The following is a 72,089-nucleotide window of genomic DNA, read 5'->3' on the forward strand; positions in this document are numbered from 1 at the left end:
GCATTAAGCTTTCAGAAGTCAAGATCAAGAAGTTTTGTGATTGTTATTGCTACATAACAATCAATGTAAGATCTAAACCCTAATTACATGTTAATTTCGATTATAGTATGCTAGATCTATGGGCTTTGGATGATTATTGCATGTACAACTAGATAAACTAGATCCAAAGCTTTAGGGTTTGCATGTGCACCATAGGATTGATGTAATGCTCAAAACCCATCATTAAGATTGGGAATCTTGCCTTCAGTACACCATCAACACGTTCAATAATATTTCTAATTTGTGCATGGGCATAATTGAACCTTTCTTCTCTAGTTAAAGGTCTGTCTCTTCGAAAATCGGCTAACTAATACCTAGTATTGTGGTATGGATTCATAAACCCACGAGTGTTTGTATATGCGGCATCACAAAGGTAATATTCATCTGCAAATGAGTGTGGCACATATTATATAAAGATCTTGAACCACGTACTATACCCTCCCATACAGCCCAAACAAAGGTGAATATCATATCAAAATCACAAACTCCTATTACATTTTGAAAACATTCTCCTTTTCCTCTTCCCCTATAACGAGTTTGTTGATCAACGGGTACAACTACATGTACAAGAGTTCCATCTAATGCGCCTATTGCTCTGTAAAAGATATTTTTTTAACCGTCTATGTCGTTCTGAGTTATGTCTTGTTGGATTAGGAGGTGTTGGTTGTAACATCATGTTTCATATTGTCCGTGGTTAGTGTTGGTGGGCAACGAGTCGGGCGCGAGAGGGTTTCGGGTTGAGGCGAGTTGCTAGAAACGTAAGGGATCGCATTATTGTGGAATCAAAGTTTTATCTTTGAAGCTATGAAACTTTGGAGGGTTAATAAGTTAAGTCCTTAAAGTCAAGAAGTTGGCAGCGAAGTACGTTGGGTGTACGTATGCGTACGCTTAGCGTACAGATGCGCGTGTTTCTTAAGCAAGAGCCACCTAGTACGCTGGGCGTACTAGGGGGTACGCTGGGCGTACTAGGCACAGAAGAAAACCCTAATTAAGTGAAGTGTCCCTATAAAAAGAAATAGATGGTCTCATTTCTGGCCACCTTCTTCAGTTATTAAACCCTCTTAAACACTAATATCCGTTATTGAAGCTTGTGGTGGCCATGATGAGCTTGTTTGTGTTCTTGTGGACTTTTGAGAGTTAAGAAGGAGCATGGAAGGGAGTGAAGTCGAAGAGCAAGTTGTGGATCTGAGCTTCCTTGGGGCTAGAGCACCATTTGAAGGTATAAAGCTCCAAGCTTTCCCTCTCTTTTTGTTTTGTGCATGTTGGATAAGGTGTCTAAGTCCATAACTATTTCTGGTCAGTACTTGACCCGACCCGGCATGGTCCATTTAGGTTGCATGGCACCGTGCAATTGGATAGACTAAATGAGAGAAATAACACTTGGAGATTATTAATATATTATAAGTTCTAATATATTAATAATATTATTTGATTAGTTTGATCAAAGAATTAATTTAGAATTAATTAAGTGATCAAAAGATAACTAATTAAATATATGGGTTGATTTCGTAAATCATTTATATCTTGTATAGTGGGCTAAGAGGCTCCATGGATTATCAAGTTGGGTTCCACCCATAGGATGCTCCATGGATGCTCCATGGGAGTTACAAACCCATGGGTCATGGAAATGAAGAGTCATGACACATTAGGGTTTACATGGTGTAACCCTAGATGTGTCAACACTATATAAGAGTCCCATTCTCCACCAAAATTGCCTACACATATGAAACAAGAGGGCTAGGCCAATTTCAAGAAGTGTGTGTTATCTCAAAAGTCTTTCCAAGAGCATTTGGTGTTTGTGTGAAGCATTTGAGGCATCAAACTTGGGGTGCTAGGCTCACAAGGTTTCAAGGAACACAAGCAACAACAAGGTAAGTTATTCTATCTTTCATTCAAGTAAAAAATTGTTCCCCATGTATGCTAGATAGGAATATAACCTTGGAATTCAACTTTGCATGATAATTAGACAAACATAGATCCAAGGTTATTAGGGTTGCATGTACACTTAGGAAGTGTTAGAATGCTCAAAACCCATCAGTGGTATCAGAGCCTAGGCTTGTTTGTTTGTTATTTGTGCTTAAAAGTTGAAAAAAGTCGAAAAACTTGTTGTCTGCCTGATGAACTCGCCGAGTCCATGGGGGGACTCGCCGAGTTCACTTGTATCTTCAACCTACTCGCCGAGTAGGTTCATGCACTCGGCGAGTAGGAGCCACAGAGTGCAGATTTTCAACTTTAGTTGCTGGAAATGGACTAGAAACATTACCCTAAACTGTTTTGGTACTTGAAAACTTGTTTTTAGATGGTGTAATGTCTTTGCTAATCCATTTACAACAACTAGTTATCAAAATTACAAAGTTTTAAGTGTAATTTTGATTCATGAAAGTGTTCATATTCATGTTCTTGATCTTATGATGTTTAGATGATCATAGGAATTATTTGTAACCTATGTGGTAGTTTAATTCTTGATCATAATGTGTTTTAATGGAGTCCATAACTTGTCCTCAAGTTATGGAAAACCAAAAGTCTCTTGAGTTAAAACCATTAAAAGAACACAAGAGTTAGAAAAATGAAGAGTCTTCATTTTTATTACTCTAATAAACTCATAAGTTACAAGAAATGAAAAGTTTTGAAAGTTTACAAAACTTTCCCTCAAGTTTTGGAACAAGTAAAGTCATGTTAAAAACTTTAGTTCCAACCCTTAGAATTTTAAAAGTTAAAATTCTACCCTTATACTTATAATATTATAAGTTAATAATAATTTATATATATATATATATATATATATATATATATATATATATATATATATATAAGATTAAAGTCGTCTTACCACTAGTACGCCTCATTCACGAAGCCGGTCTATAAGGTGGGTATAAGGTTGTTGCCTATAAAATGGCAACTTAATGGGTGTGCACTCTCACCCACCGCTTGCTTGACCGGTGGAGGGTCGTTAGCCGAACGGGTAAGACAAGGACTTATAAATTCTCATTAAAAGTATGATGAATATTATAAAGTAACTAAATGTTTTATTAAATTCCCAATCTTAGTTACTTTAGGAAAAAAATGTGAATAAGGTGCTAATCCATGAAATTACACTTTACACTTTGTTTAAGTCGTTGGTGGAGCGTGTGTGGTTAACCGGCACACTAACTTGGACTTAACAAGGTAGATAAAGGGTGACTTAAGGTTTATTATAGTATCGGTGGAGCGTGTGTGGTTTACCGGCACATCGATTGAGTGATAAACTTTAAGGGTACCAAGTGATTTGCATGGTTACTTCACACCTCGTTTTGTGATCCTCGGTATCCCAGTCACAAAACTTGGAGGGCACACTCGAGATTGAAACATGCCTTTGAAAAGTTCATTGAATCTCAAAGAATCTAGGAATTTTTAAGAACCAATCAAAAACCTAATATTTAATATTTCGGTTTTCATGGTGGAAATTGGTGAATCGTCATTCACCTACCTTTCAAATATGTTATAGCTTGGATTACGGCATACCTCTTCTAAGTTATAATATATTGTGATTGGGTCCTAGCCTTAATATTACATTTGGGTGTTGTATTAAGGACTCTCTTAATATCTAAACTAGTCTTGTCCTTTTCTTTCAGATGTCTTCAAACAATGCTGCTTCTGGCTCTAATCCTAATGGCTCCTTTACCCTTATGAACTTGTGTGGGAAAGTCACTTTTGATGGATCCAACTTCAATGAGTGGATCAGAAACATCAGGATGATTACCCACTACGAGGACAAAGAATATGTCCTTGACAAGGAGCTTAAGGAGATTAATGAGACCACTGCAACTCCCCAGGAGATCGCTGACTTTCAGGCACATGAAAGGGATGCTACGAAAGTGGCATGCATCATGATGGCCACGATGACAGCGGAACTCCAAAAGTCTTATGAGGATTTCTACCCTTATGAAATGCACCAAGATCTGATGGAAAGATACCATCAAAGTGCACGACAAGAGAGGTATGAAATCATCTGCTCCATGATAACAACCATGATGAAGGACGGGGAATCCGTCACGAGCCACATGCAAAAAATGCAAAGGTATGTGGATCGATTGCTGAAGCTTAATGTGAACTTCCCTGAGGAGCTTGCAATAGATATCATTTTGCACTCCTTACCATCGTGCTATGATCAATTCCGCATGACATATCACATGAATAAGGAAGAGGTCACACTTAGCAAACTTTAGGGACTTCTCAAGACCGCAGAAACAGGTCTTAAGGGGAAGTCGGTTGTTAACACTCCTACTCCAAACTCTACTCCGGTTTTGGCAATCGGGAAAAGTCGAGGGAAGAAGAGAAAGAGCTCTTCAAAGGGTACCAAGGCTCGGACCCTTGATGGCTCTTCTTCAAGTGGAACCAAGAAAGGTTTCGTTACTCCTTCTGACCCAAAAGAGGCTGAATGCTTCTATTGCCATGAAAAATCACATTGGAAGCGGAACTGCCCAAAATACCAGCAGGATGTGAAGGATGGGAAAGTTAAACCCAACCATGCAGGTATTTACACTATCATTTCTAATAACTCACCCCATTCTAAATCTTGGGTCCTAGATACCAGTTGTGGTATTCACATTTGTTGTGACTTGCAGGGACTAAGAAGAAGTGAGAATGTGGAGCAAGGAAGAATAAACCTAATCATGTGGAATAGGAAAGCTTTACCTGTCACCAAGATTGGAGTTTATACTTTATCGCTAAGTAGTGGGTTTAGTTTAGATTTGAATAAGTGTTGTTATTCGCCAGAAATGGCAAGAAATATTATTTCCTTTCATGCATTGTATAAACAAGGTTTCACTTTTCATTTGATAATGAAGTTGGTTCGATTAATGCTTTCTTTAATAATGTTCTTTATTTTAAAGCATTACCTTGTGATGGCGTGTATGAAACAGTATATGTGGTTGATAACTTAGGAAATAATGTATTGTGTATTGATTATGTTAATAATAACTTGGATAAAGCATCATTATGGCATTGTCGTCTTGGACATATAAGCAAGAAACGCATAGGCCAATTCCAAAAGGATGGAGTCTTGGAGTCATTTGACCTAAATTCAGATGATAGTTGCGAATCATGCTTACATGGAAAAATGACAAAGTCACCCTTCACAGGCTCGTGTGAGAGGGGTGAAGGTTTGTTGGACCTTGTAGACACGGATGTGTGTGGACCATTCAAACATGCTACAAGGGATGCTAATCGTTATTATTTGACTTTTACTGATGATTACAGTAGATATGGATATGTCTACTTAATCAAGCATAAGTCAGAGACTTTCGAAAGGTTTAAGGAATTTAAACAGGAAGTCGAGAATCAATTGGGCAGGAACATTAAGATGCTTCGATCCGATCGTGGTGGTGAGTATCTTAGTTCAGAGTTCCTTGACTATCTAAGGGAATGTGGGATAGTCTCACAATTGATACCTCCCAGGACACCACAGTTGAATGGTATGGATGAGAGGCGTAATCGAACCTTGTTGGACATGGTTCGTTCCATGATGAGTCGAGCTTCGCTACCAATCTCATTCTGGGGGTATGCCTTAGAGACTGCCGCCCATATCCTTAATCTAGTCCCTACAAAGAAAGTTGCCAAAACTCCTCACTGGATGTGGACTGGTAAAGTACCCAAACTAGACCACATCAAGATTTGGGGTTGCGAGGCTTTCGTGAGACGCGAGACTCATGATAATCTCGAACCTCGAAGCGAGAGGTGTATTTTCATCGGCTACCCACAGCAATCCTTTGGTTACCTCTTCTACAGACCTAGTGAAAATGTGGTCTTTGTAGCTAGGAGGGCTTTCTTTAGAGGGAGAGAGTTTATAAGCCAAGGAAACAGTGGGAGGCAAGTTGATCTTGAAGAAATTCAAGAGTCAAGCGGTGAAGGAACTTCAAACCCTAGCACTCAACTTGAGGAGGAAACTCCTGTTGAGCCAATTGACAAGTCTGTACCTCTGAGGCGGTCCACGAGGGTTAGGAATGCTCCTAAGCATTACTATGGATTCCACATTACTGCAGAAGGTGATACACTTATCAGTGATGAGACACTGATAGGTCTGGATGAACCTAACAGTTACGCGGAAGCCATGGCAGGCCCTGAGTCAGCCAAGTGGAAAGAGGCAATGGACAGCGAAATACAGTCCATGTATGACAACCAAGTTTGGAACTTGGTTGAGAATGTATCAGGTCGTAAGACAGTAGGGTGCAAATGGATCTTCAAGAAGAAGACCGACATGGATGGTAAAGTACACACTTATAAGGCTAGACTGGTTGCAAAGGGCTTCTCTCAAATTCCTGGAGTGGACTATGATGAGACCTTTTCTCCAGTAGCCAAGATTAAGTCTATTAGGGTTCTGTTAGCCATAGCTGCATTTCATGACTATGAAATATGGCAAATGGATGTCAAAACCACTTTCCTTAATGGAAAGTTGGCTGAAGATGTTTACATGAGTCAGCCAGAGGGTTTTGTCAGCAACGAGTACCCTAATAAAGTGTGTAAGCTTGAGAAATCCATATATGGATTGAAGCAAGCACCTCGCAGATGGAATCTTTGCTTTGATGAAAAGGTCAGGGAATTTGGCTTTTCTAGGAGTGAAGATGAGTCTTGCGTGTATGTCAAGGCTAGTGGGAGTATAGTTAGCTTTTTGGTATTGTATGTGGATGACATACTACTCATAGGAAATGACATCCCAACTCTGCAAGAAGTTAAGTCCTGGCTTGGGAAGTGTTTCTCTATGAAGGACCTAGGAAAAGCTGCTTATATTCTAGGGATAAGGATCTTGAGAGATCGGAGTAAAAGATTAATTGGACTTAGTCAGAGTACCTACTTGGATAAGGTGTTGAAGAGATTAAGCATGCAGGACTCCAAGAAAGGAGAGTTACCCATCCAGAGTAACGCCAGATTGAGTAAGATACAAAGCCCTAGCACTGAGGTTGAGATTGCAGAAATGAGTCGAATACCTTATGCTTAGGCTGTAGGATCGATCATGTATGCAATGACGTGTACTCGACCTGATGTAGCCTTTGCACTGAGCATGGTTAGCAGGTACCAGGGGAACCCTGGCAAGGCACACTGGACTGCGGTAAAGAATATCCTCAAGTACCTACGGAGGAATAAGGACTGGGTCCTTACCCTCGGTGGGAGTGATGACTTGAGAGTTGTAGGGTATAGTGATGCTAGCTTCCGGACTGATAGGGATAATTTCTGCTCTCAGTCGGGCTGCGTCTTTACCCTAAACGGAGGAGCAATTTCTTGGAAGAGTTCCAAGCAAGAGACAGTGGCTGATTCAACTTGTGAATCAGAGTATATTGCAGATAGCGAGGCGGCAAAGGAGGCGATATGGTTGAAGAACTTCATTGGAGACCTTGGAGTTGTACCAGCTATTAAAGAGCCAATGGAAATTTTCTGTGATAGTGAAAGTGTTGTTGCCTTAGCCAAGGAACCAAGGGATCATGGGAGATCCAGACACATCGACAGAAAATACCATTTTATCAGACATCGAATAGAAGAAGGACTCCTCGTGGCAAAGAGGGTATCATCGAATGAGAACCCAGCAGATCCCCCACGAAGGGACTGACTCGGGTTAAGCATCTCCAACATGCTCGGAGCATAGGGCTGAAGGATGATATTAGATTTAGTAGTTAGATAACCTCGAAATTTGTAAAGTGTAATTGACATTACATGATGAATAAAAGGTGTTTTATTTATGAGTAAAGTGTTGCTATCTCTTGTCGATCGTTTACTATATTTCTTTTGCATGTTTTGACTTCCAGAATAATTTTGTTTGGTATAACATATTATTCAAACCTCCACAGTCGGTCATATGTCAGAAGTAGGTATGAATCAAGACTGTCATGATTGGTTGCAGAGGTCTAAGGTGTTGGACAAGGCTACAACAATCATGAGTGCTCATAAGTTCTGAGCATTGGACTCAACCGACGCTCACTGGAATCACTTCATGGAATTTATCTCGAGTGATCGTGAGACGGTAATATCATATAATTCTTCAAACCTAGAGATATGATTTGTTACTTACAAGTTGGTTATGCATTGATTGTACGAAAACGCATTGGTAACTCGATGTTATAAAACATGCTTTTGTGTATAATTCAATGAGTGGTAGAACAAACATATGTCGAAGTTTATCTGTTCCTTCTTGGATTAGAAGCTGATATCTGGGCCCCTCGATGATTTTGTTTTGACCTATGTATCGGGCCCGGTCAGAACTAAGTTGATGTGTTCAATTAAGTTCTTTGTCAAAAAATCGGAAATCGAGAAACAAACTGATGGACAATAAGTAAGACATTGTTCCATGTATTTGTCCGGCTGATATCTAGAACAGAGGATTATATGATCACTTATCTTCAATGGCGTATCAACATCTTCTCAGTTCCGAGAGACCTTGAAAGAGCTACGATTGTCGGTCAGTTCCTGAAGTACTGGAGTTATAGTTATTAGACTTATCCAAGTCGGAGACCGTTGGATAAGGTGTCTAAGTCCATAACTATTTCTGGTCAGTACTTGACCCGACCCGGCATGGTCCATTTGGGTTGCATGGCGCCATGCAATTGGATAGACTAAATGAGAGAAATAACACTTGGAGATTATTAATATATTATAAGTTCTAATACATTAATAATATTATTTGATTAGTTTGATCAAAGAATTAATTTAGAATTAATTAAGTGATCAAAAGATAACTAATTAAATATATGGGTTGATTTTGTAAATCATTTATATCTTGTATAGTGGGCTAAGAGGCTCCATGGATTATCAAGTTGGGTTCCACCCATAGGATGCTCCATGGATGCTCCATGGGAGTTACAAACCCATGGGTCATGGAAATGAAGAGTCATGACACATTAGGGTTTACATGGTGTAACCCTAGATGTGTCAACACTATATAAGAGTCCCATTCTCCACCAAAATCGGCTACACATATGAAACAAGAGGGCTAGGCCAATTTCAAGAAGTGTGTGTTATCTCAAAAGTCTTTCCAAGAGCATTTGGTGTTTGTGTGAAGCATTTGAGGCATCACACTTGGGGTGCTAGGCTCACAAGGTTTCAAGGAACACAAGCAACAACAAGGTAAGTTATTCTATCTTTCATTCAAGTAAAAAATTGTTCCCCATGTATGCTAGATAGGAATATAACCTTAGAATTCAACTTTGCATGATAATTAGACAAACATATATCCAAGGTTATTAGGGTTGCATGTACACTTAGGAAGTGTTAGAATGCTCAAAACCCATCACATTTTAGGGTCCATTTTAGGGTTTTTGGTCCCAAGCTTGAGACTTTATGAGTTGATGCACTCCAAAGCTTAATAATCTGTCCTTTTAAGTGTATCTAGTGATGAAGAACCATAAAAATGAGATCTTGATCGTGTGAATCTACCCATGCATGAGTTATGAGCATTTTGGGTTAAGAAAGTAAGAGTTTTTATGTGTTGTGACCTCATCAGCCATGCAAAGGCTTAAAGTCGATAACTTTATGGAGTAAGAGATGTTAGGAAGTCCAAATCCAAGAGATAAGTTAAGGTCTTAACGGGTTAAGAACCAGAAATTGATTTAAGCAAAATTGAGAGTACGCCCAGCGTAATCCTAGTACACCCCGCGTGCTGGGCTGAGGTCCCCGATCAGATTTGTGCATGCTTGAGTAAGCTGAGCGTACCAAGAGAGGTACGCCCCGCGTAACCCCTCTGTGGGCTTTTGGGCTAGGTGATCTTTTGGGCTTTAAGTGTTGGGTCGGAATCCTTGGGCCTACTTAGTGGAGCCTGTGAACAGAGAATTAAATTGATGTCTTGGGCCTCATGTTGGGCTTGTCTTGTAGGGTGAGGTTGGGCCTTGGGGAAAGCCCATTTATTATTGGACCTTGGTGGGCCCAATGGGTTAGGACCGTAATGGACTGGTAGATGGTCTATCTTTAGACCTGGTAATTGAGAAATTGGACTTAGTTCCTGATTGGGTTAATTGTGGGATTTGACATAGATTTAGAGGTCGGTGTTTGGCAAGCAGCATGATTGGAGGTTGATTCTTCGTGCCAGGTGAGTCTTCTCACTATACGTTACCTTGAGTGGTATAATGAGTTGACTAGAGGTTCTTATGTGCTATGTACAAGATTACGTGCTATATATGAGATTACGTGCTATGTGTTATATGTATGATGTATGATTGTGTAGACCGGACCAGAGGGTCCAACGATATAGACCGGACCGGAAGGTCTAACGATTCAGACCGGGCCAGAGGGCCCAATGAGCTATGACTGGACCGGAGCGTCCGACGAGCTACGGGACTGGAGGGTCCCGCTGAGACATTTTGACTAGAGGGTCGAGTTTAGCCTTGAGTGGCGTATTTGTGGTATGTGGTATTTTGGGGAACTCACTAAGCATTTATACTTACAGTTGTTGTGTTGATGTCTCAGGTACTAGCGAGGACCGCAGGAAGGCGACGGCGTGACACGTACACACACCGATGGAGTTTATTATGTGTAGAGATCTTGGGATTTGTTTTGAAAACACTATTGATTATGGATTTGAAATTGTGATGTGATACATTATGTGTTTTTGAAAACGAAAAATTATTTTGAAATTTTACGGTGTTACATTGGTACTATAATTTCTTTTGCAAAACACATCATTACAATTAGGACCTCGTGAAAACATTGATGAATTGTTTGTGTAGAGTGATGAAATTTTCCCTTAACACTGTGAAAACGTTCATTATGTCCTATAACATGTAAGAACATAGCCATATTTTCTTCAGTGCTTATTGTCCTACTAGCTTGCAACCAAATTTTTTGGGTAAAATGGTTGCATAATAATGAAAATGCCTCTTGTGTAAGACACATCATATCGAACAATTGTGTAGGGTCTCTGTACATCAAATCTTGTGTATATGCATACCTACTTGAATCGTTATCTCTAATTCTATGGATTCTGATTAGTCTGTGCCGGTTTGACTTAACTAGTAAAACACAAGTAAAAAAGAAAAGCTACAACTTCACCATAAGAAACCATACTTGACCTGTTACAAACAATTAGGTAACATGTTAAAGTAAAAAAAATCATGCACCAAAAAAATTAGTAAACATCATCCAAAGTAACAAAATTCATATTCAATATCCAATAACATATCATCCAAAGTAATAAAAGTCATATAATAATAAACTAGTAAACATCATCCAAAAAGTCATCAAACATAGGATGCAAAAGTCATGCAAATAACAAAAAGTCATGCAATAAAAAAAAAAAAAACTAGTAACCAAACTTTTTTACCCGCACCCATCAAAGGTAACCATACTTCATGCCCGCACCCATCACCCACGACTCACAACTAGTATGCGAAAGTCGTAACCAAACTTTTCGAACATCAACACTTTCACCAAATAGCAAAAGAGTTGTATTGTGTCTTTCATCTTCTTCTCCCCATCCATTTTGTTCAATTTCTCCATACACGCATCAACATCCTTGTCCATTTCACATTTTTCAATTCTTTCATTTTTTCCACTAAAGACCTTGCAAGCTTGAGAATCTCCTCTTCAACTTCTAATGCCCTTGCATCTCTTTTTTTTCCCACCAACTTCTGTATTTTTTGAACGCCCTCGAAGATTCTTCCCATACGCTTCGGGTATAGGATCCATTGCATATGCTGTAATATTCGACCGTTCTAAAATTTTCCAAATGCCTAGGGCATTAAGAGGGTAAAAGGGACTAGAACCATATTTGGCTAAAATAATTAAACAACTGTCAAGGACAATCTAAGGTTCGCCAAAGATTAGTCGTTTGTGGACAGTTGAAAGTATAGTCATGGATGGACCATATTGACATTATTATGAATATATAAGATTCTATTTATAATGATTTGTCATATGGCAAATATGGAAATGTTTCCATATTGGGAGTTGGATGTTAAGAATTTATGTCTAGATTAGAAATTCTTATGCAAGAAAGATGTTCAAAGGAATGTACTTTGAAGGTGAGACTTCACATATATGGGATTGTCTTATAACAATCTCCAATAGAGTATTGTGTAATTTCATTGGCAAAGTCTTGGTGACTTTGACGTTGTGACATCACGAAAGGACCGTTGCTTAAAATGTTGGAATCTAACATATTCTAGTAGTGGCGAGAATTTTGTACTCTTACACAAATGATTAGGATTAGGAATTGTGAAATGAGCATCATTGGAAATGTTTTCATTTGATCTATTTCACAAAGTAAGGACCATAGGTAAACATAGTGTGCATGCTTGGTGCATGGGACAACTGTTGTTATAATTCAAGTAAGAAGTTGATTACCCGAAACAACAAATAATGAGTAATCGATATGGTGATAAAATAAAAATGTTTTATTTATACTCAAAGGTTTGGGGCCATATAGGATTAGTATTATTCTTATGTTTCACTTTGCATGTTTTGACTTCCCGAATAATAAGATTATTCAAACCCTCCACAGGCGCTCATATTTTGGAAGTAGGTATGAAAGAAGACTGTCATGAATCCGTCTGTAGATTGTCTAAAGTGTTTAGACATAGCACAAGTTTGTTGCAGAGTTCATGAGTGCTGCTATAAGATTAGAGTATTGGATTAAACCCACACTCACTTGGATCGCTTCATGGATTTTATCACGAGTGATTGGTGAGACGATTTATATTCTTGAAACGAAGATGTGTGAGTTGTATTATGCAAGTCGGTTGCACACTGATAATATGTAAACGCACCAGTAACTTGGTGTTATAATACATATTGTTGTGTGTGATTCGGTAAGTGAGTACAAGCGAGCATTGAGTCAAAGTTTATCCGTTCCTTTTACCCATGGTGGGATAAAAGCGATATTTGTGGGCCCCTTGATGATTTAGTGATGACACCTAAGCGCTTGGCCAAGTCGGGACTAAGTTGATGTGTTCATATATAGTCTGTTGTCAGTCGTCGTAAATCGGAAATCGGGAAACAATACATAGACTGAGAGAATGATTTCAATCCATGTCTCACGTCTATACGATATCTAGAATGGAGGAATATATGATCCCTTATCTAAAGGACAAGTTGCTGATAAGATCAGAGTTTGACAGTGTCTTCGAGAGCTACGATTGCTAATCGGATTCCAAATTCATTCTTGCAAATCTAGTTATTTGACTTAACCAAGTGGGAGACTGTTGGATTAGTGTCTAATCCAATAACTATATTTGGTATGTACTTGATCCGGTTGTCCATGGTCCTTTTGAGTTGCCTTCACCAAAGCAACTTGATAGGATGATTTATGAAGAAAGAGGATTAATTGTGATTTATTAATATATCATTAGATTAATATATTAAAGGAGAAATCATATTGTTTAATTAATATTAGTCAAGAATTAATAAAGAATTAATTTTGCGACTAAAAGAAATTAATTAAATAAAGGGGACCAAAACTGTCAAATGTATCATAGTTAAATTTGGGCTTGGAAAACGAAAGGAATAAGGGTGGACGAAATATTGGAGGCTTGGGCATCCAGTTTCGTCCAAAGGGGCCTTATTCCAGAAGGTTCCTTGGACTGCTTAAGGCCTAAGCTATCCATTAGGGTTTTGGACTGAAACCCTAGCAGCACAAGTATATAAGGACCCCAAGGGCTAGGTAAATTGACTACTTGCTTCCGAGAAATCCTAGAGTCGATTTTGACTCTCATCCTCTCTCTTATACATCATCATTTTGCTTGTGGTGTTTGTAAGCCATTAGAGGAGTGACATTTGTGACTCTAAGCTCCAAGACTTGAAGATTCAAGCCATTATCAAGAAGGTAATCATCTAGATATGCTCTTATGTGATAATTTCGAAATGCATATGCTAGATTAGGGTTCTTGAGCCTTGGATGAATTTCATGTACAATAGAGAAACCTAGATCCAAGCATTAGGGTTTGTATGAGCACATAGGATGTTCTTTTGTATAAAACCCATCAGTGTTGAGGTTTCCATTGGAACATCATCATCAAAATCATCGGCACTAAACTCTTCTACAGGATGAGGGAGTGTAAAAGATGGACCCCAACTTTGAACGCCGGTTGAGGCCGACCCTTCAAATAGTTGGGTGCAAAGATCAGGAAACAGAAGGGGTCTAGTTTTCAAAGACAACATGTACTTGTTCAACTCTTTACAATTTTTATAATTATTAGTATTTTTTATAAAAATAATCATAATATTATTTGTTATAAAAATATTACCTTCCCCTCTTCCTTTCATTGTTCATCGGTCAGATTAAATTTATTTTTTATAGGATCATATATATTGTAGGTTTTGTTTTTCAGTTTCACCCAGGAAACATACTTTGATTTGTAGTAGTCAAAGTGGTTTCTCATTTACTTATGATCAATCTCTTTACCGTGTTCGTTTATCAATTTTCCGCATACTGTCTTCCATGAACTAGCGTTAAGCCTAAAACCCTCACGACCATTAGTGGTTAGTTCATGGATACATGCATCAAGAAAAGTTTTGTCCTCACTTTCGTTCCAAACCAACATCCACATTAATATTTAAAGTAATTTAACATAACCTTTATCAAGATCAAGAACAATTTTAACATTAAAATAATTTTCTACCAATAAATCAACATCATCCTAAATAATAATAGAACAATTAAGGTCAACATAGCTTATATACAAAAAAAAATTCCAGCTTTCATAGCTTACAAACAAAAAAAAATTCACAACATTGCCAACAAAGCCTATACACAAAAAAAAGATTCCAGATTTCATAGCTTATAAAAATAAATTCACAGCATTGCCAATAGCTTTTAGATTTCACAGCTTATAAATAAAAAAAATCACAGCATTGCCAATAGCTTTCAAATTTCACAGCTTATACACAAGAAAAGATTTCAGATTTTGTTCCAAACCAACATTGTCATCATAACTTTCAGATTTCACAACTTATAAACAAAAAAAATCTGATTTTTGATTTCATAGCTTATACACAACCGATTTTCAGATTTCATAAACTAGAGCAAAGAATGATTCTAATTTCATAGCATTTAAACAAATAATTTCAGATTTCATAACATTACAACAAGATGAATTTCTGATTTCATAACCAATTTAAGATTTCATAACATTAGACCAAGAATAATTTTTGATTTCAAAACCAATTTTTGATTTCCGATTTCACAAATCATATACAAAGGAGAAGGAAAAACAATTTTCACAGGAAAAAACATAGGATCGAAGTACCTATTTTCACAGGAAAAAGCTGAAGATCGAACCTGTTTTTGACGTGTTTCTCGTCGGAGCTCGAACGGAGGGAAGGTCTCTAGCCGGTATTCGGACTGGGGGAGGGACAATGACGATGGAGAGATTCAATGGCAACCAATTTCCTTATTATCTCTCTATTAGGTCATGATAGGAAGAAAGAAACGAGAGGGCATGAAGGTAATTTTTTGAGTCAGCGATGTTTTATGGTCTGACCGAGAACCTTATGAGCTAGATGTTTCTGATTGTGAAAGCTATTCACCAAACGGGTTTTGTCTGACCAAGTTAGCCCAAATCGCTGACTTGGTCCCAGTAAGACAATAACAAACAGGCCCTAACTCCGCACTAGATAACCATACTCCCGAAGCTGACGCGAAAGCCGGGCATGCACCCTGGCGCTTAGATACCAAGTGTCTAGCAACTTGCGTCCTTTCTTTTATAATTTGCATTTCGAAAGAGCCTTCCAGAATTCTGCTTAAATTGCAAAAAGTAAAGAGGTTGTTCATATTTTCCAAGTAGTAACAATGGTTGATCACCTACGTTACTTGAGAAAAATCTATGCAAGAATGCAATTGTAGGTCTTAAAAGAGTCATAATCTTTACCTGCAATGTGCCGATAACACCTCAGAGATGAGAATGTACAAATTTCAAGGCACAAGAAAAAGGGGTTCTAAAAGGCGCATAACCTTTCCCCTGATAATACAACAGTATAAGGCCTCGAGGTGACAATCTCAACCTATGTATTGGCAGCTAGACCATACAGTACCCTAAGCCCACAATCAAACAAGGAACACGAAATAAGGCTAGGCTATAAGATCATAGTTATGTACAATTATGATGCATACACTAGACAACTACAGTGTTGATATCAATTTCATAAAACTAATAAGAATCAACCATAGGCTACCAGGCAATAATATCAGGTAAGATCCTTAGCCTAATCTAGCATGAAATTCTAACAGAATAACATAATCATACAATAATGTGGGTAACTTGGGTACACTTCTTACTTCAATTGATCGTGCACACCTCTTCCTTCCTCGATTATTTTTTGGAAAAACAATTTATAAAAAAAATTTTGAAAACTTTTTCAAATCCTTAGTTTGAGTCTGAATTCACACAAATTTTTGTCCACTTCACTTAAATCAGGGCTCTGATACCAACTTGTAACATCCCAAAATCACAATAATTTTTTTATTTAAAAGTACAACCCAAAACATCATTGCTTACAATTCATTATTTCAAAGTAGAAAATCTTAAATCAGAGTATCCCAGAAAATCATATCTAATCAAATAAAGGAAGATGTGCCCGATCACGCCCTCACAGTGCCCTGATCATCAGAAGTACCTGAAACATAAACTAAAACTGTAAGCCCAATGCTTAGTAAGATTCCCCAAGATACCACAAACAATAGATAAATAGACATATATAACACATGTTGGTCCCACAACTTGCTGGTTGGATTGCCACAACACTGGATACACAAGCTCCCAGTTGGATTACCATGGCCCACAACCTCCCGATTGGATTACCATGGCCCACAATCTCCCAATTGGATTGCCCCGGTCTGTCTGTTTACCGCAGAAAGCAGTGACCTCAACCCAATGAACATACGTCGACATATATATATATATATATATATATATATATATATATATATATATATATATAAACATCTAATACAGTTAATCATACAGATCTAACATGTAACTATAGCATATCAATATCCTTCAAACCAGGATACTCAATTTTTCAAGCCAGCATTGGTGCCTTCAACCCCAAAGTATAATGAGGAAGAACTCACTTCACAATCAGACAAGAACAGAAAAACTACACAACGCCGTGAACAATTCAAAAAATTGGTTCAACGATCACCTAACCAATACAAAGGACCTAATTTTAATTAATAGCTCAACTACCCAAAATACCCCTAGTTTAAACCTCTGGTCAAAGGTCAAAGTAAATGAGTCAACTCAAATAACTCAGCTAAGTAAGCAAGGCGTACTCATCTTGTACGTTGGGTGTACCCAAGCCTTGACCAGGATCGAGCCGTTGACCCCGTACGCATAGTGTATGCAGAACTATGCACGGCGTATGCACCGAAGTCCCTTTTCCAGAATAAGAGCTTAATGTGTTAAGCTCTTACGTTCCAATTATAGATCCAATGCCACATTACCACTGAGAGTCATAAAGTTTCCAACTTTATGACTTTACATGCCCATTAAGTGGTTAATAACAACAATCCTAAATTCTTAATCCCTAAAGACATTCTAGAGCATGCATGGTAAGCATCAAGATCTCATTTTTATGACTCAAGACCCCTCAATGGGTTTGAAAGGACGACTTAGTTTGTTAAGAGCATCCCATGCTCAAGAATCACCAAGGTTGGGACCAAATTTGCCCTAACTGTAAGAATAACTAGATCTATAAGAAAAGATGATCAAGCTAAGAGCTTTTTACCTCCTGAAGGTTGCTAGCAAGGTGAGAATCTTAGATCCAAACTTCTTCCAAGCTCCAAAGTCCTTCCACCACCTTTTGCTTCTTTAAGAATACCAACAAAACATACAAATGAGCACAAGGTGCACTCTCCACGTTTAGGGTTAGCTAGAGGGACAGTTTTTAGGTAGAGGCTGATGAAGGTGAAGGTCTTGGGGCCATAAATGGGATTATATAGGGTATAAACCATGAAAACTCAGGTTTGGGTCTGAACAAATTATGCTTCGCGTACATGCTAAATACACTCGACGTACGCGTACGAACCCGCTATCCTCAAGCATGAGTACACCATGCGTACACCCTGAGAGTACGCACAACATAAGAACCAAGAATGCAAAACTGTAAAGAGTTAAGAATTAGAAATGAACCTTCTCGGAACGGGTGTTACAAGTATATTATAGTATCATACTTTTCTAATTAGCATATTATAGCATCATACTTTTTTGTTGTAAAACTCATTTAACAGAATTTTTAGTTTTTTTTACTCAAAGGGCAAAAAGAGCAATGTACCTTTTTAAATGCCTAATTAGCATATCAATGAAAGTACGTTGCTGCAACTGTCTACTATATTAACATGTATTATTGTCGATAGTTTTGGGCTTAATACCAAAGGGACATGTTTTTTCTATTAAGAAGGTGCAAGATTAATAGAAAATGACATAATTTTCCTTCTCTGTTTAAACAAATAATGACATTTTTTATCATTGATTATAAAATTATGTTGTATATGTTAATTTCAATTTAATTTATTTATTTTTCACTTTACTTTATTATTTGTCATTATATATCGAACAAGAACATGGATGCCACAGTTGTTAAAGAGAAAAGAAAAAAAATAGAAAGTTATACTTTGATAACAGAAAATCCAAAAAAAAAAAATCTATGGCATCATCAACTCAACGTATATCTACTGCACATGCAATTCATTTTAACCAATATGGTAATAATCTTAGTTTATTTTACATATGTAGTATTGTTTATTTATTTATCAACCTGTTATATAGTAATGTTATCATTATAATTTTACCATTTTGAGGGAAAGTAATTTTGTAACCGTGCTTCCCACGGGCTATAACCTAGTGTGTGTGTGTGTGTGTGTGTGTGTGTGTGTGTGTGTGTGTATATATATATATATATATAGGGTTAGGATTAAATATGAATCATAAGTATTGTGTGAATGTGTGACCAAATATTGACCATTAGATTTAAAAGATGAAATGATTTTATCTTATGGTACATGGTATTAACATAGGATAACATTTATTATATAATTACATTTAGCTAATTGAAAAGGTAAGTTAGTGAATTTGGTTAACAATAATTAATGGAAATTGAAGATATTAAGGGATGCAATTTTAATTATATTTAAAAAAAAAATTAAAATTTACATTTTAGTTAATTACTACCTTTGAATATGATTAATAAAACCTGGAGATTGTTTTTTTAAGCTGATTATTGTTTGTGCATTCTTTAAGAATATAATATAATAAATTTTTTATATTTGAAGTTACTTACGTATTGAATTCTTTAAGAATACGAGAATATAATCTATTATATTCTTAACGAATCATTTTCTAAATTTATTTTTGTTATATATCATGAAAGTGAGTATTGATTATTTAACTTAAAATCTAATGATTGATGTTGAGAATATTTAATATTGATATTCTTGTAATACATTTGTGAAGAATTAAACTTTATTCTCTAAGAACTATAGTCAACTCTTTAAGTATGTATTGAATTTTGAACCACAAAACCAAAATTTTCATGAAAAGAAATCAATGCTTAACTGCTATACATGGATACAAGTTCAATTATGTCTTGAAATTCTTAAAAAAAACAAAAAAAAAAGTTGGATACAGTTTCAATTATATCATCACGTTCATTGGTTTTTTAAATCAAGAAAGTCACATCAGAACACAAGGGTGAAATCAAGAAACACATCATCAAAAATGGTTCGAATACTGACAATATGATTAAAAACATAAGTAGTTCTTTAAAACAATTCACAAAACACAGCTAGTGAAATCAATAAACAAGTCATCAAATTTCAAAAGAATTTTTAAGGGACGTCTATAGTAAAATTATAGTCATAAATCTTTCATCACATGTTTCATCCTCTTCAATAGAATAATATCTTACAATATAACAAATAAGAATTATTATATGACTTATTCTTGCATAACGTGTTCACAAAGAAAAAAAAGATCATCCATCTTTTTTAAAAATAATAAAGAGTTTTCAAATTCTTAGAAAATGCAATAATAATTAACATACCCAAATTCTTAAAGAATGGTAACATATATACAAAATCCATAAAGTGCAACAAGATTGATAATCATTCTTTAAGAATATGTTTTTTTAACCTGTATATAGGAAAAAAAAATTCATTGTACATTGAAAAAATCTTTTTAGTTCTAATGGAACAATTCTTAAAGAATATGATCATTATTATTCTATTTGGAAATAAAATATTTTTGCAATAAACATGTAAAAGAAAATTCTATCAAACTTAATATATGAATTTTTAATATCACCATTGTTTGAGAATTTGTTTGCTAATGTCATACATGAAAAAATTGCTTTAGTATTAAGTATTACCAGTTAATGTAAAAAATTAACTTGCTTCAAAACCAAAATATAATTCCTTCCTCATTGATGCTTCTGTTGATTTCTTGAATGTCGACAAGAATGTTGATGCCCAAATCAAATTACCTTGAAGTTGTTGATGACAGTGATTGTGAATGTGCAGATGGAAGTGGTGGTTGTGATAGCAGTTGGAGGTGTAAGGTGGCTGGACATGGAAGCGATGATCGTGCCGACGACTGAAAATGTAAGGCAGGTTGATGGTTGTTGATCGGACGTAGGGTTTTAATAGATTTAAGATGGTTTAAGATGATGATATCTACCCATAATTATAGGGGATTAAATTTGGAAGTTCATTTTTAAGTTTAATTATATCCCATATTTAGATGGATTTAATTTAAATAATAATTAATTTAATTAAGAAAAATGATTGGTCTAGAATTGGTTATACACTCACACAATACTTATTGTTTATATATGAACCTAAATCTATATATATATATATATATATATATATATATATATATATATATATACACACACACACATACTAGGTTATAACCCGTGGAAACCACGGTTGATATTTTTATAATTATTATAAAGACAAAAAAACAACAATGTTTGATATTTCTTCCCGTTAGGACTACTGCTTCAACTACACATGTTCTGAAAATGTATAATATATGAATTTTGAGGTATCAATGGATATTTTTGGAATTTTATTTTATCCAAATATAATTTTTGAATTTTTCTCATCTCATTAGCATTAATGAAGTTTTATGAATCTGCAAAACAACAGTAGTATTTAATAAAAAAAATTAAAATTAAAATATGTTATATTATAATGAATCATCTTTTTATTATAAAAATGAAAGAATATGCAATAGAATATCATACTAATGAGATTTAGTTAATTTATTTAAGTTTGGTATTTTTTGGTAATCATGTTTAATTTTTTTTTATCTAAGTTGTGTAAACATTTGTAATACTTTTTAATTGGTTCGTAAGTCAATTTGTTTAGCACTATCATTAAAAGATACTTGTATAGTCTATTGTGTAGATCACATAAATGTTTATATTTATTTATGTAAAAAATATATTATATGATTAAACCATCTAAGTTACCCCACCAACGAACTTTGTATTAATAACTATCAATTAATTTATTATTATTTATAAGTAACTAGTTGTGAGACTCGTATGTTATACGGGTTGGATAAAACAAAAAAAATTAAATATGAAGGTTTAAACAAAAATTTATTTAAATTTGAAATTTAAAATTTAAAATGAAATATATTCAATAATATGAGTTGTAATATTGTAATTTAATTATTATTTTCAAATAAGGCAATTAATAATTGAGGTGTAAATATGATGTGTTAATTAAAAAAAAGATAAACAATGAGAAAGTGACACATGGAAAAAACATTTATTCAAAAATATCAAAAAATGACATGTGTCCAAGTTAATGAGTGACATATGACAAAATTATTTTCATTTATTAGGGATGATTAGCTATTTAAAATTTGAATTGTTGTTGGTCATATAAAATTAAATAAAATTTTATATTAAGAAGGATTTTTTTTGTTAAATAAATATTAAAAACATATTTGTGGTTCACATAAAATTAATATGATCTTACATAACCACAAAATGTTATTTTAGTAGTATATTTATAAAAACCATCCAAATTATACTTGCTAAATACAAATTAAAAACTTAGTTATGGTTGAACTTAAAATAATTTATTCTAAATTAACATACAGGAAAAAACGTTGTTAAGGTGACTTCGCTAGAAACAACTACATTCCTATTGCTTAAAAATCAATAAAAGAGAGGGAATAAAATAATATAACCTAAAAATTACAGGGACTAAACTGAATGTTAGATTTAGGAATTTCATTCACAATGTGATATTGAAATCTACACCTTTCAGGTGAGAAATTAAGATGAAGAAATCATGCTGGCAATGAGATCGAACTCCCTTCAAAGAGTTACGAAGCTAAAATGGCGCATAGGCTTCCCTTGTGATCTGATTTTGCAACTTATTGGCGGTAATGTTGGATATTCAAGAATGAAGTGTCGACGATGACTAAGAATAGGTAAATAAATAGGGTTCTTTTCTGGAGAAGATGAAAAGCTTATGGAATCAAGAGCTTCAAGATTATGCTTTGACATAAATCAATTTTTAATTAGGATCTTGTGATTAATTCCGAAAAAATGGATTTTTTTATGTACTTAAGGGGTTTGGTACATACTTTAGGTAAAAATCGGGGTTTACATATGATAAATGGGTGTTTGTTTAATTTTGGAAATCATGAACAAACTCAAAGTGCATTGCTATTTCCTACATCTAACATTCAAAGTGAAGATGGCAGCCATATATGCAGATAGGACAGGTTGCAAGATTGTTTCAGCTTAAAAAGATAAAGCCAAAGCATAATCAGGTAGATAGGTAAATAAAAAATAATGAATCTCAACAATATTTTCAATAGTTTAGCGGCTACTAACACGTGATATTGAAGTTCTTTTTGTGTAGTTCTGTGACAGAGTTCATTAAGAATGTGAAAGACATACATTATTTTAGTCAACATATAATGAGGGAACTTTGGTATAATTAATTAAACAATAGAAGAATGGAATGGAATTCCTTTCTTCAATACCTTAGGCTATAGTGAAATCCATAGCAATTTGAAATCTATCGATTTTGCAACCAAACATTACTTTGAATGGAAACTCAAATTCCAATTCCATAGGATTCCCCTAGAATGGAAGAAATAAAGAAAGACAATTTAATTATCATTAGCGGGGGATCTTTTTTTCTATAGGTTTATAGTTTTTCAAGTTTCTATAAGCAATCTCTCTAAGTTGTTATGTAACTCAAATTCCAATCCCTTCAAAAAGTAAAAAGGGAATGGAATCACAGGATGGAATTGCTGAGAAAGGAAAGCAAATTGAGGATGTAAATCTAAAACCTTCACTACTTGTGACAAACAGAGAAAAAAAATCAATCCAAACGCGAAAGGATATATATATATATATATATATATATATATCATGTATAGTTTGATTATGAAAAGTTAATTTTGGATTGATTTTTTATTATGAAAAGTTAATTTTAATCATTATACCCATTGGCTTTTATTGACTTTATTTCTCAGGTGAAAATAGTAAAAACTTGCAGGGAGTTAAGTAGAGAAATGGAGGTTTTTACCAACCTGAGATGGATGATGGAGCAACACTACATTTAAAAATGATGTGTCTTTCTAGGAATTGGTTTCGTTAGAGTAGTAAGTACGTTGATACAAAACCAATTGATTCAATAAAAACAAAGTAAGATGATAAGTAACATTTTTTTATAGCATAATGATATGATATAAAAAATCACTTCAAAACAAAGTAGGATGCCATATTATGACAAATGTAAAAAAAGACATAATGACATGCTTAAAAAAAGTTAAAGGAGAAAAAAATCATAATTTATCATGCATGATAATTGTTTTCAAAAGCAAAGTAGAATGTTTATTTGCCTCTTGAACAATTCTCTTTATCATCTATAAAAGTATGCAATTGCAAGAAAAAAGTAAGATGGTTAATGGTGATTGAATATGAACTAACGTGGTTTCTATTTACTCTGTATTGCAGAATTGTTGAACTCGCTGTGATGAAGATGATAAAGAAAATTAGCAGTGTATTCTTGGTAAAGGAAGGGGTTGGCGTATATAGGTATAAGAATTAAACTGAAGATCAAATAATTAAGGTAATACCAGAATGTATCCCTTAATTAGTTGAATCCATTAAAATCAATAGCTGGTTTTTAGGGATATCATATATGCATTATCTATATTAAAATGCATGTAAATTTGTAACACTAAAACTGATTTACTGAATTTTAGGATCTGATTATGAAATCAAATCGTATTGTGTTATTTAGACGTTGAGTTTTGGAAGTTTATTAAGCATACACGTGGCAGGTAAAGAATGTGACACATGGAAGGTTTAGATTAAAGCTATTTATTTATTAGAAAGGGATTTATATATATATATATATATATATATATATATATATAATTTTACCATTTGGAGGGAAAATAATTTTGTAACCGTAAGCTAAGAAACTTTATATATATATATATATATATATATATATATATATATATATATATATATCAAACAAATAAAATAAATCATTAAATGATTCAAAAGTAAGAAGATTTATAAGAAAAAATTCCAAACAAAAAAACACTTTCATGATTTACTTTTAAGTAATCAAGAAAAATTCACTTTTATGATAATTTTAATGAATATCAACATCATCATCAGAAAAATGAATTATCGAGATGTTTTTTGAAGATTTTTTGTGGATCATGTTATTTTTTATTCATCTAGTGATTAATTTGTTTTTGTTCACCAGAAAAATATACCCGAAAAAGAATTCTTACTTTCCTACCAAAAAAATTTACTCTAAAAGATTTTATATTATCTCTTGGTAGTTGATTAAAAATTTATCAAATTGATGTGATAAAAGATAATAATTTTCTAATTATATTAACCAATATTGTAAAATTTGGTCTATTTTCCATCGAATATTCAGAATTGGGTATATATCAAGCCGGTTTTCTAAGAATCTGGCAAAAAGAACTCGTAATTGGTCACATTCAGGTCCAAGTCAGGGAAATTCAGTTCAACTTGGTCAACTCTGTCAATTCGAAAAAACTCAGTCAAACTCGGAAATTTTGACTTTCCTTAATAAAAAAAAACTATAATTGTTATTAATATCCATATATTTTATTATAAATTTTAATGAACTTGTAATATTTGTTAAATATATAATTTTCCAAAACTTATTTTTTATAATTTACCCAATATGAGTATTCCCCAGATACACTCCCGATAAATCGAATAGTTACTGCCCGCTAATCGACCGATATATCTATATGTTAGGTGGAAATAAAATTCTATAATAGAAGTATTTGTGGGTGTATGAAAGTTTTAATAGTTTACTTGGTTAATAATTTTTTTATATCATTTATAGTCAAAATGTCTAAATGGTTCGTTATGATATTCCAAGATGTTGTCAACTATGATATCTTAATTTGTATTTAACTTACATTTTTCTTCTTTATTTAATGGTTTTTTTATGCCTTAGAGTTTACCTATAAAAGTTGGTAACATTTATAGTGATAGGTCATTTATAGTGATAGGTAACATACTAGGCGAATGCCCTTACATTGTGCAGAAATATCTATATAGTTGAAATTTTTACAAATACATGTTTTTTTAAATATAACAACAAAGTTGTGGTTAAATTTGATATAATAATTTGTAGACTAAAATGATATAATATATTGATTATTTTAAATTATATGATAATATATACATCTATTATAACTGCATAATCTCAATCTTTTGAATAACTTCTACCCGTGAGTTACTCATGAATAAAATTAAATATAATATATGGATTAATGTTATTTATAGTTGTTGTTATTGTTAATTAATTTTTTAAAATTTATTTGCTTAAGGTTTTAATTTCTATCATTATAATTATTTAAAACATCAAATATTGTTTTTTTGATTTTAAATGTAACAATACAGTCATTTATATAGAGTTATTTTTAATTTTTGTTAATATAAGTTATTTTAAGCTATTTATTTTAAAACTTTTAACTATTATAAAAATATATTTATGAAATATTTTAGTTAAGCTGAGATTACAATTTACTTTTTGCATTTACCACTATAATTTATCATTTTTAACTATTCAAAAAATATTCTTTGAGTTTTTTAAGTGCAACTGAAATTTATATTTAAATTTACACTGTAATGTTATATTTAAATTAACAATTTAAGTATTTTGTCCAAACTTTTCAAATGTTGTAGCTTTAAACTCATAATGGTTTACATATAACAACATATTAAATCTAATAAATTATGTATAATATATTAAAAGTTAAAGACATAACTTTATAAGTAGAAGTAATGATATTATTTTAATATTGAAATTAAGTTTATTTATGGTTATACTTTCAGTTTGATATTTATTTAACCTTATTAACCAACTTATAATCATTATTAGAAAGACGCTACAATTTATCACTTTTAACTATTTACAAAATATTATTTGGGTTGTTTAAGTTAAACTAAAATTTATATTTAAGTTGACCCTATAATGTTATATTAAAATTAATAATTTAAGTATTTTATACAAATTGTTCAAAAATTGTAGCTTTAAAATGATAATGGTTTGCATCCAACAATATATTAAAATTAATAAATTAAGTATAATATGTTAAAAGTATTAAAAAAAATTTATAAGTAGAAGTAAAGATATCTTTTTAGTATTGAAATTTAGTTTATATATTATTACAATTTATCTTTGATATTTATTTAACCTTATTAATCAATTTATAATCATTATTAGATAGAAATTGAAAAGTCGTGAGAGTTTCAAATGAATGCGGTGAAAGGAAAAATGCATGGAAGTTTCAAATGAATGTAGTGAAAATAAAAATGATTTCTTTATAATATAGTATGATTTGATATGTATATAGTATTTGAATGGCGAACATTTCATAATTTGGTAGTTTGAAGTTAATTAGGATAATACGGACGGAAGTGGTGTTATTCTTGTCTTTGTTATATCGGTTATATCAACGTTAATTTATTTTAATTAGATCTTCTAATTATTCGCTATTAATAATCAATGGTTTATCGCTCTATCGTGTCATGTCACATTTATTATTTAATTTTATTTAAACAATTCAATTTAGATAAAAACTAAACATTTCATTAATTTAAAATAAAATTACATTAACATTAACTATATTAAAAACTAAAAAACATAATAATAAAAACGAAAAAAAGACAAAAATTACAGGTTATAATTTTTTTCTTAATTTCGGATTTACCCGTCAAAGTCAATTCATACTTCTCCCCGATAAAATTAGTCAAGTCACATTAAAAACTTCATGTAACGAGTTTTTTCTTTCTTGCTTTTGTTTTCTTGAGTGAACTCCAGGTATTTATTCAAATTTGCATTTAGGCTTTGTGATCCCCAACCACACTTCTTTTAGCCCATCCTAAGTCGAGGCTTTATCTTTGCCCTTGTGTTTGACTTTGTCCATTCCCATTGGACAAGAAGGCGGTGGAATCACAACGGTATCATCATCATTGAGGTTGATCACGCCACAAGCATCCGACGCAATGTAGTCAGTGTCAAATATTTTTGACCTTTTAGAACCATCCATTTGAGCTTCAGATGATCTTATATCATGCCATATACCGATATACGGCAATCTTTTAGTACATTCAAAAACTCAATATGTTTAAAAGCTTTTTTGTGTTCTTTTCAGAATATTTCTAACGGCTTGTTAAAAATTGTCGCATCATTTTAACCATTTTCCCATTAGCGTTTCAAGTTGTTAAATAAATCACCGAATATCATTAACTCTTTATTGGTAATCGCTCATTTCATGCAAATTTTGCAAATTTGGTATTTTCTTTGGTAGTCTCCTTGATTCATTTCTTTGTGGAATCATTTAAGACCTCGCCTCCAAAACTTTAGCCATTATTGGTAGTTGCCAAATTCGTTTGTGAATGGTTGAGTGAATCTTGTTTGCATTGTATATGAAGACATATGGTGAATAAATAAATTGGTTCATTTGGTCGTTTCTGGTTTGTCTTTTTTGGTTGTTTGGAAATGTCAACTCACTCCACTAGCCTAATATATTTTTCAAATACAATCTTAACCTTTTATATGAAAGAGAACCTCAAACGTCAAAGTTAGAACGAAGACCAAAATCAAAATATAATACAACTTTCAATTCACAAAGTCCAATCAACAACACCATAAGCTCACCATATTTGACAAACAAATATGCAACTTAAACATGAATTATATAAAACTAACATGATTAAAGTCCAAGAAAATGAGAAATAACAATTCATAAATCATCTAAAAAAAAAAAACAAACATTTCCAAAATGGGTCAAATCGTATATACACAAATCCTTCACATTCAAACCACCACCACAACCAATCTCACCATTTCCTAAACGAGCAACAAAAACCAAATAATGGCTCATATGTGTTCTACCCAGATGATGATGAAACATGATTTGCAATGACCTTCTGCGACATCACCACCGGCCCACTACCGCTGCCGCCATTGCCGCCAGAGGAGCGGAAGGCTGCCGCCTCTTCAAGGCGGCTCCAGGTGGCTTCTCGTTTAGCCATGGTTTCTTCCTTTCTTGATTCATCTTCTTTGAACTTCTTTGAGCATTCTTCAAAGAGTTGTGAGTCAGCATCCAAGAAGATCTTTCTGACATTCAAAGTCAAACTTTGAACAGCTTGATTCCAATGAGTTTTTGTGTTTCTTTCTAAAGCTGGAAATATTATTGGCAAGATTACTTTCCGATTTTGTTTGATTAAGGTCTCGATATGATCATTGTTCCATAGGAATAATGCTCTTTCTGCCACCTGTGTATTCAAGAAATAGCAACATATTTTTATTAATTTGTTTATTATAGATATGTCCTAACAAGGAAAAAAAAATCGAATGTACAATGTCATAACCATTTAGGTTATTAAAGTTTGAAATTTTGTTTTGTTTTAATCATTCCTTCTGATTTTAACCTATTTCAATCTTTTAAGCTGCTGAGATGGCTACCACCTGTCGTCTATGTGGCTTATACATGACACTAAACTTTTGACATGATCAGGTTTTAATTAAACAAAATAAAAGCATCCCTCTTCTCATTTATCTTTCATTATTGAAGTCAAATGAGAGACACCTCTCATTTATGTTTTATATTGAAGTTGAATGAGAGAGGGATGTTGTCATTTATGATACTAATCATATTATAAATACTCTTCAACTATCGCATAATCGAAAAATTAAACTTACTAAAAGTATATAACCAATTCTACATAGTTCTACGGTGGACAAATAGGTACTTTAACATTTTAGATCGGGTTAATCTCATAAAAGACCTTATATTTTGTGTTTTTTTCCAGATTAAACCTCAAATCTATTTTTGCCTGAAAAAAACCTTGTATTTTTTTCCGATCTGGCCCTTTTAGTCATTTTTTTTTCCAAAAAAAAATTGTAAAATGTGATGGTTTTTTCGAGAAAAACTAAAAAAGTTGAGGTTTATTTTGAAGCATTTAGAAGGTTGAGAGCTTTTTTGAAAAAAATGAAAACATACAAGGTCTTTTTCAAGCAAAAAATAAAGTCGAGGTTTAATCCAGAAAAAACACAAAATATAAAGTCTTTTATGAGATTAACCCTTTTTAAATCAAAACATGAAAATTTTCAAAAACACTCTTTCCATAATAGCACAAATGAGGAACCTTGCATACTAAAATCAACATAATCACTTCCATGTAACTATACCACAGGCAAATAGGTAATTTCACCTAAACACTTCAAAAAAAAATGCAACCTTTTCATATTTAGAGCTAAACATTTTTGTATCACCACTCACGCATCAAAACTCAAATAACTAAAGCATGAAAGTAATAAAAAAAAAAAACTTGTCAGAATTTTATAAAAATCAAAATCATACCTGAAAATGTGAACTGCTTAAACATCGAGCAATCTGTCGAAACAAAGGCACCATACATCTTTGAAACTCTGGAGGCTGAGTAGCTTCCAAAACCTCTTCAAGTTCACTCAAAAACATAACTTCTTTTGAACTATTAGTAATTGGCCAATACTTCAACAAACCCCTAATAACCGTATCCGCAAGCTTACAATCTTTTTCAACAAATTGTGTAATACAATACGATATTTGTTGGTGATACATTGGTATACATTTCGGTTTATGAAGTGGTATCAAAGCACGTACTAAAAACAACTTATGTTCTTCCTTTAATGGCAATGCAAATCCATTAATTATACTCCCTAAAATCTCCAACAATTCGGCAATTCCATTATGCTTTTCGGTTTCAAACACGAATCGAAAGAATATGTTGTTGATTGATTTTCGGATAAAAGGGCGATGAACCATGAACTTTCCATACATTCTATGAAGAACGAATTTTAGGTATTCGCGTTCACGCGGATCTTCTGAATCGAATAAATCTAACCATTTTAGAACGAAGGGTTGATCGATGTAACGTTTGGCTAGTTTTGGATCGGTTTCGGGTGATGCTACAAATCTTAGGATGAATTCATAGACTAATTGTAAATGAGGCCATGAGGGATCCATTGAAGGCTCTTCTTCTTCTCCATCAAATGTTTCTAGAATTTTGTTGTCACGTGGTTGAGGGGTGAGTCTTCTGAAGATGTTTAGGGATACCATGTTCACGATTTCTTGCATAATGGTTTCGGGGAACTTTCCACTTGCGGATGAGACATAGTCTACGAGTTCTACTAAGGTTTGTCTTTTGATTTCTTTTTCTTTTAGGGTTTTTGTGGGGTCCGTGAAATCGAATACAACACAACAAAGTTTTAGCTTTCGGATGAATAGGTTTTGTTTTTCGGAGTTTGGGACATCTTTGAAAGAAGGTAAGGCTTCGTATGAAGATGAAGATGAAGATCCGTTTAGTTTTGATGTTTGAGGTTGGAGAAGCTTGTTGTTGTTTGTGAGTTTTTGGGGTGTGGGATTTGAATTGGCGAATCGATTAGGGTTTGGGTTTGATTCGTTGTTGGGTCTTGAACTTGTGGATGTGTTTGAGGAGGAATTAGGGTTTCCTTGATCTCGATTATCGTGAGATTTGGGCTTTCTTGGAAGCCGATTAAAGATCTTATTGATCATAACTTAGGCAAGAAAGTAAAGTTTTCTTGCTAGCCTAATACCAAATTAGCAAAAACCCTAATCACTTCTGGAGTCGAATGGTTCTAATTAGTAACAAAATGTGGGATTAACATCAAGAAATCCCACGAGAAGGCAATTTCATGAACGCGCCTTTGAATTACTTCAATTTTCCGGAAAACCAAGGCAAATCGTAGTTATAACTTACGCTTAAATCAACGGGAACTTCAAAGTTGACTTCTTCTGCAAGCAATTAAAAGAAATTGAAAATTAAAAGGGGAAAAACAACCTAGCAATGTTGAATGGAGACTATACACCGATTTTGTTTATCAAGAACACAATTACAGTTTTTCTTTTGAAGAAGAATCAAGTTTTGATTTTTAATCAGAATGAGTAGAAATAGCGCATGGAGATGAAAAGGATTTCTTTCGTTCATCATCATAGTTGACTAAATACTCTCATTTAGATCAAAAGTTCAAAACACAACAAGTTATCAAGAACACAAGTGTACAGTTTTTCTTTTGAGTAGAAGGGTCAAATTTTGATTTTTAATTAGAATTACTTGAAATAGCACATGTTCAAGAAAAGGGTTTCTTTCGTTGCACATCATTAGTTGATTAAAGAGTCTCATTTAACTCAAAGCACAACAAGATCTGGGGTATGATCTACAAGACCCACATAGCATTCTTGAACACGAATCTTCTACAATTAACACATGTAAAAGAAAAGGCAAACAGATGAAGACAAAAACAACCAAATTACATGATTTCTGGTACAGAATCCATGAAAAGCAGGATAAATTAGAAAAAGAAAAAGGGAAAGATAGCATACTTACATGAGGTTTTTCTTGAAACCCGGTGTAAATCAAGATAGAAGGGCATAAGAAGATAAATCCTGGATCACTGATACAAATTTGAAAACGATCTCAATTGGGGAGAGAGATGGGAAGAGGAAGAAGAAGAAGAAGAGAGAGAAAATGGGCTATATAACTTATAGGAAAGCGATCTCTGGTTCTATCTGTATGGTTCGCTAAGAATTTAGAAAAAGAAAAAGGAAAAGGAAATTGTTTATTAGAAATGAATAAAATTGATCTGAAAAGGTTTCTATTCTCCAAGTGCCGGGCCATCTTGGTTGATCAGAATCTAGTGAAATTGAAATTCGATTTCTTTCTATGTAGGAGTTAAGGTAAACATTAGGATATAATTTATTTTCGTTAGAATTGAAAGAGGATTTTCTCAAACAAAAGATCTCAACTTTTCTATCATTATCATTTTTCTAGATTCCCAATTTTATTTAGGGATAATGATTTAAAAGGGTAACAAACTTTCGATTTTTTTCACATTTAGTTATTAAACTTTTTTTCGTTATCTATTTGCCATTGAACTATTGAAATTGTTCATATTTTACCCTTATGACCGGCTGTTACCGGCTCTTATGACCGGCTGTTACCGGTCATAAGGGTAAAATGTGAACAATTTCAATACTTTAGTGGCAAATAGATAACGAAAAAAAATTTAGTGACTAAATGTGAACAAAATCGAAAGTTCGTTTCCCTCTAAAAAGTTCAATGACTAAATGTGAACAAACTTCCTCTTGTATTATGTTTTAGCAAATTATTTATTTTTGTTAAATTGTAGTAATATTTATTGATGAAGAAATCTATGAAATAAAAAAAAAACAGAAACCTGAGAATATATTTAAAAAAAGCAAAAACCGAAACAGAAATAAAAAACCAATGGTTTGACATTTTCCAAAATAAAAAATCAAAATTTCCAATCTCCCTCTATATAGAGGTGTTTACATGTCTCTCTCTCTCTCTCTCTCTCTCTATATATATATATATATATATATATATATATATATATATATATATATATATATATATATATATATATATATATATATATATATCTCATGTCATAAAGGGGGAGTTTTAGATAGAAAATTCTGAATTGAACGCTTTCTCATTCCCTTTTTGGTTTTATAATCATTTTTCGATTATAAAAATGGGGAAGGATTTAGATATGGAAATCCGAAAGTTGAATTTTTGTAAAACCAAAATCAGATTGGAAAATTGTGATTTTTTATTTTGGAAAATACCAAACTATTGGTTTTTTATTTCGGTTTTGGTTTTTCATTTTTTTTAACATATTTTTTGGGGTTTTGTTTTTTTATTTCATAGATTTTCTTCATCAACAAATGTTACTACAGTTTAGCAAAAATAAATAATTTACTAAAACATAATACAAGAGGAAGTTTGTTCACATTTAGTCATTGAACTTTTTAGAAGGAAACGAACATTTGATTTTGTTCACATTTAGTCACTAAACTTTTTTTCATTATCTATTTGCCACTAAACTATTGAAATTGTTCACATTTTACCCTTATGACCGGTAACAGCCGGTCATAAGGGTAAAATATGAACAGTTTCAATAGTTCAATGGCAAATAGATAACGAAAAAAAGTTTAGTGACTAAATGTGAACAAAGTCGAAAGTTCGTTACCCTTTCAAGTCATTATCCCTTTTATTTATTCTCTTTCATGTTAAAAACCCAAATTTCTTTTAATGGATGAATAGAAACATATTGTTGGTTTCTTTTTCAATTTTACTACGATTTCTTTTATAAAATTGTTTCATAATTTTTATGTTAGAATACCTGATTATGGTACAAAATTTCATAAATAGGCGTCAAAATTCAGTACACATCTAAAATATCTTTAATGCTTTATGATTTAGGTGGGTCTTCAGCGTGGATCGTCTAAAGAGTATAGTTTACCTTTTTTTGTCATTTGTTCTTATTAAGTCTCAGTATTTCATATTAGGTTGTGATTCATGTTATTCTAAGTGATATATGAGTGTTTTATGGGAGTCGTGTCCACTAGTGAATGAAACTATTAATGCTTCAGTTTAACACTTGGAAAATCATTAAAGTTGATGTTTTATGTGGCCTTGTTTTGAATGTCGGTAAGCATTCATTATCGATGGTTACTCATAAATAAAAATTGTAGCGATTGAGAAGCGAAATTCTATAAGTAAGGTATGGGGTTCAAAATTTGACACATTCAAAATATAGTTAGTGTTTTGCGATTTACCCCTATGTGATGGATCGGGACGGTTCAACGTGGCCAAATAGTACACTTTACCATTTGTTTAAAAATGTTTATTAAGTATCTTGTTGGCTTATTTTAGAGATAGTTGGTGTTTGTGCTAAATCATAGGTAGCCTAGTTTGAGATTGATTTGAGAAACCTTGTGAAATGAACTTTGATGACCTCCGAGAAGGATAATTCGAATAGGTTGAACCATTAGAGGTTTCATATTGTAAACATTTTGATGTGGTTTTGAAATCTTTTTAGTGATAGGTTTCGTGGCATCGAAGAAGAAAACCTTTGGAATATTTATTTTATCAGAAAGCGTGGTGAATTTTGTACACAAAAAATCATTTTGTGTTGTCAGTGAGATTAAAAAGGTATATGTTGATGTCCTAAAGGTATGTCTTTTTGGATTTGAGGTTTGAATGTATGTTATGCACATGTTCTTATGTGGGAACCTATATAACATTAGTGTTGTAATGAATGTGATTCATTGATGTTGATGAATGTGAGTTATTGGGTTAAACTTGGATCATATGTCATTATTTTAGTCTTATTAAAAATTCATATCTTTTCTTGGTGGAATTAGCATTAATAGTATGTTATAGTTTGATTATAGGCATGTTGGTCAAGAATGAAACTTCACATTAGTGGAGATGGTAAATAGTTTTTTTTGTTAATATCATGGGAATCTATTTGATGCTTGGTAGTTTTGAGACATAGATATTTTTGTAAGATTTGTGTCTTTGGTGATTCTCATTTTGATATATTAATTATGATGATTATATGAAGACAAATTTGTTACAAATAGGTTTATTGCTTTTAAAGACAACCTGGAAGTTTTAAAAGTGAAGATTAGAAATTGGAATGTTAATTATATCAGAAGATAAAAAAAATAGATAGGTTGGTGATTTATGATATAGATTATATGAGATTGTTAAACTTATTCATGAGGGGACGGGATCTCAGTAGCTTACTGATGAAAGAGTCAATCTTACCATAAGGTTGCGAGTGAATGATAAGTATAGTTGTTAGTGATGGGTTTTATATGTTACAAAAATCATATTTTTGGCAAAAGTACATAAACCCTAAGTTCGCATACACCCTAAAGGATCTATGTTCTCACTATGATATGCAAACAACAATTTGAATTCAAGAACCCTAAAGTACATTGTTATTTTCGATTAGTAGTAGGGATAATAGAAAACATAACTTTTAGTTTATTAATGTAAACAAACTAATAATCCTTCTTTGTAGAACTTCAAAAAGCCAGCGCCATAAATCTAGTGCCTCTGATATCTCACACCCAAACCCTAGTAAATGGAGGCTATTGAAGAGAGAGGGGTAGAAGGTATGATTTTCGGCTCTAAGGGTTCTTAGAAGAGTGAATCCGAAAATCCTAAGTCCTTGGGGGTATTTATAGGGCTTAAGGATGTGTATAAAATGCATGTTTCTTTTTGGATAACTCTAACCCTTATCTTCCCCCCCCCCCAAAGCAATCCTAAGCTTCCTATAAGCTTTAGAAAACCTCTATAAAACCCCTCTAGAACCCCCCCCCCCTCTCCTAAGGAGGTTCTAGAATTAGTCAATGTTCAACTTTTGGACATTGACACTTTTAATTCTTCTACTTTTAATTAATTAAGTTAATCCCAAAATTAATTCTAATTAATTTATGATTAAATTTTAATTAAATGTTATAATTTATAATTAATATATTTTTCTCAAAAAATATTAATAAATTATTTATTTTGATTTCTAATTAATTTATTAATCATATAATAAGTTAATAAATCATCATTTCTCTCCACAAATCATTCCAATCAACTACTAGATTTCAGGGAAACCCAAAAGGACTTTGCTAACAGTTCAAGTTCATAATAATTTAGTTAATGTCTTAGACACCTAATCCAACATTCTTCCACTTGGATAAGTCTATAACTAAATTAAACAACAAAGTGTGCTTTCCAAAGCAACTGTCGAACTCTGATCTAATCAGACATTGGTCCTAAGATAAGTGATCAAATATTCCTCCCTTCTTCAAGATATCGTATGGACACAAGACATGAATTAAAATCAATCTCATTGTCCAAGTTTTGTTTCCTGATTTTTTATTTATAATGACGACATAAGACTTCTAATTGAACCCATCAATTTAGTCCTGGCTAGGCCCAACACAATTGTAGCACCTGGTTCTTGGTACGTATTATGTTATTAAATCTTCAATTATTTTTGCATTTTTGGCCTTGGACTCGGCGAGTCAAAGGAATGACTCGCGCGAGTAGAAGCAGGATGAGATGCGGAGTTTAAGTTGCGGACTCGGCGAGTCGGGTCCCGGACTCAGCGAGTAGCCGCTGTCTGGACAAAAACCCTAATCCAGGGATTTGCACCCTATTTAAATGACCTTATGCAGCCTCCATTCCCCCCTTTATGCTCCCAAACACTTCTCATAGCAAACCCTAGCCGTTCTTGAGAAAATCTAAGGCTTTTGAGTGATTCTTGTGAGTTTTGACCTCAAGGAAGAAGGAAGAGCATAGAAGGATCAAGAGAAGACTGAAGGATTCGAGTTTGGTTCATCATTTGCAGTCTACAGAAGGTATAAATTTGAACCTTGCTCAATCATTTGTTAGATCCCTCTTTGAGGCGATTTAGGGCTTTTATAAGCCATTTTTGGTGACCAACCATGTTTGCAAACATGGTTGGGGGTTTGAGCTTCTGGATCATGTCATTATTGGAGTCACAAGGCAGATTTGGGTTGCTTTTGCACCCAAGGAAGGCCCCATGCAACAAAAGAACCATTTTAGAGCCTTTTAAGCTCTAAAGTCCCATGCATGCATGTAAAGTTTTTAACTTAACGTGTTAGATCGAGTTTAGGGGCTCGGATCTATCTTTTGGACAAGTGTTGTACATCAGAAATCGAAGTTTTAAGGAGGGGATGTGACCGACTCGGCGAGTCCATTCCTGGACTCGGCGAATCCAAGGGTTCTGTCCCATATCAGTGAGGGTCAAAAGGACCAGATGATTGTGGAAAGGTTTTAGGGAGTCCCGGGAAGTGACTTAACGTTCTGGACTAAGCAAATTGTTCTGGAAATTCATGGTACTCGGCGAGTGCATGAACCGACTCGGCAAGTCCAAGGCAATCTTCATAGAACTCGAAGAGTTGTTCATCAACTCGGCAAGTCGAGGACAGAATCTGTTCATCGGATGAAGATTAAATCGACGAGTTGTTCATATAACTCAGCGAGTCAAGGGCAGGACCTGAGTATCAGTTGATGATGAACTCGACGAGTTGTTTATACAACTCGGCGAGGTGGATGAGGATTCAGTTAATCTTCATTTATGTTGGGACTTATTGTGTTGCGTCTTAGGGATTTTTGTATATATCCGGATTGGGCCTGTCCATCCGTGATTATCTCTTAGGGTTAGACTATATATATGCATGCATGTATGCATTATGTTTTAGACGTCTTATTAATTACGCTTGAGTTTTGTAACCCTACACACCTCTACAGACGAAGTTCTTAATCGAGCTCTTCTGAGGTGTTGAAGAATTAATCATACAACGTATTCAAGCCATATTCTTTTTCACTTTACGTACTTTCTTGTTTGCGTACTTAGAATCAATCGATCCTGAAAGAACTTTGTTCTAACAATTGGTATCAGAACAGGAGTTTGTGTGATCAATACGCATTCCTTCTGTATTCAGAATTCCTTAGGGTTTCCGCTTTTATCGTATAAATAACAAGTCATCTTCTTCGTTTCGAAGGCAACTTTGTTTTAGATAAAACCCTAATCTCGAGTTTAAAAGTCTGATTCTAAAAACTCAACATGTCTCACGATGATTCGCAAACAAATCCCATTAACATCTCAAACAACATTGGATCTACAACTAGTATACCCATACTCTATACTCAAGGCTATGAAGTATGGGCACTTCACTTTGAAGACTACGTGATAGGTTCTGAAGATCATGGCTATCTCATTTGGGAAGCCATCACTCTTGGACGGTTTGTTCATTCGGGAACGAACGCTACTGTCAAGAGTCAACAGGAGTACAACAAACTGGTGGCAGATGAACAGAAGATGCCACAGGATGAGAAAGACAAGTTGCTGTGTAATGTGAAAGCCATGCGAATGATAAGATTCGCCTTGCAATCTGACACCTTTCAATTAGTGGGTTCATGCACGACTGCTATACAAATCTGGGACAGATTGAAAGAACTCTATTCAACTGATGAAGATCTGGAACACTCAACTCAAACCTTGTTGCTGTCAGAATTTGGAGCTTTCAAACAGAAACCAGAGGAGAAACTCATATAGACGTTCGATCGGTTCAATCATCTTCTCCGCAGAATGGTCAAGCATGGAATAGAAAGAAAGTTAACTGAGCAAAAGGTGACTTTCATGAACGGACTAAGAACCGAATGGATGGTTGTGGTCTCTACCGTAAAAGTGCATGAGCAGTTCAAATCTTACTCGCTTGCAAAACTTGTGGGAATCCTTAAGTCCCATGAAAGTGAAGTAACCAAAGAAGCAAAAGTGGTCTCTGGCATGGGATCACTGGCTCTCATATCAAAAGGAAAGGTGTTGTAGAAGAAGAAGAAGAGTCGAATATATCTGAATATGACCTTACAAGCGAAGAATATGCTATGATGGTCACCAATCCAAAGAAGTTTGCTAGAAGAAAATTTCCTATCAACAAGAACCGAAACTGGCAAGGAAGTTATAGTTCCGAGAAAGTGAAGGATGATGCGAAGATCGCCTCTCAAAAGACTGAAGACAAGAGTGAGAGCAAACTTGCAGGAGACTCGGGATACAACTGCAACTACTACCATGGCAAGAACCACTTGCAAAGGATTGTATGTTAAGGAAATTGGTTGAGAAGAGAGACGGGGAAGATGATGAGCCATATTACATGAGAAAGATGGAAGAGATCAAGAACAAGAAGACAACTAACGGCACAAAAGGTACGATGAATGCTTTAATTGTGCAGGAAAAGGCTGATGAAGACGAGTTCGGTGGCATGGAAGTGTGGTCAACCGACTCTGAGGATGAAGAAGTAAGACAGCCCACTCATGGAAGGGTTATGTGGCAAAGGAAGTAGGTTCGGCCGAGAAGTGCTTGATGGTCACCGCTGGATCATCAAACGAAAGTGCAGATAAAGAATCGAACCTGAGTGAAGACAAATGCTTCGTGCCAAAGCCTGTCAGTGAGCAGATCAACGGCTGCGATCGATTGATAAAAAAGGTACAAACCATCCTCGAATCACTTAAAATTCCATTAACAAATTATGAAGAAGAATTAAACGAATTAAAATTTAAATTCTCTAACTTAAGTGGAAGTCTCATGCAAACCCGCTTAGCGAATTCTAAGCTAACTGACCAACTCAGCAGGGTGTCTTCAAAGAGTGAGGAGAGAAGGATGTGGATCGAGTTGAAGGAGGCGGAGTTAGGTAAAGCTAGGGACGGAAGTTTTATTTGCAAAAAGACATTTTGAAAATTTTGAAACAGAGAAATGTTTTTTGTTTAATTGCTAAGCGTTTATACACTAATATAGCTCAATTGCATTTAAGCTGTGAGATAGGGAAGAAAATCCATAAGATGATTTTACCTTTTCTTGAATTCAAGGAAGATGAAGTAATAGCAGAATGCGAATCAGTAGTATCATCAGAAGAGACGTCCATGTCATACAAAATTGGTCTAGACAAAATAGAAACCTTCATAGATTCAAAAGAACACAAATGCATGTTAAAAGACATTTTAGATGAAAATGACAAATTGAAAATCAAATCGGACACTATTCACTCATTTGATCAATCCAATGCCAAACTAACCTCTGAAAGTATAATAGACTTAGACAACGCATCTGAATTTGATGAGATGAGTGAGATATTTGTAGAAGATGTAGTTGATTGCTTCGAGTTTACGAAGAGCGAAACTGAGAATGATAAACCATTAATCTCAGAAGATTCGGTTGAATTTGCTCGTCTAGCAAAGGATAAGGAAAATAAGCTTAAAGAAAAAGCTGTGGTTTATCAAAAGGTTCAAACCGTGCCAAATCAAGTGTATGCAACTGAAGGAGTTACTCATAGACAAACAGAAGAACTAAGAGTCTTGGTAGAAAAAGATAATGCAGAAGGATGCGAAGAGTTCTTCTGGTCGGCTCCCATAGATAATGCAGACGAAACTGTAGGCTTATCTGAGTAGACCTCCTGGAAAGTTAAAGGAAGATACGTTGCTGAACCCTTAAATAAACCCTCGAGTTCTGACAAACCAAGCACGAGTGGAACCAAGGTCATTCCTATAGAACAGAGAGAAGAACCGAAAGCTCAAGTCAAAACAACCGAAACCCAAAGAGAGAAGCAAAAGGCAAGCTTCAATATGCTCAAATCGCAGAAGGAACTAGCTGAGCAAAAACACTTAAGAAATCAAAGATATGCTAAGAATTTGAATGAGCGAAAGAGTTACTGGAATTCACAAAATCCCAACTACGTTCCTCCGAAGAAGGTTTCAGAGGACAAAGGAAAAGAAAAAGTAACAGACAAATTCAGCCCAAGTTCTTACTATTCCAAGTCTGAGATCCGAAAATCCACTTTCGGTCCCTAATCTAGTTTCGGTCCTAAGTCGAGTTTCGGTCCTCCTAACAGATGCAAACCCAGTTTTGGTCCTCAATCTAGTTTCGGCTACAACAAACCTCAAAGAAAAGCAACCTTGAAAGGAAAAGAAAAGCTAACTGCTGATAGTAGGAGCAACAATAAACAATCATCAACTGATCCTAGGAGTCAAAAATCATCAAACAAACTAATCCATGAACTCAAATTTAAACAAGATAAAACAAAAATTAAGGTGTATACAATTAAAAGAAAAGATCAAACCACATTAGTAAAAAGAACATACTTGGTTGATATTTCTACTGCAATTCCTTTTTCTGTGAAAAACTCACAAGGACCCAAGAAACTTTGGGTTCCTAAATCTGCTTAAATTTGCAGGTAATGAGTGACAAGTAGTTCGACGAAGAATGGTACATAGACAGTGGCTGCTCGCGTCACATGACAGGGAGGAAGGAAGAACTTAGAGAATTTCGTTCGCTGAAAAACGGTGGCTGTGTGAAATATGGGAATAACTCTTTTGGAACAATCAAGGGATATGACATGATAACAAACGGTGACTTCACGATTTGAAAAGTGGCTTACGTAGAAGGTTTACAAGACAACCTCATAAGTGTGTCACAATTAGTTGTGGGCACAAATTTGAAAGTTTCATTCGATGATGAGGGGTCAGAGATAATCGAAAAACAAACCAAGAAGGTTCTGTTGAAATCCGAACGTAAAGGAGAGATGTATCCATTAAATCTCAATCCCATACGAGGAAAACCAACAATATGCTTGCTAACAAAGGCAATACAGATGATTGCTGGTTATGGCATAGACGACTATCGCACCTGAACTTTAAAGACATTAATAAGTTGGTGCTTGGTGATCATGTTCGTGGACTTCCTCTTCTCAAATTTGACAAGGACCATCTGTGTGCAGCATGTGAAATGGGGAAATAAAGCAGAAAGAGCCACCCTACACGAATCAACACGAAGATAGCTGAAGCTCTTGAACTCTTGCATATCGACTTATGTGGACCTTCGGTTATTGAAAGCTTTAGTGGAAGTAAGTATATTCTTGTAATTGTAGATGACTTTTCACGCTTCACCTAGGTTTTCTTTCTTAAACAAAAATCAGATGTAACTCCCAAGCCGAAAACATTCATTAAGCAAATAGAAGTACAGCTGAGGAAAACAGTGAGGAATATCAGAAGCGACAATGGTCTGGAATTCAAGAATAATGATTTTGATAGTTTTCTGGCTGACAAGGGAATAACTCATAACTTTTCGGCACTTTATACACCACAACAGAATGGTATTGTTGAAAGACGAAACCGTTCTTTGTGTGAAGCAGCCAGAACCATGTTAAGTTTTGCTTCACTTCCATTATACTTCTGGGCTGATGCTGTTGCTACTGTGTGCTATACTCAAAATCGGTCCCTGTTGAACAAGAGATTCTCAGTTACTCCATATGAGATCCTGAACAACAGAAAGCCGAATGTCAAGTTCTTCCATATTTTCGGTTCAAGGTGTTTCATTTTCAACTCAAAAGAGAACCGAAATAAGTTTGATGTCAAAGCCGATAAAGGAATCTTTATGGGATACTCACTAACGTCGAAGGCGTACAGAGTATTGAACAAACGCTCAAAACGAATTGAAGAAACTTACTATGTCACCTTCGACGACTGCTATATGAAGAAAGTTTAAAGAAAAGAAAGTGATATGGGAGACATTTTTCCAGAATCAGGACAAGTCTCGGTTCCTATAGCCAACTTGTTTGAAGAGTACATGCGTCTATTTGATGAACCAGAAAAGGAAGCAACCTCAGAAGCGAAAGCCACAGATAACAAAGTTGAAAATCTTCAGAAACTCATAGATGAAACTGCTAAAGAAATGGAAAATGAACCTCCAATTGCTAAGAGTAATCCATCATTACATGGAGAAAGTTCAACTCCAACAGAAACAAACAAAGCATCTTTCGAAGGGGAGGATTCAGTTTCGTCTCCATCTCTTAAAGGCCCAGAAAAAGAGGAAAGTTCGGCTCAAAGTCCACCTATTGGTAGTACAACCGAGGGGGAGAAATCTACTCCCACAACGAATGCAACCTTGAGTGAAGACACATGTTATACTTTACCAATCGAGGGGTAGAAAGAGACCGAAAGCACAATTGATGAAGGCAAATGTGATATCTCTGAAGCTGAAGTAGAAGTGAATGCCGAATTGGATTCAGTATAGGACCCAAATTATCCTCCATTGGTGAAATGGACCAGAGACCATCCCAAGGAACAAATAATTGGTGAAACATCTGAAAATGTTCTCACTCGGTCTCAAATAAAGGCGAAACAAACTACATTATTCTCTAAAGTTGAATTTTGCATATTTAATTCATTTGTTTAAAAGATCGAACAGAAACGGTAAATGCTGCACTTGATCATTCAGATTAGGTCCAGGCAATGCAAGATGAACTTCATGAGTTTGAACGAAACCGAGTTTGGAGGTTGATACCTACACCAAAGGATGCCTCTGTAGTTGGATTGAAGTGGGTTTTTAGAAATAAGCTGGATAAAGAAGGGAATGTTATTCGCAATAAGGCTCGGTTGGTTGTGAAAGGATATTGTCAAGAAGAAGGGATAGATTATGAAGAAACCTTCGCTCCTGTAGCTAGGTTGGAATCAGTAAGGATCTTCTTGGCATATGCGGCTCATAAAAACTTCGAAGTTTTCCAAATGGATGTCAAATGTGCCTTCTTGAATGGAGAATTAGAAGAAACAGTCTATGTCGAACAACCGCCTGGGTTTGTAAACGAGAAATTCCCTGATCATTGCTATGTGCTAGATAAAGCAGTGTACAAATTAAAGCAAGCACCGAGAGCCTGGTAAGAAACCTTAACTCGTTTTCTAAAAATGTCAAAATTTAAGCAAGGTTCGGTTGACCCTACCTTCTTTCGAAAGAAAGAAGGCGAACATCTAATGATTGTTCAAATTTATGTTGATGATATCATCTTCGGCTCTACGAATCCTAGCTTAACAGCTGAATTCAGAAAGTTGATGGAGACTAAATTTGAAATGAGCGCAATGGGTCCAATTAATTTCTTTCTTGGTTTAAACATTAGACAGGGAACAGAAGGCATATTCATCAACCAGGAGGCTTATACAAAAACCTTACTGACAAAATTCGGAATGACAGGCGACTCAAAAGTAAAGGTTCCAATGGAATTTGGCACTAAACTAACACCATCTCTGGAAAAACCTGCTGTTGACATAACAAAATATCGTCAAATGATAGGTTCACTTATGTATTTAACAGCTAATAGACCAGACATTATGTTTTCCGTGTGTTATTGTGCCAGGTTTCAAGCTAATCCAAGAGAACCACACATGGTTGCTGTGAAGAACATTTTCTGTTACCTAAAGCGAACCTCTTCTCTCGGTCTCTGGTACCCTGCAAGATCTGGATTCTTCATTCAATCTTATTCTGATGCTGATCTAGGAGGATGTGGACTGGACAGAAAGAGCACCACAGGTGGATGCCAATTTCTCGATGGAAAACTTGTTAGCTGGCAGTCTAAGAAGCAAACGTGCGTGTCATTATCTACAACCGAAGTTGAGTATATTGCTGCAGCCTCTTGAACTTCTCAAGTAATCTGGATTCAAAGTCAACTGAGAGACTATGGGCTAAGCATGAAGAAGATACCTCTTTATTGTGACTCAGAAAGTGTGATAAGGATTTGTCACAATCCAGTGCAACATTCAAAGACTAAGCATATTGCACTTAGATACCACTTTATTAAAGATCATGTTGAAGATGGGAACGTAGAAGTACATTTTGTTCGATCTGGTGATCAACTGACCGACATATTCACTAAGGCATTACCAGAAGCACTCTTTAACAGAATCTGACAAGGCCTGGGTATGATGGAAGCAGAGTCGGTACCGAATCCTTAATCCTCTCACTAAAAAATTAGACAAGCGAAATGGAGCGACCGCTTGGTCTATTTCAGCTCCTTAAATTTTGGGAACCGAAATACACCGGCCGCTCGGTCTATTTTGGCTCCTCAAATTTTTGAGAACCGAAATGAACCGACCGCTCGGTCTATTTCGCTTCATTCAACTAAGATAAGGTTTCGATTGTAAATTGTTTACGATTCTTTTTCTGTTTTTATTCTTTTTCAGAAAACCTCAAAAATCCAAAAATATTTTCTTTTTTTGTTTTTATTCTTTTTCAAAAAACCTCAAAAATCCAAAAATATTTTCTTCTTCTGATTTTATTCTTTTTCAGAAAACCTCAAAAATCCAAAAATATTTTCTTTTTCTGTTTTTCTGTTTTTATTCTTTTTCAGAAAACCTCAAAAATCCAAAAATATTTTCTTTTTCTGTATTTATTCTTTTTCAGAAAATTTTAAAAACTCAAAAATATTTTCTTTTCTTTTGTTTTGTGTGTGTGCTATATTTGTTTGTTTTTGTCTCATTTCGGTCTCAAGGATACACGAAGAACAGAAAATGGAGCTGGTACAGGTATTATGTGTATTTTTTGAACTAATTAAGGGTCCCTAGAAGCATGCTGCTGCATGTTGACTCAAGCCTCTACGACCTAGAGCAAGGCCTTAATGATTCGATCCAACCTATCGTTTCTTCCCAAATAGGAAATTCTTATTTAATCGGTCTAGAGCTACCTTACTCTTCTCACATGAGTTAAGAGTTTCTCTGCTTTGTCCTCTTAAATAGAAAAAGGTACCTTTATTTCTTTCACCATCCTCAAACCATTCTCCATCTACTATCGGTTCACTATTGTTACCCTAGAGACTTTTGGTTTTTACCACTGAGGTTTATGGTTGCACAACATCTGTGTTTATTATCTTAGATACGTATACCACGTGCTGAGTGAGACCTAAAATTCAACACCCATAATGAATTAACGATGAATTTCTATATTCAAGCTCTTACTTGGTACCGACTGAAATCTTTTTTTTTGCGAGGTCTTTTATGAATATGTCTAATACCAAGACTATTCTTCCCATAAAGATCCAATTTTTTTTTTTCAGATTTCTATACATTCTTTTGTCATCACAAACTACCACCTGCCTACTTGTTCAACAGACCACATCGGTCTCACAAGTACTTCTTTCGATCCTAGGTCTTATTTTAAGTATTGATGTTCGGTTGAAGATAAGCCACCATAAGCCTATGTCATGAAAAGAAACCTTTCGATGTTTATTAACAAACACTTGATCGTATTCTCGGGAATCCACACAAGCACTTTGAGTCTCTCTTGACTTCGAAGGAAACGATTCTTACCCGAAATCCTCTGTTTTTCGTCTAATTGTCAGACATCACTCACAACCCATACACATTTGATTTATTACTTTATCTTTTGTCACTCTAATGCACGAAATTTTTTAATTTTCCCCATTCTATTGATGATATGTTTGAGTATATTTGTCATCTAGTGAATCAAGGGCAATTCAGGTTCCGATGGTACATTCTAATTCAAATGCAGATTGCTGAAATCTTTTTGGGCGCGTGAATTTGAACGGTCGCTATATGCACGCGTGCTGATGCCTACCTAGGAACATCCAACCTGTCAAATCACGCTTTTTCAGGCTACTTTTTAGAAGATAATGTCACAATCGTCACGATTTTCTCTCTCCTACCAACGGTATATAAAGGGATTGCACGATTCTTTGTCTTCTACCGCTTCAAAGAATTCTAAACTGTAACGACGATTTACACTGTTCATATTCTTCCTTTGATCAACAATGGCGACTTCTTCTTCTGCACAAGATCAAACTGCTTCATCTGCCTTTCTTACCATCAAGCCTAATCAAAATATGATTATTGAACTCACTCCTTTCGTGTATGATTCCTACATGCTGCATGTTGTGGAGTGTTTGAAGTATTCCCTGCTAGTTGTTGCCCTAACCCAGTTCAAGGCGGTTCCAATGTCATTGTTATCTCAAGTTTACTCTTCTGTATCATATGACAAGAACAAGGAACGAATCTATTTTCAAATCCACAACAAGAAGGCCTCTATTTCCAAAGGGAGGTTTTGTTCGTTGCTTCATCTCGTAGTTGATTCTTCGGTGGTTTCTCCTGATTTTATCACCACCGTACAACTCTTCTCAATGATGTATGAGATGGGCTACACTGATGTCTTGACAACCATTGCCAAAGTCAAGAAGTCCTGTCTACCATCTCAGTGGAATGGTCTTCTCACTTTGCTGATAAAAGGCTTGGCAGAACGAAGTGTTGGATCCGATGGCACTGGCAAGGGGTTTCTGGCCATTCTCTACGGTTTGTATAATGGGTTGAACCTGGACTATGGGTCAATCATATAGTCTCAGGTTGTGCAAAGTCTGAACACATCCACTCGTCATTCCGAAATCTCTTGTGGACGATTTTGGACCATTATTACTCAAAGATCCATTGACACTTTGGAAATTCTGGTGATGAAGGATGCTCTAATTGCGTCAATTGCAACCTTCCACACGAAGAAGATCATCATCTCTGACCCAGTCAAGTTTCGTCACAATGGTTCAATTCCAGAGACAATGTACCGAAGTGTTACCCCACACAGTAAGGTGATGGTCGACTACAGCAAGCTTCATCCCACAAAGCCGAGAGCTCTTACTACCGAACAACAAGCTGCTTTAGATGCTCTTGACAAGCCGAGTAACCGAGGCAAACGGGTGACTACAAAGAAGGAGACAACTGAGCATAAAACTTCTAAGCCTTCCAAAAGCAAGAAGCGAAAGTCAGAAACAGAAAGTTCTTCTAAGCCGAAGAAGATCAAACGAATGGAACGAAAACCTAAGGGTCCATCTCCTTCACAATCTGACAACGAAGATGATGAAGAAGCCGCATCTCCACATGTGTCTCCAAGAGGTAATACTCCACCTAGATCTCCTTCCCCAACTCAAGAAGTCAACATTCCAACTCCACCTCCATCACCAAAACAATCCCCTCCTAAACCAGAAGATGTTAAAATTCCAACTCCAACCCCTTCACCAAAACAAACAACCCCAAAACTAACACCACCGAAACAGCCAACTCCAACACCGACACCGAAAGTTCCAGTTTCGATTGTTCCCACTACTACAACCGAAGCTTCTCTACCACCTCCACCAGTATCTTCTGTTTCTATTTCCACAACACCTTTCTCTACTCCAATCATTACCCCAGTCACAACCACTACAATCCCTGAACAAACAGCAAGGGTCAACGTATCTAATACGGGGGCACCTACTGTATCCGACACCCCTGTCATCACTATACCTCCCTCGCCAACCCAATCAACCGGTTCCGGTGCTACTCTTGGAGGCGACAATGATGAGTATGTCTCCACATAATTTAGTCCCTATCGGTTACAATCTGATGAAGATACTGAAGCTCCAATCAACCGCCAACACTTAGACAGTATTCATGAGAAGTTGGATAAATTGCTTGCTGATACGAACGCCTATGGAGGAGTTGTTCTTAAAGCTTTTGTGGAGACAGCTATAGAGCAATATACACAAGCTATGGATAAATCAACCGATGCCATCAAAGAATCGACTTCAGTTTGCAAGAAAGCTTCTGCTGATGTTACTGAAGTTTTTCGCACAACTCAGATATTTTTAGATTCTTTGAAAGGGCATGCAGATACGAATGCAGCTAAAATTCATGAATCGGTTGCCTCCCTTTCTCAGTCTTTAAAGGAAGAACAAACGAAGTTTGAAGAAGTTCGTTCCTCAATGAAAGCTGATAATGCCTCTCTCATTAGTTCGATTTCCTCCAAACTGGACTCTCTACATGCAGATATTGCCAAATAGGGGGACTCTAAAAGAAGAAATTGCAAGACAAGCCTCTACGATCGCAGTCCAGCACGTGCAACTTGCTCAGGCAGAGAAGGAGATTTCATTATTGAAAACTGAAAGAGCTGTCTTCCGTAGTTGTGCCAACGATGTTAAGGACAGGTTGACCAACATACTTGGTGCTCATGATCCGATTCTGAATCTCACCATTCGCAATCATCTCACAACCAAACTGCTTCCCGCCCTTGCTATTCTCCATGAAAGGATAGGTGTTTCGGAGCCTTTTGTTACTCCAAAACAAGGGGGAGAGGAATCTCAGAAAGCAACTATCACAAAAGAACTGAAGGATAATGTAGCTTCAGGTTCTGGCCCGAAAGAAAAGTTGAAACAGATTGTACATGACAGCGATAGTGATACAGATGAGACTATTGCCGAGGCTCTGGAAAGAAAGAAAAAGGATAAAGAGCTGGATGAAAATTTGAAAATCACAAAAGCGGATGAGGAAACAGAGCAACGAAACAAAGAAACCGAAGATATCTTACAATGTAAGAAAGCTCTTTTTCCCGAATGGACTCGGGATGTGTTGATCAGTCAAGCAATTGAATCACCGAGTTTCTACTGGTTAGAACCGATTGCTTCGTTTGACTGCGAAAATTCCAAGGACTCACAGTTTGATATGCCGATTACAAGGAAGGAATTTACTTTTCATTGTTTTGATTCAACTGTTGAGGTTCCGTTTCCAAGTCCAAAGGTTGACCGAGAGCTTATCGAATGGTATTTGAAATATGGTCAACCTCAATATCTGACATGGAGTGCACAAAAGATTACAACTGTCAAGGTATTGAAGCCGACTCCAGCTGGCAAGTTTGTGAACGTCCATTTCAAAGTTACACGAGGAACTACAAACTCTGTTTCGTTGATATCGCTTGCTGACCTTCCCAATCTTAATCCACACGATTGGATTTTGCTTGTCAACATTCTGCTCAATAATTCCAAGGAGTATGAACCGATTATAGAACATCTAAAAAGAATGTTGGGATCCTATATCCATGAAGTTGCAACAATGGATCAGGAGATAGCAAGGGTAATGAACAAGAAACCGACAGTCAAGCCTACCCAAAAGCCCGGTGATGTGAACAAGATGAAGATTGGGCAAATTGACTCAACTCACTTAACTGTGATGTTTACGAAGGGTGATGCTCATAAGTTCTTGTTTACTTTGGTAGATAAACATTTGTTTTCTACTGACTTCCTGGAGCACATCATCAATTTGATACATCGGTTAAAGCAGAACTCGGATGCTGATAAGAAAAATTTTACTGATATGCTTCGGTGGTATATCACTTTTCGGTACCATTTTTTAGCTATCATACCAAGAGTGTTCAAGACAGTGAAGAAGCCCTCGGTTCCTAAATAGAATTGAAGTCTCGGTCCCAAAGACGCAAAGGGGGAGATTGTTGGGACTTATTGTGTTGCGTCTTAGGGCTTTTTGTATATATTCGGATTGGGCTTGTCCATCCATGATTATCTCTTAGGGTTAGACTATATATATGCATCCATGTATGCATTATGTTTTAGACGTCTTATTAATTACGCTTGAGTTTTGTAACCCTACACACCTCTACAGTTGAAGTTCTTAATCGAGCTCTTCTCAGGTGTTAACGTATTCAAGACATATTCTTTTTCACTTTACGTACTTTCTTGTTTGCGTACTTAGAATCAATCGATCCTGAAAGAACTTTGTTCTAACAATTTAGAAGGAAAACTCATCGAGTCATCGCCTAACTCGACAAGTAGAGACGGGTTTGAGGTCTAATGGAAGGATAGGGACTCGGCGAGTTGGCGAGCCAACTCAGCGAGTCAGGTCAACTAGAAGTGACTTTGAATTTGACTTGGTCAGGGGGTAAAATGGTCATTTTACCCTAAAAGTAGATGTCAGTTTCTGACTAAGTGTTTTGTGGGAATTTTAGCCGGAGGATTTCTGGAGCAGCAGCAGTAGCAGTCAGAGGTTTCCTGTGCAGTTCAGCAGCTACTAGGAGGTGAGTTACCTTCCAGTAGCGGCGGGTCTACGGCCACAATGCCGGCCCACCAGTAGGGATCGTATGCTAGATGTTTTTCTTTGTGATATTCATCCATGTTGTTACTACCTGATATGTTATATGCTAGCGTGATATGGTATGTGATAGTGATAGAGTTCGGTTGTTAGGACCGAAGGGTAGGTTAGACACCCCAGATATGCCTAACAGTATGTTATGATATGTTTAGCTGCTAGCATGATAAGTTACATGAGACAGAGGTAGTAGGAGGGGAAGAGTCCCCGAGATTCGGTTGTTAGGACCGAAGGGTAGGTTGGACACCCCAGATATGTCTGACAATAGATTATGCTATGATATATGTAATAGTAGTAGTAGGGGGTGAAATAGTCCCCGAGGTTCGGTTGTTAGGACCGAAGGGTAGTCAGCACCCCAGAATGGCTCGACATGGGTAGGTCAGCTCCCCAGAATGGCTTGACACGGGTAGGACGGCACCCCAGAATGGCCGCATGGGTAGGTCGGCACCCCAGAATGGCCATATCGGGTAGGTCGGGCACCCCAGAAATGCCTGGCAGTATGTATGTGATATGATTGTATGGTATGTGGTACGATGGGGGAACTCACTAAGCTTCGTGCTTACAGTTTTCAGTTTTGGTTTCAGGTACCTCTTTAGTGAAGGGGAAGGAGCTGGCGCGGTAGCGGAACATCACACACACACACACACACTTTGGTTTTCCGCATTATGAGATGTTCTGGGATTGTACTCTGACATTATTATTATTTTCATGTTTTGGGTTTGCAACACAAGATATGTTTTATGAAATGATATGATCGGATGATGTTTTAATGCAAATGTTTTACAAACTACTTAATTTAAATGAAATTTTTGGGCGTGAAAATTGGGTCGTTACAATAATATGTCAACGCCAATTCACCGAGGGGGCCAAAGATATTGCTTTTCATGTTAGGGAAAAAGGAACAAATAAACTTTGACTTATGTGATTATATCCTTTACTCATCAAATCATACATGACACTGTGTTCTATAACATCATGTTACTGATGTGTTTTCGCAATACCAATGTATAATTGACTTATAAATTACAACCCATGTAACTTCGTTTTAAGAATATAAGATATTATCATCTTAGAATTACTCATGATATAATCCATGAAGTAATTCTCTGTGCATGGGTTATCCAATACTTAAATCTCTATTTCCATGTACTCATGAATGTTGTAGCAATACAACTGTTATGTCTAACTCCTTAAATAATCTACAACCCAACTCATGACGGTCTTTATTCACTACTTACTTCCTAAAGTATGGGCGACTGTGGAATTTCAATAATTAAATTATTCTGGAAGTAAAACATGCAAAGCAAAACACAATAATAAATAACTGACAAAGGCAATAAACAAACCCATAAATAATCTCTATTATTCAATCACCAAGAATCAATTCCATTTATTTTGGTACAAGTTTCAAAATATTCATCTAACTAATAAAAACTAATATCATCCCTCAAACCAATCCTTCTAGTATGTTGATTAAGATTAATCCTGCTTTGAGCCTTTTTTAAAGGATCTGCGGGATTCTCTTCTGATGATACCCTCTTCACAATGAGGTGACCTTCTTCTACTTTATGTCTGATATAATGGTACTTTCTGTTGATATGTCTTGACTTGCCATGGTCTCTCATTTCTTTTGTCAAAGCAACCACACCTTCATTATCGTAGGAAAGTTCCATTGGTTCCTGAATAGTTGGAACTACTCCAAGGTCTCCGATGAAGTTCCTCTACCAAGCCGCTTCCTTTGATGCTTCACTTGCCACTATCTACTCTGATTAGCACGTAGAATCAGCCTTTGTGTCTTGCTTGGAACTTTTCCATGAAACTGCTCCACCATTTAATAGAAATATCTAGCCCATCTGACAACGAAAGTTGTCTCTATCTGTCTGAAACATGGCGTCATTATACCCATTCACTATCAACGTGTCATTGTCTACAAAGACTAGAATCATATCCTTTATCCTTCGTAGATACTTGAGAATGTTCTTTACTGCTATCCAATGACATCAGCAAGAATTTCCCTAAAAGTGACTGACCATGCACAAAGCAAAAGACACATCAGGGCGAGTACATGTCATAGCGTACATGATCGATCCTACAACCGAAGAACAAGGGACTCGACTCATATCAACTATTTTTTCATCCGTACCGGGGCTTTGAGTCTTACTCAACTTAGCATTGTTTTCAATAGGTAGCTCTCCGTTCATGGAATTTTCCATACTAAACCGTTTTTGTACCTTGTCCAAGTATGTACTTTGACTAAGTCCAATTAGTCTTTTCTTTCTATCTCTCAAAATTCTTATCCCGAGAATATAGGTTGCCTTTACTAGATCCTTCATAGCAAAACACTTTTCAAGCCAAGATTTGACTTCTTGCAAGGTTGGAACGTCGTTTCTTATAAGTAGTATGTCATCAACATACAGTACTAGAAAGGTTACTATACTCCCACTAGCTTTAACATATATGCAAGACTCGTCCTCACTCCTAGAAAAACCAAACTCTTTGACTTTTTCATGGAAGCAAAGATTCTAGCTGCGAGATGCTTGTTTCAATCCATAAATGGATTTCTCAAGCTTACACACTATATTGGGAAACTTTGCATCAACAAAACTCTCTGGCTAACTCATGTAAACATCTTCAACCAACTTCCTATTAAGGAAAACAATTTTGAAATCTATCTGCCAGATTTCATAGTCATGAAAGGAAGCTATGAAGAGCATTATCCTAATAGATTTTCTCTTGGCCACTTGTGAGAAGGTCTCATCATAGTCAATCCCTGGGGTTTAAGTAAATCCCTTTGCAATCAATCGTGCTTTGAATGTGTGCACATTTCCATCCATGTCGTTCTTGTTCTTGAAGATCTATTTGCATCCAACTGTCTTTCGACCAGATTCTTTATCAATCAAATTCCAAACTTGGTTGTCATACATGGACTTGATCTCGCTGTCCATTGCGTCTTTCCACTTTGAAGCATCAGGGACTGTCATTGCTTCCTTGTAGTTAGATAGCTCATCCAAATTTACTAGTGTTTGATCATTGATAAATGTTTCACCATCTGATGTTATATGGAAACCATATAACGTTGGTGACATACTAACTCTACTAGAACATCGAAGAGGTAATGAACTGTCAATTGGTTCAATTAGAATTTCTTCGTCTGGTTGAGTGCTAGTATTTTCTAAGGTTCTTTCATTGATATACTCTTGAATCTCTTCAAGGTCAATAGTCCTCCCACTTTCCTATTTGCATATGTGCTCTCTCTCGCGAACGACTCATCTTCGTGCTACAAAGAACACGTTCTCATTAGATCTATAGAAAAAAATATCCAAAAGACTTCTATGGGTAGCCAATGAAAATACACTTCTCACTTCTGGCTTCTAACTTTTCATGAGTCTCTCATCTAACAAAAGCTTCACAACCCCAGACTTTGCTATGTGCTAACGAGGGAACTTTCCATGTCCACATCTCGTGAAGTGTTTTGGCAACCTTCTTAGTAAGGAAAAGATTGAGGATATGGGTGGTTGTCTCTAAGTCATACTCTCAAAAGGAGATAGGAAGAGTGGCTCGACTCATCATGGAACAAACCATGTCCCACAAGGTCCGATTGCGCCTATCAGCCACACCATTAATCTGTGGTGTCCTAGGAGGAGCCAATTGTGAAACTATTCCACATTCCCTGAGGTAGTCGTGGAACTGTATACTAAGATACTCTCCTCCTCAATTAGATCAAAGCATCTTTATCTTCCTCCCCAATTGATTCTCGACTTCTGTCACACCCCCGAACCAGACGGCGGAAACGTCAGAGGGCTTGCGTGACTTTAATTGAATACCATCACAATGAATATACATGAATCATAACATAAGCATCACCATGCATCAATATATTACAACTGAAATTGTTCACATCAAATACATTGTTTTACATTACACATTCATAACATAACTAGTTCGAGTGTTTTTAACTTAACATCTAACATTACTTCTTATAAATCTTCCGCTTACCTATTACCTTAGAATAAAAGTTATTTTGGAAAAAACGTCAACATATGAAATGTTGGTGAGTTCATAAGCAATGTTGGGATAAAATGATTTGTGTAGTTTTGTAAAAACCCAGAAAATCCGATATTTTCTGAAAAGGCTTTTGTTTATCAAAGTGTGAGATCCATAAGTTGATGCATTAATGATTTTAAAAACATATATATATATATATATATATATATATATATATATGAAGGGTATTTTGTATTATAGTTAGAATATTTCGAACGAGTAGTATTGAATTCCCCGGAAAACCCGATGTTTCCCGATGCTGAGATGTATTTGTGATTACTGATTTTTGTATTGTCTTAATGAATGAATATTGAATTAACCCATATTGTATATCGTCCTAAGTATGTCTACTTTAATTTCAAGTAATCCTTAACAAATGAAGAGAAGGGGAGTATTATGTCCCACTACTATCGTAAGTTCCTTAGGCTGTCGTGGATGCGAAAGACACGATGGTCCAACTCGCATTTGATTACTGTGACCTTACTAGCTTTTCTAGCGGGACACTTTGGCCCACTAGCACACAAAGCTATTGAAAGTCCTTTTATAAAATATTGGGTCATTGAAGGCCCAATAACATATAAGTGTTATCCCTTTGGGCCCAAAGATCATGTTGGTGGGCTTGCAAGGCCCAAAAAGCATAATTTGAAACTCATAAGCCCAAAGTTTGTAGATTTACTCATTGTAGTCATCACGTATCTATTGAAGTGTTTTGATTTAACGTTTGTTGTTTTGTATTGATTCGAGACCGAATCATTTCGTTTATAACGATATTTGGTATTGTAGGTGTATTTGTTTTTCGTTTTGTCGCTAGCCGGATATCTTGTATTTTGTCTTAATGAATTAATTTGTTTAGAAGTATGACTTGACCCTTTTCACTACCTTTCATTTATAAAACTAACACTTTTAGTCCTTTATATAAAAGAATTTCATTTTTAGTCCTTAAAAACATTTTCTTGACACTTTTGTATCATAAACTTGTTGAAAAGACATTTTTAACCCAAATTATATTTAGTAAACAATTTTAGCCCTTCTAGAATGGTGTTTCTCGGTTAGAACCCCAAATTTCGCAACTTTTATAGTTTTGGCCCAAAATACAAAAATTTTACATTTTGATCCTTTTGGAGTTTAAAAACATTTTTTACCTTAGAAATAGTTTTATTTCACTTCATGTCCCCTGTTTTACAGAATATTACAATTCAGCCCCTTAAAAACTTCAATTTTCGCAATTTTGGGCTTGTTGGGCCGAAAAGCCCATATTTAGCCCAATAACTCAAATTTTTGCATTTTAAGTCCTTTGAAAATTCTAATATTCAGACAAATGATTATGAAAACTGTTTTGACTCTTTTGACCCTCAAGAAACCATGACTTGGCAGTTTTTACCCCAAGTTTTGTATTTTTTACATTTTAAGTCCTAAAATGGGTTTTATGTTAAAGTATGTTCCTCATAACCGTATAAGCTATTTTTCTTAACTAGCTTAGTGTAAAAGAACTTAGTTTTTGTTTGTATCCTTTCTCATGTCATAGATCTCGAATTATCACTCTTTTTGTTACATATTTATCTAAAAAACACATAACATCACACACATACATGCATAAAATCACATATAGCATACATATACACATAGATCTACACATTTCTTGTATTCTCCCCCATAAAACATATGAAAACCGAAAATAGAGGGGTATGAAACTCACCTTGAGTTGTAGTTTCAGTTTTGAAGAAGACTAGAAGAAGAAATTTCGATCCTAGCAAGTCTTCTTGGTAGATCTCGAGTTTAGTGGCTTAGATGATGTAAGAACACAAGTTTGAATAGATTTAGAAGAGATTTTTGATGAAATGAAGTAGCTATATTATGGATCCAAACATAAAACTACCTTGGATGATGATTTTTGTGGAAGAATCTCTTTAAAAGCCTCTTAAATCTCGAAAATATGGAGAGGAGTGGAGAGAGTTTCCTTGAGAGAATTTTGAGTAAAGTGTGTGTGTGGAAATCCTTTTGGTGGGCTTGGGGCAAGAATGGAGAGGGAAGAAAAGAAAATTTGGGCCTGAATGCTTAAGTCCATTTTATGGTTAAGTTAGGTGATTTCTGGCCCAATAAAAATCAAAGATTGATTTTTATGACCTATTAGGGCTAATATAAATTTGTTTTGGTCCAATAAGGCCCATTAAAGTTAATCTAGTTTATTTTGGGTTCATAAGGCCCCAAAATGTTAAGTTTCATGTATATGGGTCCAATTAGGGCCCATTTGAGAGTTCTAGGTTCAAGATAGTTAAATTGGAAGCTCATTGGTCCATTAGGTCGAATAAGGAAGTCCTACTTCAAAGTGAACTCAAATTAGAAATCCAAAGGTTTCCAATTCTTTGTTGACCATTTGTAGGGCTAGAATGAAGTATTTGATGAAGTTTTGTTGTTATAGAATAAGCATCATTCATGCTTTCATTTTATTGATTCATAGTTGTTATAAGTGTTGTGATTACAAGGCACCAAGATTTCTAGTTGTGACATCATCCCCCCGTTAGAGGAAATTTCATCCCGAAATTCTTTTGAAAGATAGATTTGAGAATGCAAGAATAGATGTGGGTACTTCTGCTTCATTTGATCTTCGCGTTCCCATGTGAATTCTGGTCCGCGTCTCGTGTTCCATCGAACTTTTTACGATCGGAATGCGGCTCTGTTTGGTATGCTTTACCTCTCGGTCCATGATTTCAACCGGCTCTTTGATGAACATAAGGTTCTCATTGATTTCAATTTCCTCTAATGGAATGACGAGAGTCTCGTCAGATAAGCACTTCTTCAAGTTGGAGACGTGGAACACAGGGTGTACACTGTTGAGCTCGTCGGGTAGTTACAATCTATAAGCCACTGGGTCGATTCGGGCAAGAATCTCGAATGGTCCAATGTATCGAGGGTTTAGTTTGCCCAGTTTTCCAAAACGAATCACTCTTTCCAAGGACAGACTTTTAGTAACACCCTATCTCCGACTTCGAATTCCAAGGGCTTTCGTCGTTTATAGGCGTAGCTCTTCTGTCTGTCTCGTGACGATTGTAGTCGTGCTCTGATCTGAATTATCTTCTTGGTCGTCTCGTGTATGATTTCCGGTACCATTAAGGCGTTGTTTGGAGTTTTCCCTCTCGCTAACTGGGTGTCTCCTACCTCAGCCCAGCACAACGGTGATCTACACTTGCGCCCGTATAATGCTTCGAAAGGAGCAACTTTGATACTCGAGTGATAACTGTTGTTATACGAGAACTCGATCAAAGGAAATTGGTTATCCCATGATCTTCTAAAGTCTATTACACACGCTCGGAGCATATCTTCCAGTATTTGAATGGTTCACTCGCTTTGACCATCCGTTTGTGGGTGGTAGGCAGTGCTCATATCGAGTTGTGTTCCCATAGTTTTCTGAAGCACTTGCCAAAAGTGTGAAGTAAATCTACTATCTCTATTTGAGATGATGGATACCGGTACTTCGTGGAGTCTCACAATTTCTTTGATGTAGATTCTTGTCAGGCACTCCATCTTGTATGATTCTTTTATTGGCAGGAAATGGGCAGATTTCGTTAGTCTATCAACTATTACCCAGATCGTGTCCAAACTGTCCGGCGACTTGGGTAGTTTGGTCACGAAATCCATGGTAATCCTTTCCTATTTCCACTCAGGAATTACTGGATGCTGTAGTAATCCATAGGGCTTCTGATATTCAACCTTTACTTTAGCACAAGTGAGGCACTTGCTCACGTAAGTGGCAATCTCTGCCTTCATATTTGGCCACCAATAATGTTGCTTAACATCCAAGTACATCTTGTCTAAACCCAGATGGATGGAGTATTGCATCTTGTGAGCCTCGTTCATGACTACCTCTCTGAATCCCCCAAGTTTAGGGAACCATATGCGGTTCAAGAAGTAGTATGCTCCATCTTCCTTCACCTCCAAGTTCGTCTCCATTCCATGTAGTGCTTCACTTGTTTTGTTTTCCGCCTTCATGGCATCTAACTGAGCCATTCTGATTTCGCACTACTAGTCGTTTAGCAGTTCGAACCATCTTCGTTGCCTCATGTTTAGCTCCTTTTGATTCAATATGTGTTGAAGACTCTTGTGGTCAGTGAAGATAGTGCACTTGGTACCGTACAGGTAGTGTCTCCAAATCTTCATGGCGAAGACCACTACTCCCAGTTCCAGGTCGTGGGTCGTATAATTCACTTCGTGTGTCTTTAGCTGTCGAGACACGTAAGCTATCACCTTTCCACACTGCATGAGTACACAACCTAAACCCTAATTTGACGCATCGCAGTAGACTATAAAGTCTTCTGTTCCTTTGGGTAGTGATAACACCGACGCACTGCAGAGTGCTTGCTTCAGAGATAGAAACGCGGCTTCCTGCTTGTCCGTCCATACGAAGGGTACACCTTTTTGTGTAAGCGAGGTAAGTGGCTTGGCGGTTTTAGAGAAGTTCTGGATGAATCTTCTATAATAGCCTGTGAGACCCAAAAATTGGCAAATTTCCGTGGGTGTTGTTGGGATTGCCCAACCTTCGATGGATTTGACCTTAGAAGGATCCACATGTATTCCTTCATGACTAACAACATGACCCAAAAAGTTCACGCTTCAGAGACAAAACTCGCACTTGGAGAGTTTTGCGTACAACTTTTCGGTTTGCAGGGTTTCTAGGATTTGTCGAAGATGTTGGCCGTGTTCTCCTTCGCTTCAGGAATATACTAGGATATCATTGATACATCATTCATGCTTTCATTTTTTTGATTCATAGTTGTTATAAGTGTTGTGATTACAAGGCACCAAGATTTCTAGTTGTGACATCATCCCCCCGTTAGAGGAAATTTCATCCCGAAATTCTTTTGAAAGATAGATTTGAGAATGCAAGAATAGATGTGGGTACTTCTGCTTCATTTGATCTTCGAGTTCCCATGTGAATTCTGGTCCACGTCTCGTGTTCCATCGAACTTTTTACGATCGGAATGCGGCTCTGTTTGGTATGCTTTACCTCTCGGTCCATGATTTCAACCGGCTCTTTGATGAACATAAGGTTCTCATTGATTTCAATTTCCTCTAATGGAATGACGAGAGTCTCGTCAGATAAGCACTTCTTCAAGTTGGAGACATGGAACACAGGGTGTACACTGTTGAGCTCGTCGGGTAGTTACAATCTATAAGCCACTGGACCGATTCGGGCAAGAATCTCGAATGGTCCAATGTATCGAGGGTTCAGTTTGCCCAGTTTTCCAAAACGAATCACTCTTTCCAAGGAGAGACTTTTAGTAACACCCTATCTCCGACTTCGAATTCCAAGGGCTTTCGTCGTTTATAGGCGTAGCTCTTCTGTCTGTCTCGTGACGATTGTAGTCGTGCTCTGATATGAATTATCTTCTTGGTCGTCTCGTGTATGATTTCCGGTCCCATTAAGGCGTTGTTTGGAGTTTTCCCTCTCGCTAACTGGGTGTCTCCTACCTCAGCCCAACACAACGGTGATCTACACTTGCGCCCGTATAATGCTTCGAAAGGAGCAACTTTGATACTCGAGTGATAACTGTTGTTATATGAGAACTCGATCAAAGGAAAGTGGTTATCCCATGATCTTCTAAAGTCTATTACACACGCTCAGAGCATATCTTCCAGTATTTGAATGGTTCACTCGCTTTGACCATCTGTTTGTGGGTGGTAGGCAGTGCTCATATTGAGTTGTGTTCCCATAGTTTTCTGAAGCGCTTGCCAAAAGTGTGAAGTAAATCTACTATCTCTATTTGAGATGATGGATACCGGTACTTCGTGGAGTCTCACAATTTCTTTGATGTAGATTCTTGTCAGGCACTCCATCTTGTATGATTCTTTTATTGGCAGGAAATGGGCAGATTTCGTTAGTCTATCAACTATTACCCAGATCGTGTCCAAACTGTCCGGCGACTTGGGTAGTTTGGTCACGAAATCCATGGTAATCCTTTCCTATTTCCACTCAGGAATTACTGGATGCTGTAGTAATCCACAGGGCTTCTGATATTCAACCTTTACTTTAGCACAAGTGAGGCACTTGCTCACGTAAGTGGCAATCTCTGCCTTCATATTTGGCCACCAATAATGTTGCTTAACATCCAAGTACATCTTGTCTAAACCCAGATGGATGGAGTATTGTGTCTTGTGAGCCTCGTTCATGACTACCTCTCTGAATCCCCCAAGTTTAGGGAACCATATGCGGTTCATGAAGTAGTATGCTCCATCTTCCTTCACCTCCAAGTTCGTCTCCATTCCACGTAGTGCTTCACTTGTTTTGTTTTCCGCCTTCATGGCATCTAACTGAGCCATTCTGATTTCGCACTACTAGTTGTTTAACAGTTCGAACCATCTTCGTTGCCTCATGTTTAGCTCCTTTTGATTCAATATGTGTTGAAGACTCTTGTGGTCAGTGAAGATAGTGCACTTGGTACCGTACAGGTAGTGTCTCCAAATCTTCATGGCGAAGACCACTGCTCCCAGTTCCAGGTCGTGGGTCGTATAATTCACTTCGTGTGTCTTTAGCTGTCGAGACACGTAAGCTATCACCTTTCCACACTGCATGAGTACACAACCTAAACCCTAATTTGACGCATCGCAGTAGACTATAAAGTCTTCTGTTCCTTCGGGTAGTGATAACACCGACGCACTGCAGAGTGCTTGCTTCAGAGATAGAAACGCGGCTTCCTGCTTGTCCGTCCATACGAAGGGTACACCTTTTTGTGTAAGCGAGGTAAGTGGCTTGGCGGTTTTAGAGAAGTTCTGGATGAATCTTCTATAATAGCCTGTGAGACCCAAAAATTGGCAAATTTCTGTGGGTGTTGTTGGGATTGCCCAACCTTCGATGGCTTTGACCTTAGAAGGATCCACATGTATTCCTTCATGACTAACAACATGACCCAAAAAGTTCACGCTTCAGAGACAAAACTCGCACTTGGAGAGTTTTGCGTACAACTTTTCGGTTTGCAGGGTTTCTAGGATTTGTCTAAGATGTTGGCCGTGTTCTCCTTCGCTTCGGGAATATACTAGGATATCATTGATGAAAACGATTACAAAATTATCAAGAAAAGGTCGGCAGATTCGATTGATTTGGTCCATGAATGCGGCAGGAGCATTCGTTAGACTGAAGGGCATTACGACGAATTCATAATGTCCGTAACGAGTTTGGAAGGCAGTTTTTGTAATATCCTCCTCCCGGACATTGAGTTGGTGGTATCCGGATCGTAGATCTATCTTTGAGAAGTAACTAGCTCCTTGGAGCTGGTCGAATAGGTCGTCGATTCGTGGAAGTGGATATCGGTTTTTGACAGTAAGTTTGTTAAGTTCTCTGTAGTTGAGACACATCCTGAATGTACCGTCTTTCTTCTTGACAAAGAGAACTGGAGCTCCCCATGGTGAGAAACTGGGTCGGATGAATCCTTTATCCAAAAGCTCACTGAGTTGACTGGACAACTCTTGCATCTCCGCAGGAGCCAATATGTAGGGCGATTTGGTGATAGGGGTAGCTCCTGGTACAAGGTCGATTCGAAACTCGACTTGTATTTCTGGGGGTATCCCCGGAAGATAATCAGGAAAGACATCTGGGAATTCACGAGCTACTGGAATGTCTTGAATTTTGACCTCTTTCTTGGATTTGTCTACTATGTGAGCCAAGAACGTCAAGTCCTTCTTTCGTAGGTGCTTCTATGCCTTAATGCGTGAGATAAGATGAAGGTTTGTACTGGGTTTGTTTCCGTAAACAACTAGGGTTTCATGATTTGGGAGATGAAGGCGAACGGAGTTCTCATGACATATAATTTCAGCATGGTGGGGGCTTAACCAATCCATGCCAATAATCACATCAAAACTCCTAATGGAAACAGACATTAAGTTTATTTGAAAGACGTGGTAATTTAAGATTAGGGTACATCTGATATAGATTTCCCCAGTGGATTCTGTCTTCCTATTAGCCATTTCTACCGTAAAGGTTTCATTAAGCTTCTGGGGTTGTTGATTTAACAGGTGTTTGAATTTATTGCTCACAAAACTCTGTTCTGCCCCGGTATCAAATAGGATGCATGCATAGGTGTGGTTTAGGGGAAACGTACCAGTAACAACAGTGGGATCCTGAACTGCTTCTCCCTGGCCCATAACTAGCACCCTTCTTATTCCTATGTTCCCAGAGTTGTTGGCATTGGGGAAATTCCTATGGATATGCCCTGTCTTTCCACATCCGTAGCATGTGGGGCTTGACCCCGTGTTATGGTTATTGTTGTTGTTGGTGTTGTTGTTGTTGTTGTTGCGGTTGCTGTTGTTGTTGTTTCCTTGCGGTTGATTTTGGGGAGGATAGGTCCTGCAATACTTTGCAGTGTGACCCTTTCAATTGCAGCTGGTGCAATGCATTTCCCTGCATTCGCCGTTGTGGTGGTAGTTGTACTTGTTGCACTTTGGGAGATTCCCAGAACACTGCCTAGGAGCACTCGGATTAGCTGAGGCTGGAGCATGTGGTGTGAAGGGTACTTGAGTGGTTGCAACATTGACCACCACCGTTTGTTACTTCTTTGTTGATTCTGAGCCTTGTCGCCCTTTCCTCTTATTGTTCTTCCCTTTCTTGCTGTCATTCTCTTTTTTGCCCTTGATTTCCGCTGGCTTCTCGCCCTTTTTGTTGTTGTGGTCGTACAGCTTCTTGGCCAATCTCTTGGCGCTGTCGAACGTTTTAGGTTTTGCAGCGATCACATTTCCTTGAATTCGGGAGGTCAGTCCCCAGATGAATCGTTCGATTTTCTTTCCTTCAGACGAAATCATGCCAGGGCACAATAATGACAGCTCGCTAAACTTTGATATGTACGCATCTATATCAGAGTTTCGGACGGTGAGATCCCACAGCTCTTGCTCCATCTTCTGAATTTCGCCGCGAGGGCAGTACTCAGCCATCATCATTTCCTTCAGCTCCATCCATGGCATCGAGTTGGCTACAGGGAGAGTCATGGCCTCTATATGCCCATTCCACCAGGTGAGAGCCTGGTCGACAAAGGTGCACGCGGAAAACTTCACTTTCAGTTCCTCGGGGCATTCGCATATTTCGAACATTGATTCCACCTTCTCTATCCACCTTTTCAGGGCTATGACACCACCCATTCCATTAAAGGTTCGCGGCTTGGCATTGGTGAAATCCTTGTAGGAGCATGTTTTGGTCGGTCCTTGATTTATCCCGTTGTTTGAACTTCCGGCCCCTTGTCCGTTGACTCCTCCATTGTTCCCTTGGTGAATTTGTGCCATAGCTGCGGTGATCGCAGCAAACACAGCTGCTTGGAACGCAGCTGAGTCAACCTTTGGAGGGGTTGGTCCAGGGTTACCGCGAGTGGGTCGCCGAGGCATCTTTCTGTCATGGAACGGAAAGATGTTGAGTGTCCGTGCTTTTGTGAGATTGTGATCCTATAAACTAAGTGTGTGGCACGAACTTAAGTGATTTCACAATTTAGCATACAATCATGGATATATAACACATAGCAGATTACAACATCACAGTGGAACACATAAAACCTTTCATTAATGTTATCCACATTTTTTTTTCGATACATGAAAATTTTGCTCGAAAGAGCAATACATAACTGATGCAATTTCGGCAGCATAACGGCTCTATGAGTAGTGTAGTCACTTAAACATAGAGTCGGGGGTACCTAGCATAGATCCTAGTGACATAGTACTAAATACGGGTATGACTAGTCCTAGTCGTGGTGCGATGTGACAGGGGGTGGTGCTGAGGAAGTGGACGCTTCCTGAAGACGAGCCACCTGTCGTTCCGATTCTCGGAGTCGAGCCTCCCACTTCACCTGTCTCATGTGGAGCTCTCGGATAACTTCTCGCATTTCTTGCTCTACGCGCTCGACCCTAGTCTGCATCTGGTGCATCTGATCGACGGTGCTCTGAGCTAGGTTGCTAGTGTTCCGCAATCGTCTCACCATGACTGGGAGAGCACGATCGGCCGGTCCTCCATCCCTTAGATCAAAGAATTCGCATGACATGCCGAACGGGAGTCGTTGTCCCTGCTTCCTGCTCCACCTCCAAAGGTCGATACCCCAGGGGGTGTAGGACCTGTGGGGCCTACCCGATAAGCGAGTACCCTAATCGGATAAGGGGGTTGATGACTTCGGACTTTGCGTCCGAATCACCATCTTCGTCTTCGTTGGATTCTTCCTCGAGATCTCCTTCGGCTTCCTCCTCCTCCTGGTCCAACACTGGCTCGGCAGGTCCGCCTTCGGCTTCCGCCTCAGGTTCCCCCTTGGATTCCTCCTCGGGGTCTTCCTCGGGTCCCTCTTCAGACTCCTCCTCGGGGTCCTCTTCAGGTTCTTCCTCTGATTCTTCCAGCCATCCGTTATTCCCCTGATTAGGGAAATAAGGATCTCCAGGGTGATGGAAACCAGCCATGCTGTCTGCGAGGGTGTATAAACATGCCAATATCATTCCTAAGACGTATGGATTGAGTCGCTGTTCTCTTTTTGGTGCTAAAGGGGTATGCTTTTAGGTTCCCTAGCCATCACGATTTCCTCAGGATATGTGATAGTTGTACCTTGGAGGAATGTAGTTGATCAGGCTACATCCACTCCTTGATACGACTATGAACAGTCCTGGCTTAACCGAGATGCTAGCATTATCTTGTTTGGTTCGGTTTTATGTTCTGTTTCCTAATTCACACAAGCAAAGATGTCTTATAGTTGTGTTTTTATTTGTTTTGTTTTTTTCAGAGTTGGGTTAGTCCCTTTTTGGTTTATAGTTGCATATCCATGTGTGGTTAGATATGCTAGTTCACTATAAACAATGCTCTGATACCAACCTGTCACACCCCGAACCAGACGGCAGAAACGTCCGAGGGCTTGCGTGACTTTAATTGAATACCATCACAATGAATATACATGAATCATAATATAAGCCTCACCATGCATCAATATATTACAACTGAAATTGTACACATCAAGTACATTGTTTTACATTGCACATTCATAACATAACTAGTTCAAGTGTTTTTAACATCACATCTAACATTACTTCTTATAAATCTTCTGCTTACCTGTTACCTGAGCATACAAGTTATTTTGGAAAAACGTCAACATATGAAATGTTGGTGAGTTCATAAGCAATGTTGGGATAAAATGATTTGTGTAGTTTTGTAAAAACCCAGAAAATCCGATATTTTCTGAAAAAACTTTTGTTTATCAAAGTGTGAGATCCATAAGTTGATGCATGAATGATTTTAAAAACATATATATATATATATATATATATATATATATATATATATATATATATATATATGAAGGGTATTTTGTATTATAGTTATAATATTTCGAACGCGTAGTATTGAATTCTCCGGAAAACCCGATGTTTCCCGATGCTGAGATGTATTCATGATTACTGATTTTTGTAGTGTCTTAACGAATGAATATTGAATTAACCTGTATTGTATATCGTCCTAAGTATGTCTACTTTAATTTCGCGTAAGCCTTAACAAATAAAGAGAAGGGGAGTATTATGTCCCACTACTATCGTAAGTTCCTTAGGCTGTCGTGGATGCGAAAGACACGATGGTACAACTCGCATTTGATTATTGTGACCTTACTAGCTTTTCTAGCGGGACACTTTGGCCCACTAGCACACAAAGCTATTAAAAGTCCTTTTATAAAATATTGTGTCATTGAAGGCCCAATAACATATAAGCGTTATCCCTTTGGGCCCAAAGATCATGTTCTTGGGCTTGCAAGGCCTAACAAGCATAATTTGAAACTCATAAGCCAAAAGTTTGTAGATTTACTCATTGTAGTCATCACGTATCTATTGAAGTGTTTTGATTTAACGTTTGTTGTTTTGTATAGATTCGAGACCGAATCAATTCGTTTATAACGATATTTGGTATTGTAGGTGTATTTGTTTTTCGTTTTGTCGCTAGCCGGATATCTTGTATGTTGTCTTAACGAATTAATTTGTTTAGAAGTATGACTTGACCCTTTTCACTACCTTTCTTGTATAAAAATAACACTTTTAGTCCTTTATATAAAAGAATTTCATTTTTAGTCCTTAAAAACATTTTCTTGACACTTTTGTATCATAAACTTGTTGAAAAGACATTTTTAACCCAAATTATATTTAGGAAACAGTTTTAGCCCATCCAGAATGGTGTTTCTCGGTTAGAACTCCAAATTTCGCAACTTTTACAGTTTTGGCCCAAAATACAAAAAGTTTACATTTTGATCCTTTTTGGAGTTTAAAAGCATTTTTGACCTTAGAAATAGTTTTATTTCACTTCATGTCCCCTATTTTATAGAATATTTCAATTCAGCCCCTTAGAAATTTCAATTTTCGCAATTTTGGGCTTGTTGGGCCGAAAAGCCCATATTTAGCCCAATAACTCAAAATTTTGCATTTTAAGTCCTTTGAAAATTCTAATATTCAGAAAAATGATTATGAAAACTGTTTTGACTCTTTTGACCCTCAAGAAACCATGACTTGGCAGTTTTTACCCAAATTTTTGTATTTTTAACATTTTAAGTCCTAAAATGGGTTTTATGTTAAAGTATGTTCCTCATAACCTTATAAGCTATTTTTCTTAACTAGCTTAGTGTAAAAGAACTTAGTTTTTGTTTGTTTCCTTTCTCATGTCATAGATCTCGAATTATCACTCTTTTTGTTACATATTTATCTCAAAAACACATAACATCACACACATACATGCATAAAATCACACATAGCATACACATACACATAGATCTACACATTTTCTTGTATTCTCCCCCATAAAACATATGAAAACCAAAAATAGAGGGTTATGAAACTCACCTTGAGTTGTAGTTTCAGTTTTGAAGAAGACTAGAAGAAGAAATTTCGATCCTAGCAAGTCTTCTTGGTAGATCTCGAGTTTAGTGGCTTAGATGATGTAAGATCAAAAGTTTGAATAGATTTAGAAGAGATTTTTGATGAAATGAAGTAGCTATATTATGGATCCAAACATAAACTTACCTTGGATGTGATTTTTGTGGAAGAATCTCTTTGAAAGCATCTTAGATCTCAAAAATATGGAGAGGAGTGGAGAGAGTTTCCTTGAGAGAATTTTGAGTGAAGTGTGTGTGTGTGTGTTTGGGTTCGGCCGAGAGGAAGAAAGAGAGGAGAGAAGAGAGAGTGGTGATGGGATTGTTGCATGGAGATATGAGAGTTGCATGGAAATCCTTTGTGTGAAAATGAGGTGGCAATGAGGACGTCAACTCTTCCTCTTGGTGGGCTTGGGGCGAGAATGGAGAGGGAAGAAAAGAAAATTTGGGCCTTGAATGCTTAAGTCCATTTTATGGTTAAGTTAGGTGATTTTTGGCCCATTAAAAATCAAAGAATTATTTTTATGACCTATTAGGGCTAATATAAATTTGTTTTGGTCCAATAAGGCCCATTAAAGTTAATCTAGTTTATTTTGGGTTCATAAAGCCCAAAAATGTTAAGTTTCATGTATATGGGTCCAATTAGGGCCCATTTGAGAGTTCTAGGTTCAAGATAGTTAAATTGGAAGCTCATTGGTTCATTAGGTCCAATAAGGAAGCCCTATTTCAAAGTGAACTCAAATTGGAATTCCAAAGGTTTCCAATTCTTTGTTGACCATTTGTAGGGCTAGAATGAAGTATTTGATGAAGTACTGTTGTTATAAAATAAGCATCATTCATGCTTTCATGTTATTGATTCATAGTTGTTATAAGTGTTGTGATTACAAGGCACCAAGATTTCTAGTCATGACAACTTCATGTTTAAACTCTTTAAACTTTTCAAAGGTTTTTCATTTATGTTTGATCAAGTAAATGTAACCATATCAACTATAATCATCAGTAAATATTACATAAAATTGATTAGCATCTTTTATGGTGGATCTGAAGGGTCCACACACATCTGTATATATGAGGTCCAACAATCCTCCACCTCTTTCACCAGATCCATTTATGTAACGCCTGCAGATTCGGGTTAGTCAATTTAGAGACAATGAACATCATTAATGAGTTTTGGATGGAAGATTATTTAGAAGGAGTAATCTTAACCAAGTTGTAGATTATGTCACAAGGGTTCCGTACATATAAAGAACGCCAAATCCAAGTTATAACGAAGAAGTTATAGCCCGTCGAAGTTTCGCGACAAAACCGGAACAACGCTATGTGACATAAATAGTGAATTCACGATAGAAGAATTTTTAGACTTTGCGATTTAATTGAGAGTTGTAGAATATGTCAAACCGAGAGTGTGCATGAAAAGAACACCTAAATCTGACTTCTTATGAGGAAGTTATGATTTTTCTAAGATTTGGCATAATAGTGCATGCCCAAAACTCGAATTTTAGATCGAGCGGTTTTTGGCCTACGCGACCTAAATTAGAGTTGAAGATCTCATTAATAGGAACTCAACACTAAAAAGACAGATGAAAACAGAGTCCGTATGAAGAAGTTACAAATTTTACGCGGACATTTAACAGTATAATCTCCTCGTACTGTTAAATTTAAAATCGATCGAGAATTAGCCGATGGAGTCTAAATGAAAGTTGTAGATCTTATTTTTACCTACGTGTGGATATAAATAACGTCGAAAACGGAGCTTGTATGCGAAAGTTATGATTTTTTTTGAAAATCGGTTGATTTCCACCCAATGTGCGATGCCACGTGTCAGCACCAGGTTGTGCCTGGTTGTCTCCACCTGGCTCACGATGTGAGCAGCATAAAACTCATGACGTGAGTGATCCTCCAAACCCCTATAAATAAAAATGAAATCCCTCTTCATTCCTCACACCTTCCATCACTTTTCTCTCTCTAGAACTTCTCTCTAGCCCCTAAACCCCCCAAAAAGCCTAGGGAGCCTCCCTAGCACGAGGCGGAGGAAGCCCCGGAGCACCCGAAGGCTCCGAGAAGAAGAGACTTTTGGCTTGGGAACGCTGCTCCAGCGGAGCCCAGTTTTGAGAAAAACCCGTTGTAAGTGAGCTATGCCTACCCTATCCTTAGTATAGCTTATGATTCAATACAGTAATGTTATTAGGATCTTATAATGAGTAATTAGGCTATTATTATGGGTTATATAAGTTTCATTATAATGTCTTTTTAACCACTCGCGGTACGGGGAATCCGGTTTGAAGGGCCGCTCGGGTTGCTGGATTCAGAAGTGCTATATGCCAATATGATCCTGCCCTCCGATGTTTCATGTCTGGCCCCTGTCTGTACATAGTGGGTGAAGAGTATTGTTTTAACGCTTATATAATAGTAATAATAGCAAGACTATTAATTAGTCTCGATGAACATTAGACTAAACTCTAGTGGTAATGATACTAGGTTTCGTCCAAGGGAATTGTTTTAAGTAAACGAAGCGTTGTCCGAGTACCGAGTCACTACCTTATCAGGTGAGTGCATAGTTACTTTCATCTTACAAATAGATATGAATTATTTCATATAAATTACGTGCTATGTGTGCATATTGTCTGAATACTTGTTGTCTATGCTGGATGAACGTTTTTATACATGTTTTAGATGATTTAAACTGTATATGTATTTTATATCTACCAATATGTTGTATAAACATGGGTAGATGAATGATGAGAAATGAAAGATGATATGAGTGAACATAGGCAGCTATAGACTTAGCGCCTAATAAATAACATCGACAACTATGGACTTAGTGCCTATTGGACAAACACTGGTAGCTATGGACGTAGTACATGTTAGACGTTGGTTACTATGGACTTAGTACCTGATAGATAGACACTGGTAGCTATAGACTTAGTAGCTGATTGATAAACGCTAGTAGCTATGGACTTAGTACCTGTTAGATAAACGTTGGTAGCTATGGACTTAGTACCTACTAGATAAACACTGGTAGCTATGGATTTAGTACCTGATGAATGAACTTTAGCAACTATGAAATTAGTGCTTTACGAACAAGCGTTGGCAGCTATGGGCTTAGTGCCTGACTTATAAACCTTGGAAGCAAGGGATTTCGAAATGAACGAATGTAGGATAGATGACTCTTAGGGTAGACCCTGAAGAGTAAGGAAGATAATGGGGATTGGGTAATTGGGTTGATTGTTTGATGTTAAACATAATAATTATAATATTGTGGGTTGAAAACCCTATGTGCTCACTAGGTTTCCCAACCTGACCCTCTCAAGCTTATTTGTATCACAGGTGTCGATACGAAGCTACTTTACACTGAGAGATCTAAAAGAGATATAGATCAATAGTGTAAATGAATGTAAGTTCTGTTTATGCTTATGTTTATGTATTGACAATGACATCCCAAATGTTTTAAAATGAATAAAAATACATTTCTTCGGAAATGATTTGATAACGTATTATTCATGTTTTTATGGGAACAAATTCTGCAACATTTTTATTTAAAGAAGTACTCTGATTTTTGTAAAGCATAAACAAAATCAGAACATTAGTTTAAGCGAACTAGGAATATGGATTTATTTCTTGACTTAAACTTAGAATGCTAAGAAATGATTGTGAGGAGCGTGTTTAATAAAATTTAGGTAATACACCTGAATAGACACAAGCACTAGCAAATTTAGGGAAAATGCCTAACACGATTTTATGTACTAAATGAATTGTGATGTTTTACGATGCTATTGTTTGATCGGATCCATGGTCTGTTGCCGACCGGATCTGGAAATTTTATGTGTTCAGATTTCTAAACATTTAATTACGGTATTAGAACTGGCATGTAACTTTTCGGAGTAACAGGGAGATTTACACGTCGATCGTAAATAAAATCTTTCCTATCTTAATTCTCGTCGTTTCGCACCGAACGTCTGAATTAGTGTATAGATCGAAATGGCAATAACCCGAAGTGGAGTCGGGAACGCAAATGGAAATGGAAATCAACAACCCCCAGTGATTGAGCAAATACCTATTGTAGTAGAAACTGCACCTGAACCAATCACCATGGCTAGAGTACAAGCCATGATTCGGGCTATGTTAACTGAACAAAGGGAAGAAATAAGGTAGATGTTGCATGAAAATAGGGACAAACCTACCATGCCCATTGAGCAAATTGAGCTGATCCCCAAGCAATCGGAGGAAGGAAATTATAGCCGCCCTACGAGTCAAGTTGGAACTCAGGGAGAACAAAAGAATGGCTCGGAGAGGGGAAACGACAAGGATGGGAAAATGTATAAGAACCTCTTGGGTGCCAAGCCACCAAGTCTTTTCAGAAGCCCAAAGCCAGTTGAGATTATGGACTGAATCTCCGAAATGGAGATGGTGTTTGAGAGCCGTGATTGTAGCGACAAACAGAAAACTGTATTTGCAGTCAGACAATTAAAGTCTGGAGTACTAAGTTGGTGGAAGCTACTAGCTAACACAATGCCCAAGGGAGAA

General features: G+C 36.4%; 1 protein-coding gene and 1 pseudogene across 2 annotated transcripts; one reads left to right on the forward strand and one right to left on the reverse strand.

Annotated features, from left to right (window-relative positions):
- Positions 1-28,220: 28,220 nt before the first annotated feature.
- Positions 28,221-32,188, reverse strand: LOC145093477 (serine/threonine protein phosphatase 2A 57 kDa regulatory subunit B' theta isoform-like). Of its 2 annotated transcripts, none has more exons than XM_079031612.1 (3): positions 31,936-32,188; positions 29,910-31,343; positions 28,221-28,821 (listed from the first exon to the last, which is right to left on the reverse strand). In XM_079031612.1, the coding sequence occupies exons 2-3, from the start codon at positions 31,101-31,103 to the stop codon at positions 28,435-28,437; spliced, it is 1,581 nt and encodes a 526-aa protein (XP_078887738.1). In that variant the 5' UTR covers positions 31,104-31,343; positions 31,936-32,188; the 3' UTR covers positions 28,221-28,434. The 2 variants fall into 2 exon arrangements, with proteins under 2 accessions (XP_078887738.1, XP_078887739.1); XM_079031613.1 differs by having other exon boundaries at positions 31,932-32,188.
- A 9,481-nt stretch (positions 32,189-41,669) lies between these two features.
- Positions 41,670-46,303, forward strand: LOC145095954 (uncharacterized; annotated as a pseudogene).
- Positions 46,304-72,089: the final 25,786 nt, after the last annotated feature.

Source organism: Lactuca serriola, chromosome 3, assembly GCF_051521515.1.
Source record: "Lactuca serriola cultivar US96UC23 chromosome 3, Lser_US96UC23_V15, whole genome shotgun sequence".
Lineage (NCBI taxonomy): Eukaryota > Viridiplantae > Streptophyta > Magnoliopsida > Asterales > Asteraceae > Lactuca > Lactuca serriola.

Bases quoted from the DNA above. Each gene is read 5' to 3' on its own strand.
- LOC145093477 (XM_079031612.1), bottom strand. From the start codon at position 31,103: ATGATCAATAAGATCTTTAATCGGCTTCCAAGAAAGCCCAAATCTCAC. The intron at 28,822-29,909 runs GTATGATTTTGA...TTGAATACACAG, and splicing joins TAAGCAGTTCACATTTTCAG to GTGGCAGAAAGAGCATTATT.